We start from the raw sequence: 65,276 nt of genomic DNA on the forward strand, positions 1-65,276 counted from the left end.
AACCATAATCCTTAATGTAGTTTTACTTGCACCATAGAACTTGTTCTAATCATCCAAACACACAAACCCTAACTCAATAGCCATAGGCTACACTAAACTAACCTAATGGAGTCTAGGGTTTCTTAACCCAAACCAGATTTTTGCTAGAAACCAACCAATCAAGTGAGGCAATTTATCAAACACAACCATTACAAGGCAATTTCCCAATCAAAACAACTAAGGAAAGCATTAAAGCAAGAAACCCAAATTTTTCTCTCTCTTGACCGAAATTTCCAGCAACATAAATCACCAAAAATTAACTATAAAACTTCAATAAAACATCAAATTCACCATATAAATCCATAATCATAACATACCACATCATTTCCATAGCTTAGAAAGTAAAACCCCAACATTTTAACTTTCAAAGAAGATGATTTACCTTTGATTCAAGCTTTGTAGATGATCACCCACAACAATCAAGTACTCAAGTTGTTTCTCCAAGATCCAAACTCAAGATTGAAGAGCAAAAATGATGCACCAAAGCAAGCTTTCCTTTTCTTTTTTCTTTATCTTTCTCTCGGCTCTCACTCTCTCTCTTTTTCTTTGTTTTGTTTTGTTTTGTTTTGTCTTGAGTAGCCTACAAGTCTTAAGGTAATAATGGTCAAGACCATAGGAGATATTTATTAAGATTAGCCAATCACATAAAAGCTCCTCAATTGCACTTTTAACCTTGCACTCCAACTTTCTCTTTCTTATACATTTTCCCTCAAACATTTGATAATCTTTCAATTAACTCCATAGGTCATAACTTAATCTAATCTAAAACATGTAATCATGCTTAATTACTTCACTAATCACTTTCTTATTTTAATCACCTATACTTAAACATACTTTCTCCATATATAAAACAATTAAACAACAACTTATATAATATGGGCAAAATTACGGTTTTTCAACCCAACTTCAACATTCTAATAAATCATGACACTAAAGGTTTACTAATCTAAGGTTTGTAAACTAAAACGAAATCCTATTTTTACTCGAGCCAAAACACACACCATAATACCAAACAGGAACTATAACTTGAACCTACAAATAACACATAAACTAGGATTTAATCATAAACAAAGTTGGGGTTTTCAATCTTAGCCCTAAAACCTTAATTTAACCGTACAAAATAATGAATAACCCTATAATCAACTTACGAACGGACTGGGGCCTCACAATCTCCCCCACTTAGGACAATTTCGTCCTCGAAATTAATTTTTTTGATCAAAGCATACCTTCGAAACCCGCCGAAGGATCAGTCACTTCGTGTTGACCCATTGCATACACTCTTGCTGGCCCTTTGGGTCGATTTTCTCCTGCAGTCATCGGCTTAGTTGCAGTCCCTTCAGTCGGTGGCTTGAGTCCTTCCTTTTGCATCTTAGGGCACCGGGCAATCAGATGGTCGGTGCTACCACATTTGAAACATTTCCGTACCGAACTATTTTTCCAGCAATTTTCATCGGTGCGATTGCTCCCACAGAAACCACAGGTTGGCTTACCGGCCGTACCTGATCCTCCACGCTGAGCACTCCTCTGAGGCTCTTGCCCTACTCGTCCTTCTCTTCCAAATTTACCCTGGTTTAGGGTTCCTGCGGGTCGAAGACCATCTGTTCCTTGACTCTTCTTAGAAGGTGACTCACTTTGCGAGCTCTGTCCAGTCACCAAATGGCTCGAATTGGGTTGTCTTCGTTTCCTCTCATGAAAGGATTTTACCTGTCCCCTAACTGTCTCAATCCACTGTGCTTTTTCTAGTGTCTGGCCAAACGTGTCCAACTGAGCAGCTGCAAGTGCCTCCTGGATCTCCACATTTAAACCTTGAACGAAGCGGCGGATTCGTTTTCGCTCCGTTAGCACTAACTCCGGGACAAAACGGGAGAGTTTTGTGAACTGGGTCTCGTACTCCGCTACACTAAGTGTCCCTTGACGCAGGCGGATAAAATCATCTTCCCGTTTCTCTTGTACGATGGGAGGTAAATATTTTTCATTAAACTCTCATGTAAAGTTGATCCATGTCCAGGGGGTCTGTTCCCGCTCCCACTTAGCTCTGATCACATTCCACCAGGCTCGAGCGGCCCCCTCAAACTGGAAAACAGCAAAAGATATCTGCCGCTCCTCCGAATACCTAAGTGTGGCAAATATATCTAGCATACGGTCCATCCAGTTTTCTGCTAGATCAGGGTTAGATCCACCTACAAACTTGGTGGGTGCGAATTTTTGGAACCGTTCTAAAGCACGGTCCTCTCTCTCGTGATTGCCCGGATTATTTCCCGGGTTTCCAGCAGCATTCCCATGGCCCTGACCCTGTTGGTCAACCATACGTTCCATCAAGTCAGCCATTCGCTGGATGGCTGTAGCTACTTGGTCTGGCTCTTGTTCATGTTCCATTTCAGGGCTTCGTCCTCGCCCTCTACCTCTACCTCGAGTACCGGAGGCCATTTAAATGCCAAAAGTCTATGGATCCAAGCATAACGTGTACTTAGTATTCAAACTAGAAACAAAAAAAAACACAAAACAGATACACGAAAGGCACGCAAAGGATAGGTGCAAAAGATAATACTCGAATATATACATTTATTTACAAAGTCACACCAAAAGATATACAAATTACCCGACCTCCAGTCAGGTCAAAACCCAATATACACACGAGCACTCCGGCTCCAAAAATCTAGTCAGCCAACCAGATAACAAAAGAAATTAGCTAGGCCAGTTCTAACAAAAGTAATCTGCCAGCTAATCAAAATACGAAAGCGACCCTAAACGCCTCCCCTAGGGCCCCGGTTCCCTACGGAACCTAAAGTACCTATCTCACCTATCTGCTCTGGCCCGGTAGCTCGTGGGGGTGCCTCCGCGGCCATGTCTAGTAAGACCCCACAATCAAACGTGATACTCCGGGCCGTCTCCCTGAGCTGCCTCTTCATAGCGAAGAGGTGCTGGTGTGTGTTTCGGAGATCCCGCTCCAGGTCCTTAACGCGCAACGCCTGCCAGCGGCTAAACTCTCTAGCCTCCTCCAGCTGCGCCCTCAAAGTCTCGACCGTCTGGTCTAGGTGATAACGCTCGTCATCCATCGCTAAGACAACCTCGTCAGGATAGCTATAGGTATACCAGCACGCACAGGGTCGGCGCGACACCTGGCCGAAGGGAGAATACAAAGTGTAGGGCTCCCCAAGCCTCCTCCGATAGCGGATCGCCCGCTACACAGCACCCGGTCATCCGGGCCCCTCCCACTCGGAGGTCTCGGTCCCGGTCCCACGCCACTAAAACTGCCCAGATCCATACCTACAAACATTAATTCGTTAGTTAACCGACATTTCAGCTTAAAATATATCATTCAATTTAAAGAGAATCACGTAATCCTAATGAACCTATCACGTATGTCCCACAATTGCCCAAGTCCTCTAACCTAGGCGCTCTGATACCAACTGTGACGACCCCACCTCTCCCAAGGGCGAACCCAAGGGTATCGACGATAGCCTGCCTAGCTCGCGCCAGGACTCGAAACACAAAACTAATAAAACGATATTAAACCAAAAGAGAATTGCTTATAATATATGTAGACAATGGAATTTTAATGAAAATTCTAAAAATTGCCATTGGTCTATAAAATATTTTTGTCCAATTAGACATTGCCATATGGCATGTACACTTGGAAAAATTGGTTATTAAATAGCCAATTATATTTTGCCACGTGTCAAGGCGAGGTGTTCCAAATCAATTCAAATTGCAGGGATATCTCCACCAACCAGATCATATCATGTCACATGTCCATTGGGTAAATATCTAAATATTTATTTCATATTAAGGGGATAATATTTAGAGTTATTTAATCCAAGTATATCTCTTATATACTGCAATAGCTTGGCCAGTCAAACGGCGCCATGTCACGTGTCCCCACGAGTTTGGCCAATCGATAAATTTCTTATCTCTTTATTAATAAATATAAAATGAAGAGATAATATTTGACTGGTACAGTCCTAATATGACTGCACGTCTTGCAAGACAAGTGGAGTGGTACACAGGTTCTCAACCTCTACCTCTTGCTACAACTATAAATAGAGGTCTCTTAACCAAATCAAGGACACACACAGAGATACACAGAGATATCAAGAAGCATCTCATACACTCAAGTATTGAAGCTTCAAACTACGAAGGTCTGGGTCTCAAAGCTCCTCAAGTCTTCCGCATATCAAGGCTTGAGCCTTCAAATATTTTCAAATCCTTCAAATCTTCCATATCAAGATTTGAAGGAGTCGGTGGTTGATCCAAGAACAAGCTGCGAAACCCTTGGATTGGTGTTCGAGGAGAAGAATCGAAGGAAACTCTCCATAAGTTCGAGAAACTTCCAGAGATTGTACCTACATATTTTTCTAAGTTTATATAGTACATATTTGTCGTGTATTTCTTTTTCTTGTCGTTTTGCAGACTTGAAATTTTTATCGCGTACAAATTTTTGGCACGCCCGGTAGGACCATCTCTGCCTTCCATCTCTTCTCCTCGAAAATTCGACTACGTATATCACCAATGGCACCAAAGAGCGACAAAATCATGATTGCACGTTCCAAGGCTATTGATGCTAAGCCTGTTCAGGAAGCTGCACATGTCGCTACCAATACCCGCGTTATTGGCCCCGTGACAAGGAGTATGACGAGGGCCTCCACCCAAAGTAGCATGGAACCTCGGCGCCAACTCCCGTATTCGAGTCAACATCACAAATGAGCTATTCCTCCACGATGGGGGTCCAAGACGTTTTCACCTCGATTGAGAAGGCTCTGGCCATGCTCGAACTTGGATCCGAACCCAAGTTCTCTAAGGATGACGACGAGTCCTCAAGCACTGGATCAGCCTCTTCACATGAAACTCTTCATTCAAGATTTTGTATTGAAGATTCTGCTGCTTCTTCTGCTGCAATGCCTGCCATGATGACAAATACTTTGAGTCTCGAAGAACAAGTTTCGAACATGTCCAAGATGATGGAAACCATGATGAAACACATCAAGGACCAAGATGCTCTTATCGCTCAACTGCTCACCCAAAAGGACCACGCTCCTGAGGGAAGCCATATGAATTCTAAGGAGAACCAAGAGCGTGAAAATCTCTCATCTAAAGGTAAAGACAAGGTGAAGGAAGTACACGTGACCGCCGAGGGAACTATCCCCGTAGAACAGTTGAAGGAACTTGTTGAAGGCGTGATCAAGGACAAAAATGGGGGTAGTTCAAGATCGAGTTTTACCTACTCCAAACCTTACACTGCTAGAATTGACAATCTAGCAATGCCTGCTGGATATCAACCGCCTAAGTTTCAACAGTTCGATGGGAAAGGCAGTCCAAAACAACATGTGGCCCATTTTGTCGAAACCTGCAATAACGCTGGAACCTATGGTGACCTGCTAGTCAAACAGTTCGTCCGATCCTTGAAGGGCAACGCGTTTGATTGGTACACTGATCTCACTCCGGGGTCCATCGACAGTTGGGAACAGTTGGAACAAGAGTTCTTGAATCGCTTCTACAGCACTAGAAGAACCGTCAGTATGCTAGAGTTGACTAACACTCGTCAATGGAAGGATGAACCTGTGGTCAACTACATTGATAGGTGGAGAAGTCTGAGTCTCAACTGCAAGGACAGGTTGTCTGAACCCTCTGCCATAGAAATGTGCATTCGAGGAATGCATTGGAGCCTAAGTTACATTTTGCAGACGCCCAAACACATTTGAAGAATTAGCTACTCGTGCTCATGACATGGAGTTAAGCATCACGGCCAATGCAACTGATGGGCTTCCTATTCAAATTCCGCGAGTACAGCCATCTCGGCAAAACAATGAAAGACAAGAAAATAGAAAAGGGGGCAAGCCTCCTTCAAGATTCAATAATAAGGAGTCCATGGCAATAAACACAGCTCCCATGAAAATTGCTACCAAAGTAAGTCGAAAAATCACTGAGAAATTAGATTCCTCCCAGAATAGATCAGTAAGAAGACCCACTTTAAAAGAGATGCAAGAAAGGGAGTACCCTTTCCTTGAGTCCGACTTACAAGGAATGTTTGATGATCTTTTCAAGGAGAAGCTCCTTGAACTTCCCAACATAAAGCGTCCGGAGGAAGCTGGTCAAGTCAATGATCCGAATTATTGCTGTTATCACCGCTTGATTGGTCACCCTCTCACTAAATGCTTTGTCTTTAAGGACAAAATTATGGAATTAGCCCGCCAAGGAAAAATCCTTCTTGAGGAGGATAAAGCATCGGCAAACCAAACAACAATAATGTTTGGATCTGTGTGTTGCCCGATAGAAGTCCTACCCACATCAAGCAGTGCTCTGTCTGTACAAACGGAGTTTGAAAAATCGTCAATTGAAGATGTTGTCGAAGATGATAATGAAGGATGGACTTTAGTCACTCGAAAGAGAACTTGCAAGCCAAGAATAAAGAAGTACATCTTTTCAAAAAGCATCCATTCGACAAAGCCAAAAGTAACGATGAAATGACAAAATGCAACAAAGAAACAAAAGAGAGTGGCCATAAAACCAATTCCTTCAGATTTTCAGCGCCTTCAAGAGGTTCGGCAGCCCGTGACACTGAGAGAATTTATACCCAAGGGGTATTTAAGTGACGATACCGATGATTTCACTTCTTGTAATGTCGTCAAAGTTGAAAATCCTCAAGTCACACAAATTGGCACTGAATTTGAGAAAAAACTCAAAGTCGATGATAAACCACCGGTGGGTTGTGCAACGACCATCATTTTTGATGATGATGATTTAACTGTTGAGTTCAAGACCCACAATCGACCTTTGTTTGTTAGTGCATATGTTCGAGAACAAAAGATGAGTCGGGTACTCATTGATGGGGGATTTGCTGTCAATATCATGTCCGTACGTGCTATGAAAGAGTTAGGAATTTCAAGTGATGAACTCTCCCAAAGCCGCCTCATGATCTAAGGATTTAATCAAGGGGGGCAAAGAGCAATTGGCCTCATAAGGCTTGAATTGCTCATTGGCGAGTTGTTTTCAAGCGCGTTATTTCATATAATTGAAGCCAAAACCTCTTATAACATGCTTTTGGGAAGGCCCTGGATTCACGAGAATGAAATTATACCATCTACTCTGCATCAATGTTTCAAATATTGTCGAGACGGTATTGTTAAGAAAGTTACTGCCGATGACAAACCTTTCACGGAAGCCGAAACTCACTTTGCCGATGCCAAATTTTATCTTCACAAAGAAGCAAAAAGAAAGGAATCGGTAAGGGAAGAGAGTCAAGATTCCAAAGTATCCATTTTGCGGTATACTCCAAGATCAAAGAGAGAAGAAGGTCAGTCTTCTTTTATCAGAAATGACACATTAAATGTTCCGCTCACCAAGATAGAGCCTGTTAAAATTGAGAAGGTGAGCTTGCAAGGGTTTGTTCGTCCCAAAGAAGAACCGGCAGTGGAACATTATTCGCTACCAACTAATCGGACTCAAGAAGGTTTTGATCCAAACGCCTATAGACTTCTTGCTAAGGCGGGTTATAACCCAAATAAGAAGAATACATTGGGCAAACTCCCTCCTGAAGTGACTGGCGAGAGGACTCACGGATTGACACCTACGCAGAAAATGTTGAAAGAAAGGGGCTATAATGTTGAAAGTTCATCGATGGGTCTTGGTTATCAACCGCCCTCTCCTGTTCGTATAATGATCAAAAGAGCGAGTTGTAACTATGTGAACGAAGAAATGGAGGTCACAAGCCGAAAGAGATCTGTGTTCGACCGATTGGGAAATAAGTCAAAAGGTACTTCTGTGTTTGACAGACTTGGCCCGCAGCCGAAAAATCTGAAGTCGCCCGTCTATGAGAGATTAGGCAGTAAGAAACAAGAGTACCAAGTTGCCAGGGAAGCAAGTCTTACTCCAATAAAGAAGAACAGACCAAGAAAGCGAGTCTCCAATTTCTTCATGCACTATGGAGACTTATTCAATGTAAGAATTGAAACCATTTTTGAAGAACAGGGTCAAGAAAGTACGGCTTCCTGTCACCATATTACGATCAGTGATCTTGAAGAAGAAGAAGAAGATGCAGATGACGCTCCCGCTGAACTTGAACAAGGGGTAAAAAATACGGTCGATGAGCTAAAAGAGATTAACCTTGGCACAAGCGACGATCCTCGCCCAATTTACATAAGCTCTTGTATGACTCCTGAAGAAGAAAAAGAGTATGTTGATTTGCTGCTCGAGTTCAGGGACGTCTTTGCCTGGAATTACTCAGAAATGCCTGGTTTGGATCCAAGGGTCGCCGTTCATAATTTGTCCGTCAAGCGAGGAACAAAACCTGTCAAGCAAACGCAAAGGCGCTTTCGGCCTGAATTGATTCCTCTGATAGAAAATGAGATAAATCGATTGATTGAATCCGGATTCGTACGAGAAGTAAAATATCCAACATGGATTTCAAGCATCGTCCCTGTAAGGAAGAAGAATGGACAAATCCGAATTTGTGTTGATTTTCGAGACTTAAATGAGGCTTGTCCCAAAGATGATTTTCCGCTCCCCATCACGGAATTGACGGTAGATGCTACGACCGGACATGAAGCGCTATCTTTTCTCGATGGATCGTCTGGCTACAATCAAATACGTATGGCGCCCGAGGATGAGGAGCTCACTGCCTTCCGCACCCCCAAGGGAATTTACTGCTACAGAGTGATGCCGTTTGGCTTGAAAAATGCTGGAGCAACATATCAAAGGGCAATGCAAAGAATTTTTGACGATATGCTCCATAAAAATGTGGAGTGCTATGTCGATGATCTTGTGGTGAAATCAAAGAAGCGGGAAGATCATATTCAAGACCTTCGAAAAGTTTTTCAACGCCTTCGGAGATACCAACTGAAGATGAATCCTTTGAAGTGTGCGTTCGGAGTCACTTCTGGCAAGTTTCTCGGTTTCATCGTTCATCAGCGAGGAATAGAAGTCGATCGATCTAAAATTGATGCCATTGTGAACATGCCTGAACCGCGAAATATTCATGAATTGAAAAGTCTTCAAGGGAAGTTGGCTTATATCCGCAGGTTTATCTCTAATTTGGCCGGACGACGCCAACCCTTCAGTCGACTGATGAAGAAAGGGGTGCCCTTCGAGTGGGATGAATCGTGTAGGAATGCCTTTACAAACATCAAAATGTATCTCATGAATCCTCCAGTTTTGGCTGCACCCATCCCAGGAAAACCATTGATTCTTTATATTTCCGCTCAAGAACGGTCGGTTGGGGCCTTACTTGCTCAAGAAAATGATGAAGGTAAGGAGAATGCGCTGTATTACTTGAGTCGGATGATGACACCTAATGAGTTGAACTACGCACCCATCGAGAAGTTGTGTTTGGCACTTATATTTGTCATTCAGAAGTTGAAGCATTATTTTCATGCACATACTATTCGTCTCAAATCTAAGTCCAATCCCATTAAATATGTCATGGCAAAACCTGTACTATCTGATCGGCTCGCGAGATGGTACCTCCAGTTTCAACAGTTTGAAATTATTTACGTACCTGCGAAGGCTGTCAAAGGACAAATATTGGCAGACTTTTTAGCCGATCATCCCCTACCTGCTGAGTGGGAGTTGACTGATGAACTTCCCGATGAAGAAGTGTTTATGGTCGAATTGCCGTGGTCAATGTACTTCGATGGAGCTGCCCACCGTGATAGAGCTGGTGCGGGAGTTGTCTTTTATACTCCTGAAGCAGATATATTGCCATACTCTTTCACTTTAACACGCCGGTGTTCCAACCATGTGGCTGAATATCAGGCGTTGATTCTCGGTCTTGAAACGGCCGTAGACATGAAGCAGTTGCATCTTAGAGTCTACGGTGATTCAAAATTGGTGGTAAATCAACTCCTTGGTGTTTAGGATGTCAAGAAACCTGAATTGATCCCATATTACAAGTATGCAAGGCAACTTATGGGATATTTAGGTAATGCCACTATAGAACATATCCCTAGAAATTTCAACCAACAAACTGATTCTTTGGCAAGGGTGGCGTCCATGATCACTCTACCTTCTCATCGAAATCAGATTTCAATATGTCAAAATTGGGTCATACCCCCGATGTTTGATGAAGGTAATGATAGTGAAGAAGAAAATACTTATCATATTTTTGTCCATGAGATCGAAAAGGAGGATTGGCGTCACCTCATTATTGATTATCTTAATCATGGAAAGTTACCAGAAGATCCTAAGAAAATGGTTGATATACGTCGTCGAGCACCACGTTTCATTTACTACAAAGGGACGCTTTACCGAAGGTCATTCGATGGGGTGTTTCTACGATGTCTTGGAGAAAATGAGGCCATGCAAGCAATGGAGGAGGCTCACTCTGGGATATGCGATGCTCACCAGTCTGGCCCGAAATTACACTTTCGTATTAAAAGAATGGGATACTACTGGCCAACAATGGTAAAGGATTGCATTGACTTTGCTAGAAGATGTCAAGCATGTCAATTTCATGGCAATTTCATCCATCAGCCCCCTGAACCATTGCACCCAACTGTGGCCTCTTGGCCGTTTCATGCTTGGGGTTTGGATATAGTTGGACCACTTCCAAAGTCTTCTGGAGGACATGTTTTTATTTTGGCGACGACGGATTACTTTTCAAAGTGGGCTGAAGCGATTCCTCTAAGAGAGGTCAAAAAGGAGAATGTAGTGGATTTCATTCGCTTGCACATCATTTATCGGTATGGAGTCCCGCGTTATATCATTACCGATAATGGTAAGCCTTTTTGCAATGTAGCAATGAACAAACTTTGCGAAAAGTTTCATTTCAAACAATACAAGTCGTCCATGTACTATGCTGCTGCAAATGGACTCGCTGAAGCATTCAACAAGACCTTATGTAATCTGTTGAAGAAAGTCGTGAATAAATCGAGAAGGGATTGGCATCTTCGAATTGGAGAAATACTTTGGGCATACCGAACTACTTTTCGAACTCCCACGCAAGCGACCCCATACGCGCTTATTTACGGTGTTGAAGCTGTTCTTCCACTTGAGTGTCAAATACCTTCGCTAAGAATTGCGATTCAAAAAGGGCTCAGTGAAGAAGATAATGTCCGTCTTCGCTTCGAGGAGTTAGAAGCACTCGACGAGAAGAGATTGGAAGCCCAGCAACGGATTGAGTGTTATCAAGCCCGCCTTTCAAAAGCATTTAATAAACATGTCCGGCCACGCTCTTTCCAAATTGGGGAGTTAGTACTCGCTGTTCGGAGACCAATCATTCTCACTCATGGAGGACAAAGAAAGTTTACTTCTAAGTGGAATGGGCCCTATGTTGTTCGAGAAGTGTATACAAATGGCTCATACAAGTTGGTTGCTGAAAACGGGTTAAGGGTTGGCCCCATCAATGGCAAGTACCTAAAAAGATACTATGCGTAATCGGAACCGCGCAAGACTCCTGGCCCGCATGAGCTAAAATTGTGGATGGCGACCACCAATAGTGTAGTAAGTGGTTAAACTGCTGAAACACTCCACCAAGTCTAAGGTGGTAAACAAATAGATACTCCTGACCCGCATGAGGTTAAAATGTGAACGACAGGAATTACGTGTGACTTGATTCCCTTGTTGGGATACGTAGGCAGTTTGGAGGGCAACTTCTAAGTTCAGTTACACCACTCCAAATCAAATCCTTATCCCTTGTAAAAAAAAAAAAAAAAGGGAATTTCCTCTTTCTAAAAAAAAAAAAAAACATAATAAAATGCTCCATTTGAGTTCTTTTCTCTTTAAAAAAAAAAAAGAGATAAGAAATGAAAAGCGTTTTATTATTGAAAAAAAAAAAAAAACTCATTACATGGAAAAAAAATGATGAATGGCAAAAGAATTCAGGAAAAAGAAGAACATGGTGGAAAGTCTAAACATCAAATTTGTATTCCACTACAACTACTTTATATGATTCTGTGACGCCCCACATCTCCCTAAGGAGGACCAAAGGGTATCCGCGGACGCCTGCCCAACTCACGCCAGGACTCAAGCAATTCCATTCAATTTAAAATCGAACTAAACACTTCTATGAGAGCAACACGAATACAATAATGCGGAAGCGTTCAAGCTTAACAAGTCACTTAATGTATCACCAGTACATCGGGTAATCATGAAACGACTTAAATTCAAAGTACACATCAAGGCCCCAAACTTTTCAAGTTTACAATTTCCAAAAGTACAACCCAAACCAGGGCCTAGTCAAAATATATAACAGGAGTCTTAACAAAAGTACAACGGATGGTTCCTTCATATTTCTCCAAGATTCGGTCCTGTTAAGGAAAACAAAACTATAGGGTGAGCTAACGCTCGTGAGGCCAAGAACACACATGCAAGCACTTAGTCAAATAACAATCCCAGATTTAATAAATAAAGCCAAGTCTTTTCAATAATCAATCAATCAAACAGGAAAAGTAATCAGAAACAATTCAAGGATATAGTAGCTCTCAGGAGCTAAGTTCCACTCGATCTGCCGTTGTCATTCGTATACCTTCCCGCATTGACCCTCCTGTCAACCGGGTCGGTATTTCCATTTCCGTAGATCACCACTTACTTTCCTCCGTCCACCGTACACCCCAAGGGCCCACAATGACCATTATTGGGCGATACTCAACGAGTATGCCAAGCAAGACCTCTTATTAGGTCGAGCTTATGTGTATCTCACGGCTCGTCCAAATCCCCGACCAAGCCCATTGCTGGCTCGAGTCTAAGGACGGCCTATGAGTTTGGGCGTCCCCCATTCATTTGAAAGTCGAGGAGGTTCACTCCAACGACATAAGCATTCATGACATAACATTGCATTTCATTCATTCATTCAATACATTTCATTCATTCATTTGAAATTAGAACGAGTGCGATAAAGTACGCACCCGCCCTTATTTTTAAAACTTTCAACAAATCCCACAAATAAGCAAGTATCAAAATTCACACACTTGACACTCACCGAGCAATTCAATAAGAATTATTTTCCGGAAGTTCAAGTGTCCACGGTGAGATCCTCTTGAAGGTCTCCTTGCGCGCCTGGCAATTTAATAGTGGATAATCACACAATTAACCCACTTATCAAGAAAGATTGTACACTAGTACAATCTAAGAATTATTTTGCAAAAAGGAACCTCAATTACACGTAAATCGAGGTTCAACTTGCCTTTTATTAGGTACAATATTATTTGAGTTTTTATCATGAAAATCGAGGGCAAAACGTTTGAATAATACTAAGAGAATTAAGAGTTTTGGAAAAACTCCTTTGCCTTGAAAAGTGAGAATTTCAGTTTTTATCCTAAATTTTTGAAAAATCGTAACTCGCTCGGTATAAGTCGAGAATTGGAAAACTTTATACCGTTGGAACCCTCTGAGAGAGTACTATAAGTTCCTAGAAGACACTTTTCCATGAATTGAAGTGAAAAGTGGTCAAAAATGAGCTTGAAGACGCAGGGTCGGTTTTCATGGCAGAATTAAGTTGGATTTTGGCCAACTTTGAAAATTCGGCACGATTCACACGTTGCAAACCGGCCTCTGAAATTTGCAGCTCAATTAGGGTTGCAAGTGAGGTGTATGACAAAACAAGCGGATCAAGAATCGGAGTTTCGAGCACCGAGATACGGTAGCCCGAAGTTGAGCAAATTCAAGACTGGATGAGAATTTTCCAGATTTGAACCTCTAACTTTAGTAATTCAATTGGGTATCGAAACGAACTTGAATTGACACCAAAATTGGCAGTATTTCAATACTATATGGAAAGTATCTCTCTATCGAATTTCGGGGAAAAATACCTTCGGCAAGGTAGTTAATTAGCCCACCAAAGTTCAAGAAAAATCCTAAGGCAATCTGCCTTTGACTTGCGTTTCCCAATTTCCAATCGTCTAACCAAGAAAGTTATCCAACCATGGTTCATTTGTGAAATAAGGGTCTAAGATACACCCATAATATCTTTGGTAAGTGTTTAATATCAAAAACATCAACTAACAAGTTCACTCCAAGATTTTGTTCCAAACCAGTCCAAAGATTAGGGTTTTCCAAAACAGAGCAGTCCACTTGCTTCAGTCACAGCTCAGTCATTATAGCTCGAAATTGAGCATGGTTTACGCCGTTGGAAAATAAGTTCATAGGGGTAAAATATCACAGAAGAAATCATTTCCAAATTCGGTATCAATCTGGTTCAAAATCGGGCATCAAGTTGCTGCCTGTACACTTCATTCCAGATGAACAGAGCAACAGGACAGCGAACTTAAAACATTTGGTTCGGCTTGTTCACAAAGAATCAGAACGTGCATTATATACCAAATTAAATCCAGGAATGTCTAGTTTCCAACGCCACCAACGGCACATGATTTCGACATCCGAGGACAGAGTTATAGCCAAAATACTACCACTGGTCAGAATCATACGCGAACAGTTTTCCAGATTGCTAGTTTCTCAAGAAAAATTCATTTGCTCAATCAAACCTCAATATTTTCCAATGAAATTTTTCACACATCTAATACATCCTATAAACATCCAATTCAAGCCATTAAACCATTAAAAATTGGCCTGGAAATGGCCGAACATGGCAGGGGCAAAATTGGAAGTTTTTGCTTCTTACACCCAATGAAGTTCCTACTAATTACCCACCACTAATGCATCATTATAACCCCTAAACCAACAATATAATCACCATCAATCATCACATCAGCAACAACAACCCAAGTGTGGGAATTCCAAGAGCCCACAATCACATTTTTACACCATACAAAAGCTAACCAAATGCATGCATGAACTTAACAAGGCAAGATAGCTTCCAATCTTCAAGTTTTCAAGGGTAGATCATCACTTACTTTGGGGTTGATGTTCAAGCAGAATTTCGGTCCTTTTGCCCCAGAAAAACCGTGAGTTTTAGCTCTCTTTTGCAGCTCAAAATGCTCCTCAAGTGTCAAGCTAGGTGTGGTGCAAGTTTGGTTAAATTTGGAGGTGATTTGGGGTGGTTTTGGGTGAGATTAGTGTGCAGAAATTTTAGAACAAGGAGTTAGAGAGAGAGAGTGTTTTGGCCGGCCATGAGGAGAGAGAAGAGAGAGTGTGTTTGATCTAAGTTGGCTTCCAAGAGAAGGTGCAATGTGTGGTGCAAAATCACCCAAAAGTCAACTCTCATTAGGGGCCGTTTGGTGTGATTACGGCTCGATTTTCTCGCGCGTTTGGTTCACTAGTGCACTAAACCTCTAATGCATATATATTCATGTAAATATTCTTCACTCTTAATTGTCCCGAAATAAGGGTCTAAAGTCCCTCAAATGAAGTCGCGCGTGTGAAAACGCGTACTGTCAATTTTACCGCTATAACGCGAAACTTTCGAAAAATTCTTATAACGATTGCACTACTAACTATCACTTGAATATTTATTCATAAGATCACCTATTTTAGGACCATAGTACAAGTCTCCAATATTCCAAGCTTATTGTGCTACTACGCGGATAAAATCTCCGAGCACTATTCACTATTTTTACGAAACGCGCTCTAGGAAATTAATTTTTGAAACGAATCATTTTAAAAATATAACGAAGTTACATTACCATGTATTTAGGTCTAATAAGACTAGAAAATATTCCTTGGAAATAAAACCCAATTAAATAATTTATTAAGCCATAAATTAGGCATAAAATAATAGTTTTTACGAGTCTTCACATCCTCTCCCCCTTAAGAAAATTTCGTCCTCGAAATTTACCTTGGTTGCTGAACAAGTCTGGATACTTCTCTCTGATTGTCTCTTCAACTTCCCATGTTGCCTCCTCTACTCCATAGTTCTTCCATAAAACTTTCACTAGTGGTATCTGCTTGTTCCTCAATTCCTTCACTTTTCGATCCAGAAGTTTCACCGGTCTCTCCTCATAGGTCAGGGTTTCATCAATCTCAATATTCTCCGGTTGTAAAACATGAGAGGAGTCTGGATGGTATTTCTTAAGCATGGACACATGAAACACGTTATGAATACGAGATAAGCTCGGTGGTAATTCCAGCTTATAGGCTACATTCCCAACTCGTTGAATAATCTTATAAGGCCCTACAAACCTTGGTTGTAGTTTCTTCCCTTTTCCGGACATCAAACTTGCTTTTAAAGGCGTAATCTTGAGAAATACCATATCTCCAACAGTGAACTCCAAATCCTTCCTCCGATTGTCGGCATAACTCTTTTGTCTACTCTGAGCGGTTTGAATTCTTTGCCGTACCAATTTCACCTTTTCATTAGCCTCCTCAATCCATGATACAGTAGTCGTGTCTAAGATTTTCCGTTCACCTAATTCATCCCAACAAATTGGGGATCTACACTTCCGACCATAAAGTGCCTCATACGGAGCCATTTGAATAGAAGAGTGGAAACTATTGTTATAGGCAAATTCCACTAAAGTCAAGAACTTACTCCAATTCTCTCCAAAGTCCAGTACACAAGTCCTCAACATGTCCTCAAGAGTTTGAATTGTTCTTTCAGATTGTCCATCAGTCTGGGGATGATAGGTGGTACTAAAGTTCAACTTAGTCCCCAACACTTCTTGCATCTTTTGCCAAAATCTCGAAACAAATCTTGGATCCCTATCCGACACAATACTCACAGGTATACCATGTAGTCTAATGATCTCATCCAAGTATAATCTGGCCAACTTCTCCAATGGATATTTCATATTAATCAGCAGAAAATGAGCCGACTTAGTCAATCTATCTACTATCACCCAAATGGCATCATGGCCTCTCTGTGTCCTTGGTAAGCCTGATACAAAATCCATGGTAATATTTTTCCATTTCCACTCAGGTATTTCTAGAGGTTGCAAAAGCCCAGATGGTTTCTGATGTTCGGCTTTAACCTGTTGACAAACCAAACATGTCTGAACAAATTGGGCAATTTCCTTCTTCATATTTTTCCACCAATATAGACTCTTCAAGTCTTGGTACATTTTATTCCCTCCTGGATGTACTGTAAACTTTGATCGGTGTGCCTCTTCCAAAATTTCTTTTCTAAGCCCTTCATCCTTTGGCATAACCACCCGATTTCGAAATCTTAATATTCCATCTGATCCCAAAGTGAAATCGGTCTGGTCTCCCATCTTGACTTTCTCCACCAACTTTTGCATTTCAGGGTCCTTTTCCTGAGATTCCTTAATACGTCCCAATAAAGTGGAGGTTATCACAATATTCCCCAAAATCACTTTCCTTGGTTCTAATCGAGGATTCCAATAGCTAACTTCCTCCAACAATCGAAATTCCTTAACCATCAATCCAGCCATTTGTACCTGACGGCTCAAAGCATCGGCCACTACATTGGCCTTCCCAGGATGGTACTTAATAATGCAGTCATAATCTTCCAGAAATTCCATCCATCTACGTTGCCTCAAATTCAGCTCCTTCTGAGAAAATAAGTACTTAACGCTTTTGTGATCTGTAAAAACCTCAAATGTTACTCCATACAAATAATGTCTCCATTTCTTCAAAGCAAAGACCACAGCCGCTAACTCCAAATCATGGGTCGGATAATTTCCTTCATGCGGTTTCAATTTTCTAGAGGCATAAGCTATCACTTTATCATTTTGCATCAAAACACATCCCAAACCTTCCTTAGATGCGTCTGTGTAAACCACAAAACTATCATGTCCATTTGGTAGAGCTAGAACAGGCGCTCTAGTCAACCGTCTTTTCAACTCCTGAAAACTTCCTTCACACTTAGGACTCCAAATAAATTTTCCATTTTTCTTGGTCAACTCAGTCATAGGTCCAGCAATTTTCGAAAAATCCTGGATGAATCTCCGGTAATACCCTGCCAATCCTATAAAACTCCGAACTTCCGTTGGGTTTTCCGGTCGTTTCCATTTCGAAACAGCTTCCACTTTAGCTGGATCCACTTTAATCCCATCCTTAGAAATTATATGCCCTAGGAAAGTCACTTCCTTTAGCCAGAATTCACACTTGCTAAACTTAGCATATAGCTGATGTTCCCTCAAGATTTGTAAAACCATTCTCAAATGTTTCTCATGATCTTTCACATTCTTAGAATACACCAAAATGTCATCAATGAAGATCACCACAAATTGATCCAAGTAAGGCTTAAAAACCCTATGCATTAAATCCATGAAAGCGGCAGGTGCATTGGTTAACCCAAAAGGCATTACTGCAAACTCAAAGTGCCCATACCTCGAGTTAAAAGCAGTCTTAGGTATGTCTTTCTCCAAAATCCTCAATTGATAGTAACCTTGCCTTAGATCCAACTTTGAAAACACTACCGCCCCTTGCAGTTGGTCAAATAGTTCATCAATGTGGGGTAGTGGGTATTTATTTTTAACCGTAACATCATTTAAACCTCGATAATCTATACATAACCTCAAACTCCCATCTTTCTTCTTTACAAACAAAACTGGGGCTCCCTACGGAGAATCACTCTCTCGTATAAAACCCCGTTCCAAAAAATCCTGTAATTGTAACTTCAATTCCTTTAATTCAGCTGGAGCCATCCTGTATGGTGTCCTCGATATAGGTGCTGTTCCCGGAGCTAAATCAATTTTAAAAGCTATTTCCCGTTCCGGGGGTAGAGACTCCAATTCTTCAGGAAACACATCAGAAAATTCTTTTACTACCGGTGTGTCCTCCAGATTCACCTTATCGCTAGGGGTATTAATAAGAAAAGCCAAATACCCTTGAGCTCCTTTACTTAACAATTTTCTAGCCCGAATTCCCGAAATAAGTGCAGACGAGGCTAACTTACCCCTTACATCCAGCAAAGCATGGCTTATTTAATAATCACTTATCAGGTTCAAGTACTACATATCACACCAATCCAACCTATCAAATAGTCATGGTCCAATAGGGAATTAATCGCGTAATCAGATAAAACAGGCAAAAAGGCTTGAAGTCGGACGTAAAGTCCCAGACATTTGGAAGAAATTCAGGATATAGCGAAGCTTCAAATCAAAAGTTCATCCCTGGTGGTGCTGGACAACACAACAAGCAATGCCCCACCAGAGAGGTTCAGTTCAACCGCTACAGAAGAGTAGTAGCCGGTCTACAACCACACCAGTACGAATAAGTTCAAGAGTAGGGTCAAAGCAGAGCCAAATACTTCAGGTTCATGGTGTATGAGTACGAACAAAAGTATAAGTTCAAGTTCAAGTGCAAGTTCAAGTTCAAATTCAAGGGTCATGAGTACGAGTAAGAACACACTGGCCTAACCTCTGTCCAGCAATTCACATTCTTAAACAGTCACAAAATTCAAGTCCACATTCCATATATTCAGTCAAATTAGGTCCATTGAGGATACGCAAGAGCACACTAGCCTAAACAGGTTCAAGTCTCAAGTAAGCTCAGTCTAATCGGTTTCAGGCAGTTCGAGTTCTCTTACCAACCTACTGCAATACTTTCGGAGTTCAAACTTCCTAAGATTGAAATATTGGCACAGAACCAATCATAACATATGTTGCGCACAAGAAAATCTCACCAAGTTTCCGGTTAGGTTAATCCATTATACACTAGTAGATCGGATTTTCGGGTTTATGTTCGATTCATATTCAGTACTAGGGACCTATTAAATTATATGAAACTGTCTATCAATTTGTCTCACAAGTACAGGGTTGTCTAAGCCCTCGGTCACGGTCCCCTTTTCTCATTCCTGCTACCCTACTTAAGAAAAGTCTATAAGCACAGGAAAAGGCATAACTAAGCGTAAAGAGCGTAACGCGTATACAAGTTGCAAAAACATTTAAAATCAGGTCATGATTCATTACATGTATCAAAAGTTATAGCACGGTTAGAAGTTACAAAACAAGACCAAGATGTCCAATATTGCACATAGGCAATTAAGTGCCACAAAAATATAGAAGTACATACAAGTAGGATACAAAAGGCCTCACAGCGTGCACTACCCCTTTCTAAGTCCATAGTTAAACCAAAGGGGTCCAGACATCACTAATTTCAATCAGATCACACGCCTTTACGAAATTAGATCCAATAAAGCCATAACGCAAGCTAAAACCAAGATTATCCATTCGGAGTTCAAAATCTTTAATAACCAGCCACCAGTCGGAACACCATCATCTCCAAAAATAACCAGTCTTAGGGTTTTGTAATTAAAGTTTCAAGCTCCAAGTTCAAACCCAAGAATAAGTACAACTTGCTACCTTACGTGTCAAATGGAAACCAAATCAATTCACACTAACTTGTACTCTTGAATGCAGTTGCTCTATATCTCAAAGTTGCCTCAGTCCGTACATTTAAAATTGGCTCACTCTTCTTGAAAGTCAAGAATTTTAAAACATAAGAAGAGTATTTCAAGTAATCAGAAATCTTATCAAGTTCAGGATTCACATTATTAAACATAAGCTTGCCATTCTTTCGAAAACTCAGGATATATATATATTTTTCTTCGTGTAAAGCATGGACAAATTTAAGTGTGAGATTACACCAATATACAATCAAGGGGGAAAACTTAGTTTAGAAAATGTAAATCTTGTATTAACCCATCATATACAAAGTTCAACAACTCATTAGTTATTCACAAATTTTCAAATTTGAAATTCAAGTAAAACTCACCTTTTTACCAAGATCGGAAAATTACACATATTTAAAGCATATATATCTTATTTCCACTCATCGCTTACAAATAAAACTAGTACATCCAAGTTTTTCTTTAAATTTTCAAAGCAGAATTTCTTTAGAAGATATTTGGGCGGAAAATGCATTTTATTCCTTTGTACTTTTATCTTGGTTCAAAATCATCACACATGGAGTTTGACTATCAAATCTCGGTCTCTTATCCTCCATAGCCAGTACTAATAATTATCTCAATTCTTTCCACACTTACAAATATAATGATAATTCAAATTCATCCAATCTTTCACTTCAAATCTCTCATCCCATATCTTCCTTCAATATAACATCACCTAATTCCTCAGTTTCTTCTGCAAGTCCCAAATAAGAACTCCCGAATAATCAATTTCTTTAACCCCTAAGATACAATAGATCCTTGTTCACATAATATCCAAATTAATCCCACAGTCAAGCATCCTAAACTTTAAGCCTAGGATACGCTACAGAGATCTGAAGCCTAAGCTCTGATACCAACTGTGACGCCCCACATCTCCCTAAGGCGGACCAAAGGGTATCCGCGGACGCCTGCCCAGCTCACGCCAGGACTCAAGCAATTCCATTCAATTTAAAATCGAACTAAACACTTCTATGAGAGCAACACGAATACAATAATGCGGAAGCGTTCAAGCTTAACAAGTCACTTAATGTATCACCAGTACATCGGGTAATCATGAAACGACTTAAATTCAAAGTACACATCAAGGCCCCAAACTTTTCAAGTTTACAATTTCCAAAAGTACAACCCAAACCAGGGCCTAGTCAAAATATATAACAGGAGTCTTAACAAAAGTACAACGGATGGTTCCTTCATATTTCTCCAAGATTCGGTCCTGTTAAGGAAAACAAAACTATAGGGTGAGCTAACGCTCGTGAGGCCAAGAACACACATGCAAGCACTTAGTCAAATAACAATCCCAGATTTAATAAATAAAGCCATGTCTTTTCAATAATCAATCAATCAAACAGGAAAAGTAATCAGAAACAATTCAAGGATATAGTAGCTCTCAGGAGCTAAGTTCCACTCGATCTGCCGTTGTCATTCGTATACCTTCCCGCATTGACCCTCCTGTCAACCGGGTCGGTATTTCCATTTCCGTAGATCACCACTTACTTTCCTCCGTCCACCGTACACCCCAAGGGCCCACAATGACCATTATTGGGCGATACTCAACGAGTATGCCAAGCAAGACCTCTTATTAGGTCGAGCTTATGTGTATCTCACGGCTCGTCCAAATCCCCGACCAAGCCCATTGCTGGCTCGAGTCTAAGGACGGCCTATGAGTTTGGGCATCCCCCATTCATTTGAAAGTCGAGGAGGTTCACTCCAACGACATAAGCATTCATGACATAACATTGCATTTCATTCATTCATTCAATACATTTCATTCATTCATTTGAAATTAGAACGAGTGCGATAAAGTACGCACCCGCCCTTATTTTTAAAACTTTCAACAAATCCCACAAATAAGCAAGTATCAAAATTCACACACTTGACACTCACCGAGCAATTCAATAAGAATTATTTTCCGGAAGTTCAAGTGTCCACGGTGAGATCCTCTTGAAGGTCTCCTTGCGCGCCTGGCAATTTAATAGTGGATGTATTAACCCACTTATCAAGAAAGATTGTACACTAGTACAATCTAAGAATTATTTTGCAAAAAGGAACCTCAATTACACGTAAATCGAGGTTCAACTTGCCTTTTATTAGGTACAATATTATTTGAGTTTTTATCATGAAAATCGAGGGCAAAACGTTTGAATAATACTAAGAGAATTAAGAGTTTTGGAAAAACTCCTTTGCCTTGAAAAGTGAGAATTTCAGTTTTTATCCTAAATCTTTGAAAAATCGTAACTCGCTCGGTATAAGTCGAGAATTGGAAAACTTTATGCCGTTGGAACCCTCTGAGAGAGTACTATAAGTTCCTAGAAGACACTTTTCCATGAATTGAAGTGAAAAGTGGTCAAAAATGAGCTTGAAGACGCAGGGTCGGTATTCATGGCAGAATTAAGTTGGATTTCGGCCAACTTTGAAAATTCGGCACGATTCACACGTTGCAAACCGGCCTCTGAAATTTGCAGCTCAATTAGGGTTGCAAGTGAAGTGTATGACAAAACAAGCGGATCAAGAATCGGAGTTTCGAGCACCGAGATACGGTAGCCCGAAGTTGAGCAAATTCAAGACTGGATGAGAATTTTCCAGATTTGAACCTCTAACTTTAGTAATTCAATTGGGTATCAAAACGAACTTGAATTGGCACCAAAATTGGCAGTATTTCAATACTATATGGAAAGTATCTCTCTATCGAATTTTGGGGAAAAATACCTTCGGCAAGGTAGTTAATTAGCCCACCAAAGTTCAAGAAAAATCCTAAGGCAATCTGCCTTTGACTTGCGTTTCCCAATTTCCAATCGTCTAACCAAGAAAGTTATCCAACCATGGTTCATTTGTGAAATAAGGGTCTAAGATACACCCATAATATCTTTGGTAAGTGTTTAATATCAAAAACATCAACTAACAAGTTCACTCCAAGATTTTGTTCCAAACCAGTCCAAAGATTAGGGTTTTCCAAAACAGAGCAGTCCACTTGCTTCAGTCACAGCTCAGTCATTATAGCTCGAAATTGAGCATGGCTTACGCCGTTGGAAAATACGTTCATAGGGGTAAAATATCACAGAAGAAATCGTTTCCAAATTCGGTATCAATCTGGTTCAAAATCGGGCATCAAGTTGCTGCCTGTACACTTCATTCCAGATGAACAGAGCAACAGGACAGCGAACTTAAAACATTTGGTTCGGCTTGTTCACAAAGAATCAGAACGTGCATTATATACCAAATTAAATCCAGGAATGTCTAGTTTCCAACGCCACCAACGGCACATGATTTCGACATCCGAGGACAGAGTTATAGCCAAAATACTACCACTGGTCAGAATCATACGCGAACAGTTTTCCAGATTGCTAGTTTCTCAAGAAAAATTCATTTGCTCAATCAAACCTCAATATTTTCCAATGAAATTTTTCACACATCTAATACATCCTATAAACATCCAATTCAAGCCATTAAACCATTAAAAATTGGCCTGGAAATGGCCGAACATGGCAGGGGCAAAATCGGAAGTTTTTGCTTCTTACACCCAATGAAGTTCCTACTAATTACCCACCACTAATGCATCATTATAACCCCTAAACCAACAATATAATCACCATCAATCATCACATCAGCAACAACAACCCAAGTGTGGGAATTCCAAGAGCCCACAATCACATTTTTACACCATACAAAAGCTAACCAAATGCATGCATGAACTTAACAAGGCAAGATAGCTTCCAATCTTCAAGTTTTCAAGGGTAGATCATCACTTACTTTGGGGTTGATGTTCAAGCAGAATTTCGGTCCTTTTGCCCCAGAAAAAGCGTGAGTTTTAGCTCTCTTTTGCAGCTCAAAATGCTCCTCAAGTGTCAAGCTAGGTGTGGTGCAAGTTTGGTTAAATTTGGAGGTGATTTGGGGTGGTTTTGGGTGAGATTAGTGTGCAGAAATTTTAGAACAAGGAGTTAGAGAGAGAGAGTGTTTTGGCCGGCCATGAGGAGAGAGAAGAGAGAGTGTGTTTGATCTAAGTTGGCTTCCAAGAGAAGGTGCAATGTGTGGTGCAAAATCACCCAAAAGTCAACTCTCATTAGGGGCCGTTTGGTGTGATTACGGCTCGATTTTCTCGCGCGTTTGGTTCACTAGTGCACTAAACCTCTAATGCATATATATTCATGTAAATATTCTTCACTCTTAATTGTCCCGAAATAAGGGTCTAAAGTCCCTCAAATGAAGTCGCGCGTGTGAAAACGCGTACCGTCAATTTTACCGCTATAACGCGAAACTTTCGAAAAATTCTTATAACGATTGCACTACTAACTATCACTTGAATATTTATTCATAAGATCACCTATTTTAGGACCATAGTACAAGTCTTCAATATTCCAAGCTTATTGTGCTACTACGCGGATAAAATCTCCGAGCACTATTCACTATTTTTACGAAACGCGCTCTAGGAAATTAATTTTTGAAACGAATCATTTTAAAAATATAACGAAGTTACATTACCATGTATTTAGGTCTAATAAGACTAGAAAATATTCCTTGGAAATAAAACCCAATTAAATAATTTATTAAGCCATAAATTAGGCATAAAATAATAGTTTTTACGAGTCTTCACAGATTCAAGTGCAGATTTCATGTCCTCAAGTTCCTTCACAGCGTCATCAGTCAAGGTGCTGGTCTGTTCAATGGAAGATAGCTCATCATGCGCTTGGGTTATTTCGACCTGGATCTCTTTGAAGGTCTCATGCTTTTGATCGATAGTTGAGGTGATTTCCAGGCTTTGCTTCTCCAAACTGATGAGTTCCTGTTGCAGAACCTTCTTCCTGGCTTCAATGGATTGCAACTCTTCTTCAAGACTTTGCAAATGACGAGTCAGTTCTTCTCCCTTTGCCTTAACTTTCTCTAGTTGGACGGTCGCTTTGGAAAGGAGTTCTGCATGTGTTTCTTTGTTCATCCTTTCCCACGATAAAGTTGCTAGAACATCATGAGCCTCCGCCTTGGCAAACAATTCCATCAAGTGGTCTTTTAAAGGGAGACCATTGGCGGGATCCGTTCTTGTGATTTCTACAATGATTTCCTCTGCACACTCTTTTAAAGAAGAGATCTGCTCAATTGGAGTGTCAAGAATCTATCCGCGGAAATCCATCCACAAACTTTGCAAGTACTTTCTTCGATGTGCCTGGATCAACTTTTGACAGTGAAATTCTGAAACCAATGCCGCCTTAGGCCTTTTTCGAATTTCGTGTGAACTAGTCAGCTCCTTCTTATGCATTGACGAAGTACCTCCACTGGGGGCAAATTGTCTTGGAGTACTGATAGCTACTTCGTCACTTTTGTTGTTGGAGATTATATCAACTTCGAGTTCGGGTAGTGAATTGTTACCAACACCTTCTTGACGAAATTCAAGAAACGGAGGCTGAAAAGAAAAAAGTTACAACCAAAAGAAAATTATTACCAAAAAGGAAAAAAAATGGAGAAATGATTACCTTAAGTGGCCACACTTCAACCGATGGTGGTGTAAAGGAAATCTCCTCCAAATCAGAAGATGTCCTCTTTTTCGATCGGTTCCAATGACGATCTTGACTGCTACTACCGCTTGCCAATGAATGGACCCCTCTTTGGGTAGAGCCGATGTCCTGAGCTTGAGTTCCTTCCTTTTCTATAGCCTCGATAGAATCACGATCGTCCACCGTTTCAATTTTGACATCTTCTTCAGTGCGAGTTGCCGATAAGGATTTCGAAACTTTGGGCGGCGTCTTCTTCGCTGGAACCGCTGGTTGCGCCTCTTTGATGGCCTGCCGAGAGTCCTTGGAAGACTTATTTTTTGTGGCAATATTTTTCGAGGGACTACTAGTAATTTTGTTCTTTCGTAAGGTGGATGAGGCAAGACCCGTTACAATCTCTATAGCTCCATTATGATGCCCTGACTCGTTAGCGGAGGTAATCTTACCCTTCTTCGATGATTGCTGAGGGATCTTAACGGTGAATTTAAAGGAAGTTGAAGAGACACTATTTGACCGAGTCGACCACCAGGCGTCATAGTCTTTTATGATCAATGGATGCTTCCTGTGTGCGGGTATAGTCATCCGAGATCGCGTCTGCGTGTGAACTGAAGAATCCCATAGTTGAATAGCCTCGCCAAAAGTGTAAGTGTGAGTGATTTCTTTCAAGTTGTTGGGAATGTCTTGACAAAAGCCGAATTGTCTGCTAAACCTGCAAGGATTATATTTTTCAATAATGAAAGTATTGTCCTTACGTAGAGTTAAATGGCAAGAGCGTTGACTAATGAAATAGCTCGTGAGTCTTGATGATGAGGCTCCGTCATCGATCAACGCCTTTTCTTCATTCTCAGTCCAGCACAATTTAGGGAGCATCAAAGGATTCACTTCTTTGAAAATTTCCTCAGCTTCCAATTGGCCATAAAATATTGCCATTTTCTCACCGCTAAATCTCGTCATGCGCGCGTGGTGGCTACTCACTTGATTATTCTCGTGATATACGTCAAAGTATTGGCTAATCCAAGCATAGACGTAATGGATTGGAAAAGCTACCCCGCATTCTCCAAGGTTAGGGGCGTGGACGATCTCCCTCAACCCATGATATATGCTCGCAAGGACGGGAATTGCAAGACAAAATCTTTTCCCTGTAGCCATTAACCATGCAACCTTGAAGACACTTGGGCGAATACGATCGACCTTTTTGCTTGGCAAAAGAAACTTGCAAATCCAGCACGCTATGAATGCCGCAATGTAGGTTTCCCTTCTTAAATACCCTGGAATGTCCAGTGTGTCGAAAGGGACGTTGAAATCCTTCGTATCAGCAAGGTCGTAAGGCTCCACGCTTCCAGAAGGGTTGTAAGTCATTTTTGGTTTAGATGTGGTCTTCCTTCTATTCGCTCTACTCGGAGGAGCCCTATACCTAGTCTCTCCTTTGAACCAGAAGCGAATCCAGTCCTTCATCCATACCCTTTGGTCGTTCGTCCAAAGGTGGTAGTAGGCAGAAAAGAGGTGCCTACAACTCTCGGGGAGAAGTGGCTTCCTTTCTTTGTCACGAGTGAGGAGCTCCCGCGCCGAAGGAACAGTTTCATCGAAAAATGTGCCATCGATCGAAAGGCCACCAAGTCGATAGAGGTCCCAAAGTGTGATGGACAACTCCCCGACGGGCGTATGGAGTGTGTTCGTCGAGGGACACCAATATTTGAAGAAGGCTCGCAAAACATTTTCGTAGCGGTCGTATGAGTATCTCGACGCGTAGACGGCTTCAAATATACCAGCGCGTGTGAGTATGTCTTTATGCCTTCCAAGCATGTTCTCAACCCACTCCCAATGATGGGAGGTGAAGCATGCCTCACCAAAGGAGGACGAAGGGATTTTCCATGTAGCTTTGTCAACATTGAATCCCACAAACGGAAGCGTGAATTTGGCTATTTTTGGATCTCCGTTGTGGAGTGACGAGTTTAGTACGACCACTTCCTCTTCCCTCGACGTAGTAGAGAAAGTCGACGGTGCCACCACTTCCTTAGTCCACTTGCTAGTCCAATCCTCGAGATGAAAGCATCCTTCGAGGGGTATGAAGGATTCAGCGAGCGGGCCGATGGCTGGTTTGTAAACACGTAGTGACAAGTTTTTTGATTGAGTTCCTCCTCGTTCATCCGTCAGTGAAATATGTGGCAATGGCGCGGCGTAGTCCTTAATTTGCATGATTGCTGGAATTTTGAAAGAGAAAGTATTGGACAATGAAGGGAATTGCTTACAAAATTTTGGTAATTAAATTACCTAATTGGTGGCTCTCTTCAAATCCTCAAAATTGTTTCAAGCTCCTTTTCAGGTACAAGATGAGGTATCTACAAAAGAGCAAGTTAGTAAAGTTGAGACATTGACATGGACTGGGGCCAAAAAAAAAAAAAGGGGCTCAAATATCATATTTGGTATTACCCTCATAGACGAGGAAAAAAAAAAAAAAAAAAAAAAAAGGAGCTCAAATATCATATTTGGTATTATCCTAGTATATTAAAAAAAAGGGGGGGCTCAGATATCATTATCCTAATAGATGGATCAAACAGCCAGGCTATCTTGCGATGTGAGCCAATACAATTGTGCAAGTCTAAAATACGCGGCTCAGTGGACATGCAAGTTTTGGATAATAATTAAATTCATGGCACCCACGGAACCACCTGGACCGAAGTCTCTTCTAACAATAAGATATTATTGCAAGTAAAAGGAAAGCTTTGAGTACCTGGTAGTCTTTTATGAAGCTCCTCCGAGGTTAGCCTTCCCCTTGGAGATCTGTCGTTGGAAGCTGGGAACTAACACAACAAAAGGGGCTATTAGCGAGCCATTACACGAAGGAACAAGTTTACAATATTGAGACCAGACTTTGGAATGCGCAATGGGGAAACAAGCAAATCAGATATAATGCTAAATATTGGATTTGAAATAAATTGAAGTCATGCCGCAAGATGACTAGAAGGCTATGTTATCTTACGGGTTCACAATACAACATGCGTAAGATGCAAGTTCCGAGTATCAATCATGTGCAAGACGCCAAGGGTGAACCAAAACAAGCACACAAAGGATACTGCCGAAAGTTTCTTCTAATGATTAAGCGCTGAAAAAAAAAAAAAAAGCCTTGAGGCACTTAAATATCAATTAATCACATTAAGAGACGATAGGCTCAGCATGCAAATCTGAAGTATTAGTCACATTGGATGCAACAAAGTGCATACAAACTTCAAATATCAGTCATACTCAAAGTAGCAGAGTGAATTAAAATAAACATGCGAGCCGTTAGTGTAAGATGTGTGAATACCCGTGAACGATGGTTTGGGATAGTTGCTTTCAGATTGCAGTGGTGACAGCGGCTAAATCTTGCAATAGCTTACGTCCGACAGCGTAGCAAGTTGAAGATGGCACGATAGGAGTAGTTTGCAAAGAGTAGGTAGCAGCAGCCTGATGGTACCAGCGCGAAGAAAAAAGGAGAGAGATGGCCCTTGTTTCGATTGTGAGTAAATTGATGCATCAGTCCTGGTTATTTATAATCGATGTGCGCCGCCCGTTCAAGAGGAATCGAGATTGAAGAAGGGTCTAATCTGAGTCCGGATGGGTCTCTGCTCCTGCTGAAATTCAATAAACAAGCTTGGGATCGGTTCATCCAGATGTAGTTCCCTTCTTAAAGTTGATCTCTTATCTATTGAGTCACCACCGAGATATTTCCCAAGTTCGCAGAGATCGAAGTTGGTAGAATTCACAAAGGGCAAGAATTCTTATGCATAAGGTAGACTAATAGAAGGAAAGCTATTTGGAATCTGGCCTCGGGAGCTACGGGACCTGCAGGACTTGCCTAATCATCATTGATAACAAATACTACTAGGAATTCAAGTGCTTCATGGAGTTTGACTTACGGGACTTGGAAACATTCCTAATCAACTTGGAATTCATATACTACTTGAAAGCTTTCCTAATCATCTTGGAATTCGTATGTTACTTGGAATCCGGCTTCGGGATTTACAGGACTTGTACAGGCATTTGATGATTGGGGCGGTGGTGGAATTTAGATGTTTTGCACGGCTACATGGTATGAATTGATCAAGTTCCTGAGGCCGACAAGAAGAAATGGTCTCGAATTTCGGAGCGGTAGAGTTCCGTGTAGGATTAATCAACAAGAGGCATATGAGATCAATTGGATTCATATGATTTCATTTTTAAAGTGCCTTACACGTGAATGATTGAGCATGCAATATGTAATATTCTACAAATGCATGTATTGAGCTTCCTTGAGGACAAATGGTCGTAATTGAAGTTGATGACCATTAATTTTATTATTAGGGACCGATTTCCTTAAATGGCAAGGGAAGGGAAAATATCAACGTATTAATTATGAAATCGAAACTTGTTCGTTCAAGTTTTACTCTTCGCAAACAAGTTTCGAGGGGGCATTTGTAGACAATGGAATTTTAATTAAAATTCGAAAAATTGCCATTGGTCTATAAAATATTTTTGTCCAATTAGACATTGCCATATGGCATGTACACTTGGAAAAATTGGTTATTAAATGGCCAATTATATTTTGCCACGTGTCAAGGCGAGATGTTCCAAATCAATTCAAATTGCAGGGATATCTCCACCAACCAGATCATATCATGTCACATGTCCATTGGATAAATATCTAAATATTTATTTCATATTAAGGGGATAATATTTAGAGTTATTTAATCCAAGTATATCTCTTATATACTGCAATAGCTTGGCCAGTCAAACGGCGCCATGTCACGTGTCCCCACGAGTTTGGCCAATCGATAAATTTCTTATCTCTTTATTAATAAATATAAAATGAAGAGATAATATTTGACTGGTACAGTCCTAATATGACTGCACGTCTTGCAAGACAAGTGGAGTGGTACACAGGTTCTCAACCTCTACCTCTTGCTACAACTATAAATAGAGGTCTCTTAACCAAATCAAGGACACACACAGAGATACACAGAGATATCAAGAAGCATCTCATACACTCAAGTATTGAAGCTTCAAACTACGAAGGTCTGGGTCTCAAAGCTCCTCAAGTCTTCCGCATATCAAGGCTTGAGCCTTCAAATATTTTCAAATCCTTCAAATCTTCCATATCAAGATTTGAAGGAGTCGGTGGTTGATCCAAGAACAAGCTGCGAAGCCCTTGGATTGGTGTTCGAGGAGAAGAATCGAAGGAAACTCTCCATAAGTTCGAGAAACTTCCAGAGATTGTACCTACATATTTTTCTAAGTTTATATAGTACATATTTGTCGTGTATTTCTTTTTCTTGTCGTTTTGCAGACTTGAAATTTTTATCGCGTACAATATATACAACCACCAAAAGTTCTATTTACATCTTCAAAAGCATCAAGTCAAACCTCTCTAATATACTATAACAACAACCAGTAGAAGGTAGACCCTAAGGAGGGTCCTTATACAAACCACCAAAACAAAAACAAACATCCTAACTGTCCAACTATTACAAACGAGACCTAACTATACTAACGACAGAGTCCCAAAGTTCCCCGCGTCGTCCCCTGCTAAGGACAACAAAGGAAACGGGGTAAGCTAGAAGCTTAGTAAGTAAACAGGGGTAAAAACGTAAATTTCACGTAACCACATTTACACAGTGGAAGTAAAGCAAAAGCAGAAAAATAACATCACATGATAAGGATACATATGGCTCCAAAGCCAAGTCATTTGCCATGCGTGATCTCCTGTCGACACTCCGTCGACCATAAATAAGGTCCGTAGAACTTCACTTGTACACCCACCGGACACCTTATCACCCTCACTGGCCAGTCACCTCACAAACTTGCCCGGGCGAACGAAATCACAAACTTGAGCTTGAGTCACAAGCTCGGGTCACAAACTTGGTTCACAACTCGGTGAACCGGATTCACAAACTTGGTGACCTCAATCCAAGTTGGACTGACTTCGACCAAGCCCTAACCGGCTCGAATAGTCCCTCCAGGTATTGAGATCAGCCCCAAACTCACAAATTTCACAAAATTATTCAAAAGTTACCCTGAGCCACAAGCTCAAGGGTTTTAGTTCCAAAATTGCTCATATACACAAGCCATGTACAGATATGTGCGCAAATTAGGGTCTAGGTCGAGTGCGATAAAGTACACCCTCGCCTAGGTACCCTCTTCATACAAATCGAAACACATAAGCAACGAACACACAAGAGAGGCCTGAATACTTACCCAAAATACCAAAAGTAGTACTAAAGAAAAATCGCTTCGCGCGTGTTCGCTAGTAGTGGGCCCCACCAGCTCCGCCTAGCTCACCACTGTCTGAAATAGAAGATTGTGTCACAATATATCACAAACGGCCACTAACGTACTTAAAACAAGCAATACGGCAAAATTGGCACATGCGTGCGCGCGGAACGGCAAACGGAAACGGCCAAATCTGCCATCTCCAACCATTTTGACCAAAGATTAGGCTAGGAATGTCGGATCAAGGTACATGAGGTACCGTTGCGAAGCTAAGAGGAAGGGTTACAATTTTCATGAAGACACCTCCAACTGGATCCAAACGAAAATAGGTCAAAAGTAAAGAAAACCGTTCCAGGAATTCGCACTCTAGAGTAACGAACAGGGTATGTTTGCTGGACTTGTAGTACTTGTGCACGTGTATGGATGGCCTAAACTTTGTACAATGTTGGATTCGGAATTATTTTATGTATATTTGGGATTAGTTTCCGCTGCATTTGTGACATGTAATTATTGGAGACGGATGAGTATTTGTGGACCATTTGATGTATACTTGAGATTTATATTGTAATTGGGTTGAGAACTGTAGTGAGCGACTGAGTCCCGGCGAGAGCTGGGCAGGCGGCCCGCCGAACCCTCTGGTTCGCCTTAGGGGGAGGTGGGGCCGTTACAAGTTGGTATCAGAGCTTAGGCTTCAGATCTCTGTAGTGTATCCTAGGCTTGAAGTTTAGGATGCCGGACTGTGGGCTTGGTTTGAAATATTAGTGATTCTTGCGGGATGGCTTGACTTGATTAGTACAAGAGGGAATGAGGGAATGTCGAGGACGACATTCTTTTAAGGAGGGGAGATTGTGACGCCCCGAAAAGTACGAGTGTGAGAACCCGGAAATTTTCTAATTTTCTAGGGTTTATTTTATTTAATCGCCCGCATTTTCAGCATTTTCTTTGTTAGAAAAATTCCCCAGATAAAGTTTATGAGCAAATATAGTTTTTAAATGATTTTTCTAGTATCGGTTAGTTTTTGAGAAATTAAGAGCGTATATCGGACGTGGGACCCGCTAGTGCGGCAAATGTAATATATTTTTGATAACTTGTTGGAGTTTTGTGCTAAGTGATATTTTTCTACAAGGTGTTAAGAGATATTTATGGATTGGTATGAGAGAGACAAAAAAAAAGATAAGTTTTAACCAAAAGGTGACATGTGTCACCTTCTTATTCAAAGTTGGACCATGACTTTGACTTGGACTTGTCTTAACCTTTACTAAACCAAATTTTGACCCAATTTCTTTCCATTTTATTGTCTTGGCCGACTCTCTCTCTCTCCAAGAAAAGAAAAGAAAGCTCTCAACTTGTTTCTTCAATTTCTTGCTCAAATCTAGCAAATCAACCGTTTAAACTTCCAATTTCTCCATAAAAACCCTTAGTTTAGTGGTTGTGAGGTTGGTTGTGAAGTGGTTTGGAAGAAAATGGTGCTAAGTTGCTTCCTTTCTTGAGGTTTCAAGGTGAGTGGCTTATGAATTCCTTCTTTGGTCTTGCTAATGTCAAATTAATGGTTTGTATTGGTTAAAGATGTGATTTTATGGAAGATTAGCACTTGAATGCATGAAATTTCCAGGTTAGGGTTTCACACAAGCCTGTTCTGTCCGAATTTATTTCAGCATGTTAGAGGCCGAATTGGCCTTAGCACAAAACATGAAAGTTGTTGAGAATCATGTTTTCTAGTCTCCTGTAAATGTTCAGCTCCATCTGAGCTCGGTAGCCTCTGAAAAGACCGAAATACCCCTGCTACCCTGTTTCTGTCCGAAACTGATAATCAGCTTTGGTAATTGGTTAGTTTGACTGGGAATACTACTGATTTAGTTGTTGATGTCTTCTTAAGAATTCTAGCCCTGTATCTTAGCTTTCAAATGGCTTTGGAATTACCTGAATTGGAGTTGTGTGTGCTGAGATATGAGTGAATAAAGCAGGACTGCTAGTTGATTTCTGCAGTGAATTTCGAACTGGAAAATCTGGAGTTGTTTTGGAAACTTTGACCTAGTTAGGGTGCGAACTGGACTAAGTGGTCTTCATGAAAGTTATAGGGAATGATATTTTAGAGGTTCCTGCAAAATTTCAGGTCAATCGGAGTAGCGTAGCTTGAGAAACGATGGAATTACTATTGCTATTCTGGTTTTACCCGAATGTAAGAATTGCGCCTGTAATTGGTTGTTTTGGTCAGGATTGCTTCCGAATTAGTTGTTGAGGCCTTCTGATGAAATTTATCCCTGTTTCTTAGCTATCAGCTGGTTTTGGAATTTTTGGATTTGGACTTGGAGAGCCTAAGTTATGATGTTTCCGCTAGAATGCGTTCTGTGAATCTGTTTTTGTGATTCTGGTGTAGTTTCTTGCATTTTTGACCTGGTTACACTCGAAACTGGGTTGAGTGACCTTCTGTAATATTGTAGCCCTGTCTCTTAGCTTCGAAACGGTGGGTCTTACACCCCCATCCGACAATTGTAGCGCCTTTGGTACCATTACCGCAAAATGACGTCCAAAACTGTTTTTCTGGTTTTGAGCTTAACTTTCATTTCCGAACTTCTCCCTAGCTTGAATTGTACTCGTATTACTTGGAGCTTGCTGAATGGCTATTGGATGAACTTGTTGTTGTATGTGTACCTTTGGGACTGGCTGAAGATATAATGAAGCCATGATGGCTGGGAAAGTAAGCAAATTTAGGGGAAGTGCTGTCCGAAGTTTTAAAGGGTTTGATTGCTTTGAGTTTGTGATCTAAAACTTGGATTTGAGCAAGGCAATGTTATATGATGGATGATTTCTGAGCCGTGGAGGTGAGTGACCTCAAACTATTTCTAAAGTTATTTATGAACCGTTTCTTACATTATTTACTTTTGAACTGTTTCCAAAGTTACTTTTGAAATGTTTTCTTGCATATCATGCGTGCTGGCATGTGAGTGTGCCTTGTTTGCTATATTTCTTGATTTCATGACTTGTATTTTGGTTGATAACGTGTTAAGCGCTTATAATGATTTCCAAAACGAGTTTTCGAGGCGAGTGTGTACTTTATCGCACTCGACCTCGATAAATGTGAAATTTTCGATTGAAATGTTACTTGCGCATGACTGTAAGCCTTTTGGGCTGAACTGGCCATTGCCCCTTGTTACCGGTCGTCTTGAGCCAGAAGCGGACTCGGTCAGGCGATTAGGAACTTGGGTGAACGTTTGGTATACTCGAGTATTACCTATGTAGGTTGGTGGAGCCTGGCCAAAAGCCAGGGACGGGGTGAATGAAATGAAATGAATGACCAAATGAGCGAGGAAATGTCAGGAGAATGAATGTATCCTTTCATGAATGTTACTATCGCTTTCCATTGTAAATGTTTCTTGAATTATTGATAATCCATATTTACTGTTTTGCAAATGATGTAGTTGTTTCCGGATTTATCATTTAATTTATGACATCATTGCTATATGACATCATTGAAATGAACTATTGTGAAACCGATTTGATTAATGATTTTCTGGTTACTCGCTGAGCTTTTAGCTCACCCCAAAAACTATTTTATTCCCCTCCACAGGGCTCGTGGCAAAGGAAGGACTTGTAGTACTTGTGCACGTGTATGGATGGCCTAAACTTTGTACAATTTTGGATTCGGAATTATTTTATGTATATTTGGGATTAGTTTCCGCTGCATTTGTGACATGTAATTATTGGAGACGGATGAGTATTTGTGGACCATTTGATGTATACTTGAGATTTATATTGTAATTGGGTTGAGAACTGTAGTGAGCGACTGAGTCCCGGCGAGAGCTGGGCAGGCGGCCCGCCGAACCCTCTGGTTCGCCTTAGGGGGAGGTGGGGCCGTTACAGACTTAGTTTTGCAGAGTCGAGGTATTAATCTCGCCTCTCGTTGCTCGTGCTGCTTGGCTCAGGGGGAATCCGTGTTGCACCTTTTCCTCGAGGGACCGGTTGCCACTCAAGTGTGGATGTATTTCAAGGGAAGATTCGGGATAATGAGCCCTAGCGCCAAGTCAGTTTCGGCCATGTGCTTGACATGGTTTTTTTCGTCATCATGGGTATCGCGGGATCATATCAGGGTGACGATTCCTTGTTTGATTTTGTGGTTCTTATGGAATGGTCGTAATAAAGCTAGGTTCGACGAGGCAACTTTTGACGCTTGAGGTGTTATTTGCATGGTAGAGAGTTTTGTGGGTCATCTGGGACGGGCGAAGGTTCTTACGACAGCTCACTTCAGAGGGGACTCGGATGACCCATGGAGGGCTCTGGCTACCCGAAGGCGTTCAAAGATTCGGTTCTTGGCAATTGCGTGGAGGCGGCCGCCTTTGCACTGCGTGAAGCTGAACACGGACGCGAGCATCTGCGATGGCCAGGGAGCAGGGGGAGGTTTGCTCCGTGACCATGAAAGTAAGATCATCTTCGCTTTCTATAATGAATTCGGGGAGGTTGACGTTCTAACTGCAGAATGCCTGGCACTACTCCACGGCCTCCGTATGTGCTCAGTGGCTTTCAGGGAGAGACTGCTGGTAGAAGTGAACTCGAACTCTCTTGCTTTGCTGGTTAGTTCAAGGGGCTCGTCTCAATGGCCACTGTGCAATTTTGTACGTCAAATCAGACATTTGGTTTTGTCCTTCTCGGCCGCTGTTCGTCATACCTTTAGGGAGGGAAACAGTGCGGCTGATAGGTTAGCAGGGTCTAAACTAGGGAGGGACTGGGTTACGACATCCTTGGCTAACCTACCAGGGGAGGTAAGGGCAGCTGTTCTGTTAGATGGTAGAGGATTCGCAAATGTACGGGTCCAGCGGATACGGGAGTAGATCCCCTACGCTCTAGCCTTTGGACTTCTCCAGCGCCATGTACTCAATCTTGAAGTAATAATAAATCTAATGTTATTCTTAAAAAAAAAACTCAAGGTTGATTTGGTCTTTCAATTTTAGTTCATTTATGTTTTCTTCAAAAATTTCTTACATTGATTTAGTAGATTTTCACGCATTTGATTTTAAAGAAATTTAACTAGACGTGTAACTTATTCAATTATATAATATATTCAAATGACACAAATTACAATATGCATATCATATGTTTATTTGATTCATATAATTTTTTTTTCTACACCATTCTGAGATATTTCTAAATTCTCAATTTTATAGAAATTCTATTAGACATTTATTTTAACCAACTATTTGTTATATATAATATTTCTTAGAACAAAGTAAATAAAATGAAATAAATTCAGGTTTTACACATAATTTTCTCGAGTTCTCACATCCTTTCCCTCTTAATGAAATTTCGTCCTCGAAATTTGTACCTTCAATCACAAAAGTTTCAGGTATCAGAGTTAGTGGGGTCGTCACAGGTGGTATCAAAGCTCTTAATGAACTCACGCTAGGAGAGGGATCTCGGATTGTGGGGAATGGCCTGTTAAGTGTGAAATGAACTATCATTATTGAGGAAAAATTAGATATATACGTCGGGTAGGAAACTCAAATATGGATGATTTACTCTTGGGATTGGCCGGCTTGAGTTGTGAATTATCCTACTTTCAGATTCTTGTATCCAAGTACTAAATATTTTATTCATTGGTGTATTTGCAAATTGGCAGGATTTAGTATATTGCATTATGATGTGAATAGGAATCATGATTAAATTTGGGGAAGTATAATCGAAGAGACTAAGCCTAGCTTTTGAGAGCTAAAGGTGAAGAGGCAGTAGTAAGATCTTGAAGATTGGTGCAAATTCTCCATCTTAAGATGAATAACTTTAGTTGCCTTTCGATAGTAAATGAATTATATACCATCTATTGCCTAAAAATGTGGTTTTCAGACCTGAAATTTAAGTGAAATAATAGTTTAACTAAGGTTTCTAGAGCTGTAAACTAATGTGATAGAGGAGCAAGAGCGAACTAATGTAATGCGTGATCAGTTGTAGGAGGCTAAGGACCACCTTATTAGGGTACCAAGATAGGCAAGGGATAAAATTGAAGGGATTTTGGCAGAATGTAGATCGTGATTGAAGAGGTTGTGAGAATGAATTTGGATAGGAAAAACTAAAGAGTTGAAAATCTTGTTTGACTTATATTAAAGACTTGTTTGACTTCTTAAGTGTACTTGAGCTTAATATATGTCGTAATTGACTTTGTTATATGATGTAACTTAATTGATCATGAATCTATTTTGTAGTAATGATATAAATGGAATGAATGTGTTTCTGGGTTATGGTTAATTACATATAATTGATTATTACATATTCGTATATAGACTAGTTGTGAGAGTTATAGAGTTTAAAGAGCGATAATGTCAAGTTTATAATGTTATCATAGGTAAGATTGTTTAATTAGGTATAATGCCCAATTGAATTGTATAACTAAAGAAATTGAATTTTATATACTTGGGGAAGTAGCCGATGCAATGCTTAAATTGGAAAGGGAAAACGCTCTAACACAAATTTCTTTGGTTAAGGTTTTGTGGAAACATGAATGATTAGACAAAGTGATGTGGAAATGGAAGACAAAATACGGAAAGAAATCCCAGAACTTTTACGATTAAAAGTACGAAATTTCGAGAACGAAATTTTCTTAAGAGGGAAGGATGTGAAAACTCGAGAAAATTGTATGAGCTTTGCTTTTATTACCTCCATTTTGTTATTAGAAATATTATATATAACAAATAATTGGTCAAATTAAATGTCTAAATTGAATTATATATAATTAAGGATTTAGAAATATCCTAGGATGGTGGGAAAAAAATTCTTCTAGGATTATATAAATTGGAACAAATGAAGTTAGGAGTCCATGCATGAAATTATAAAATTTCAGCCCTTAGTGAGCAAATAAGCTACAACCAAAAGACCAAACCAACCTTAAATTTCAGACTAACTACCGTGCAGCCAAGGAACAAGCTATCAGAATTTCACAAAACAAGAACCGAGAGAGGAAATACTTGGAGAGATTAGAACCTACTGGAAGATAGATAACCATCTGCTAAGTTCAAGCGGTGGAAAGGAAAAGGAGTAGAAATTGTCTGACAGTTTGGGGCGGTGAGTAACTCTTATTTAGACAGCTGCCAGCAGGGAACTTACTACCAAATTGCTGAGTAAGCAGTGACCGGATGAGAGGAGCTAAGAAATTCATTTGTGCACTAGTTGGGCGGTGACAAGAAGAGGAAACCAGGCAGCTTCTAACTTTTCTTTCTTTCCTTCTTTATTTCATTCTTTCTATTTGAAACCAACCGAGAGAGTGGAACTAGAGGTGAGGAGAGGAAGCTGATTAACTCCATCAGCTACTAAACATAAACAAACAAATGAACTCAAGGAACGGGAGAGATAGATGGAGCAAGAGTTAAGGAACTGAGGCTAAGATTAGGAGCAGTCGGCAACCGTTAAAGGAAAAAGGTAAAATTCTTGGTAACCTTCCTTCATTTACTGAGTATAACTAAATATATGGGCTGCATGTTAGTTTTTAGCAAAGAAAAATAAGTTTTTAACCAAGGAAAAATCTGATGAAGGAATAAAATTGAAGCTGGACTGAATCTGTTGGAACCGAGAGATGGTTAACTGAATTGCAGCTTGTTATCAATGGAAAAATGGAAGAATATTATAGGAAATGCATGAAAATGTTTATTTCTGGCATCAAGTGAAGTTTAGCTATAGAAACTTGTGAAAGTTGAAACTTTGAGTTGAAAACAAAGAAAGAAATATGCTAGAATTCTTATAGCTTCATTCGAGAGAAAAGGAACTGGATATGTAGCTTATTATTCGAGATTATGGAACAATTTTCTTCTAAGAATTCAAGCTATATGTTTACACTATTGCTTTATCTGAGAATCTAAAGTAGAGTTGATAACTTGAGTGAGAGTTTTACAAGACTTAGTTGGAAGTTTTGCTAAGCTGGCCGAAGGAGGAAAGATGGAAAATTTTCCAGCTTTCTCTATAGAATTTGGTTGCAGAATCTTATCCCATGGTTCAAACACCTTCTAACACATTAATTCCAACATACATGATGAATGTTAGATGATGGTGAGTACTGCTAAAGGAAAATTTGTTTAGTAACTACTTACCTGCTGGAAAATGTTGTGTCGAGAAGATGAGAGCAGAAACGCAACTTGTTGTTTGGTATTTTGAAAACACTTACCAATGAATGCATGAGATATGTCTAATCTCTTGTCTTAACAGATATTTGCCTTTGAAACTAATAAAAACTTCGGAATCCTAGCTGTATTTGGCGAAGAAAGCTGATGAAATCTGCTAAGAGGGCCGAGAGGCACTACAAGAAAATTGGTCATTAGTGACAACTTTTCTCTGTAACGAAAAAAAGTTGTCACAAAAGTAGATCCTTTATTGACGACTTTCTAACTCGTCACAAACCTCTAATGGGAGCCAACTCATTTGTGACGACTTAGAAAAGTCGTCACTAGTAAATTCCCGCCAAGATTTAGCAAGAGCGCGGGAGTGTTTAGAACACACAATAGTGACGACATTAAGAACATCATCACTATTGCTTGGCCTATTTTCGGATGACTTTTTGTTGTCGTCACTGATCACCAAAAAAAAAAGTTATTAGTGACAACATTTTGTCGTGATGACAATAAGTCGTCACAAAAGGAGCTTCTTTAGTCGCGACACCTAAAGTTGTCACAATTGCATCAAAGCAACTAAATGTTTAGTGACGACCCGTTATTTTCGTCACAAACTACACTGCAAGAAATATGGTCATTAGTGACAACATTTTTTAGTGACGACAAAAGTCGTCACAAAACGTGGTTGTTTAGTGACGACTAGGAGAGTTGTCATAATTGCTCTAAGCAACTAAGGCTGCAGTGACGACCTTGAAAAGGTTGTCACTAAAATGATATATATAGTGACAACTTCTAATATCGTCACTGTCACTCTACCGATTCAGATTTAGTGACAAGAATTAATCGTCACTGTTTAAAGTACTTATTTCTAAGTCACTTTCATTAATTCTACTGTGCCACCCTAACTTTTGCGATTTAGCCCCAAATGTTGTAAAAAATTCCATTAATTCCATTATGATACTTTAACTTTTACAATTTAGCCCCATATGTAGTACACCGATTTCTTTAATTCTATTATTACTCCCTAACTTTTGTAATTTAACCCCATATGTAATTCACCAATTTCATTAATTCTACTATGGCACTCTAACTTTTGCAATTTAACCCCCATATGTAATACACCAATTTTATTATTTCTATTATGGCCCATAGCTTTTACAATTTAGCCCCTATTTTTTTATTAGGAAATTGCGAATGGTATCTTGATAAACTATGCATAAATATTTTATAATTTTCTCAAACTTAAGTAATAATTTGTTATAAACTCTAAAGATATATCTTTCATTACAATAGTTATAAGGCAAGCAGGTCTTTTTATCAATGGAATAAGAAATTTATGCCAGATTTATCCTTTGTACTACATGCCAAGTAGTATTAGCAAAGGAATAACAAAGTACTACAAAGTAATTAACAAAATACCCTTCAGGGAGTGTAGTTTATGGGCAAATGAGCATTATCTATTCAAAGTACCAACTTTTTATGGGCATTTTACTCTCAAACATATAATTTATGATAAATTTATAAATGTTTGTAAGTAAAATTCAAAAAGTGTTACACTGATTTCTTACAAAACGAAAACTGGCAGGTTATCTTTTCAACATAAATTAAATTTTTTTTAAAAAAGAAATGGCCATAAAGTACCAACTCTTTGTGGGTTTCCTCCATTACATGAACAAATATTCTGCTCTTTATGGGCATTTCACTCTGAATCATTTTATTTATGTTAAATACATAAATGTTTGTAAGTAAAATTCAAAAAGTGTTGCACTAATATTTTTATGAAAGGGAAACTGGTAGGTTTTGTATTTAACATAAATTAAATATGTGAAAGCAAAAAAAAAAAAAAAGAAATTACCCATAAATCTATGTCTTGCAAATCTATACTAGTAAAATAGTTTCAAACAAAATTAAACATTAAAATAAACTGTAATTTATACACATTAAAATATCTGTAATTTATACACATTTGGCAACTACTACTTTGTGTTTTCTCTGTAATGAATTTTTTAACTATTGAGAACTTAAGTTTTGTCTTGCAAATCTATACTCGTACAATAGTTTTAAACAAAATTAAACATTAAAATAAATGTTTGAAAAAGAACAAAAGTACATTTATCACTTGCAGTAATGTAACAAAATTTTCTCAACCATTATCAATATTTTCACAAAAGTATTAAAAACTAGCAATTGACAATATTAAAAACTAGCAATTTAATTAGTGACAACTTTTCTTGTCATTATAATCTTGAATAAATTAGTGATAACATTATGTCATCACTAAATTTTCTTTGATTTTGACTTAACAATAATGTCTTATTAATAGCATTTGATTATTTTTAATGAAAGTCTGTTATAACCATAGAATTTGACTTTCGTTATTTTCAATTAATGATGTACTTTAGTGCTGCAATTATAAAAAAATTGCAGGGCTAAAATATTTGCAAATTATAAAAGTATATTTTCACTTATATGTAATTAACAAATTTTGCCACCTATATTGATGAAAATTTGTCTTTTTGTACTAAAAAATAAAGAATAATACTATAGCAATAAAATCTATGCTTCAAACCAAATTAAAAATAAAAAAAAAAAGCATGGTGATTGGTCTCAAATGTTGGAAAAATGATTATTTTTATTGAAACTATGTTATAACCATATAATTTGAGTTTAATTATTTTCAATTACATGATGTTCTTTAGTGCTGCAATTATAAGAAATTAGTATAAAATATTAGCAAATTATAAAAGTACATTTTCAATTATATGAAATTAACAAATTTTGCCACCTATGTTGATGAAATTTTTTTATTTTTTGCTAAAAAATAAAGAATAATACTATAGCATTAAAATCTATTGTTCAAACCATATTACAAATCCAGAAAAAAAACATGATTTTTGGTATCAAATGGAGGGAAAATGAGTGAAGTCAAAATTTTGATCAAATCATAGTGAAAGTGCCGCGCAACAAAAACAATATCCAAAGCAAAGCAAAGACCAAAAGCAGCGGAACACATTCTGAAAACAAAAGCAACGGAACACTTGGTCTGAGTTAAAACAACGGAACACTTGAGCAACACAAACTTTCACCGAGCTGAAACAAACAGAGCTTCCCAAAACAGAGCTTCCGCACGGCATTTATCACTTTCACCCACACAACAAATCCGTTCTCTGGCTTCTCACTAGCATCACCATGGCTGTCCAGCATTAAAGGGCAAGGTTTTCATTGGAAAGGTTCATTTTTCTCTCTCCTATACATTTTCCCCAATTTTTCCAAATCCCTAATATTCTACAATATTTTTTGCAAATTTCTGCCCAAAATCTTTTAGCAGCTCTTGATTATTAGATGCTATCATAGCTATGTTGTTATTTACTTGATCATTTTCTCCAATTGCTTTATGGCCCTAATTTTGATAATAGCTTTTGGCATATCCTCTAATTTTGATGCGGCAGTGCTTAAATTTCAAAATCAGAAGCTCGTTGAGAAATTAGAAGCACAGAAAATCGAGATTATTGATTTCAAGGAGAAAATTGGTAAGCTGACGGTGAAACAACTGCCATATGAGAACGTTGTTGCGGTAGTCAGTAATTCGTGGGAAGAGGTATCCATCTATCTAATGTCCTTGATACTACTTTTCCAGTGTTATGTCTCATATGTCTGGACTCTAGATGGTAAGGTTTGACTCCTATTCTAATCTTTTCTTTTTCTTCTGTCTTGCAGACTGTTAAGGACTTGGAATCACATTCTATACACACAAATGACTGTGCGAAATGTGAGCGAGGTGTCAAAGATCTACTTGTCAGAGACGGTGCAAATCCTTTGCCTTATAATGGTATCTTTCCCTTTTTCCTTTTGCCTTCTTCATAGTTGTTTCAAATATTGTCCCCATTCAATATTGCTAATTGTTTAGCATCTCATAATCTATAATACTTGTTGGTTGTAAGAATATTCTGCTACGTAATAGTTTGATCAGGAACTTGGAATTTGAATGGACAGTTGGTAGGTGTCATCTAATAACCTTCTTTCGATCTGTAATAGAGATTGATTTCAGGTATATTGTTTCAGGTTGTTTCAAGTTTCAAACATGCCAATTTAGGATAAGGGTTGAGATGTATTTTTCTCAAACTTGCTTGTTTGTTAAGGTGCTTGTCATGCTCTTAGAATTTGTGATATTTTCCAAATGGTTAATGTTGCTGAGCTTTGAGGATTGGCCATAGTAAATTAAAAACCATGCCATCAGATACCGACCCTGGCAAATTTTTTGCTGTTGCATACCTCTCACTGCCTTCTTTACCCCCACTCTATGTTGTAAAAACAGACAGACATCTGCACCACGTATTATTGAATTACTAAATAGCATATCCTGTTTACCAGAAATTCATGCTTTGTCTCCAGTACTTTTTCATGTTTTCCGAGAGCTTATTATTATCTTTTTTTTTTTGGTTTTTGTTTTGGGGTTATGTATTAGTTTAATTTATTCTTCTATGATACAGTTCATGGAGAATGAAAATAAATTATTTCTTTTCATGAACTTTCTGCTTATGTTTCTGAGTATGAATTAAGATGAGTATGAAGTTGGGAACTAGCTGATAGAAAGTAGGAATACCTTTTCTATGACATACACGTATTGGTCCATTTATTTCACAGTTTGCAGGCATTGTGTTTTTATAGATTTGAACCCACACAAGAAGCAGATGTTGCTCCAGGTTTAAATTAATTCCATCTCTTGATTGGGAGTGTGTCATTGTTGGGATCATGCTACCATGCCGAGCAATTTGCATCATTCTTTAGAAATGTTTGAGAGAGTCGATGAATGCTTGGATTCCTAGGAGAAACTTTGTATATAACTTTTTTTGAAATCAGTTTTCATGGAGAATGGACTCATCTGTTTTACAATGTTGGGAATGTGGTGTGATGGAGAGCAGCCTTTTAGCGTGAGGCTCATGTATCACTTCTGTACTGATATGGTATAACCCCATAATATGTGCCCAAAAGATGTATGGTTTCTGGGCTTTCCCTGATGTTAGGAAATTTTGATTGCAGACTAATTTATTCATATATTTTTCCACTATATGCGTTTTTAGCTTTCTAATATCTATTATCAGATTCTTAATGATAGCAATATATGCAGTCAGAATTTCCTTCATCTCTTGTAGGACCTGCTCACTGTTCTTGCAATTGGTATTAAAGTGGGTTGTTTGGTCTGATGTTCGTTATTTTACTGCTAAAAGGTCATCTTAGGGACGCGATTGGGTTTGAGAAATTTGTACATGGTTAAGCCTCGTAAGTATATCATTCTTCAACTACTGCATATCGACCATTTGGTGGTTGAAGTTAGGATTGGTGATTAATTGTGGGTCCAAGTACTGTTTCCTAGTCCTATAATACAAGGATATGAAAAAGATCATTACAGCGAGTTAATCAAAAGCCAGGACAGTGATGCTATAATTTGGGCAATTTGGATAGAAGTTGTTAAAAAAAAAAAGTGATGATATATGTGGACCTTGTGGTGAAAGATTGGTGTCAAATACCTCAATGGATAAATACGCAAGAGCGACCTTTTTAGTACAAGAATCTCTTGCAGGAACTTCTAAAGATGTCATGAAAGCTCAGTTAAGTTGGATGTTGGCTCTTAACAGAGTTCGAAAAAGGGATTCTATAAGCAAATGGATACCTTTTCCACCAGCAAAAGATGCAGCCGGCCAAATCCGATAACAGAGCTGTTGCTTTTGATTTTTCTACTTTTAAATGCTGAGAGCTCAAGTCGATCAACATCTGCAGCATCCCACAAGTTCAGGAACTGATCATGACAAATAGTCAGTAAATTATCATTATCCCAATGGATAACTGACTGGAATTTTGTAGTTTGGGGTGTGGGGAAGGACTTGTCCGGCAGAAACACCCCATTAGCCGACCTTAACAGAGGAAGTTGAATAAAACTTTTGTGATTGTCTGCACACAGAAACAAGCATAACACAGGTCATCCCTCTGTCACGGTGACCCAAAGAGTATTATAGGTTAGAACTGACAAATCAAACTTAGAAAGATCCACTTAAAGCTCAAATAATTCCTTCATTCTCTGTCTGTAGCTATTTAACAAGTACACTACTATTACTCATGCAAAGATCCTTGTGTTCTTTAACTACTGCGCTGCATGGACATTCTGGTTATATTTTTCTTGGATAATTTTACCAGTTGCTAGCACTATCTTCTTAATGACTTCCAACTTTTTAAATTGTGTTCAACAGCTCAAGCCCTTGAAAGAAAACATAACTCTACTAAGTTGACTGTGTGAGTTATTTTACATCTGAACATGTGAATAAATTTCTGCTGCGAATCAGTTTCCTAGCTTTAAATGAACCGACACATGAGATAGATGAAAATATCTTCTAGAAATTATTATTGCTTCAATCAAACTCACATACTTTAATCTCTCGCTCTCTCTCTCTCTCTCTAGAATTAAATCTGAAGACTTAATTCCTACCACTAATTATACAAGACATTAGTGGCTTACCATATAATTGGGGATATTCTTGATAAACAGGGTTGGTGACAAAAGCATTGGACGTTTTCTCCCAGTTGCATTTCAGACCAGATATAAGGAGGTTCTTGTAAAGGCACATACTGCTGCATCTGGAGCGGTGCTAAGATTGCAAATAGCTCCTATTCTTGGTAGGAAAAGGAAACCAATTGAGTGGTCTGAGTTTCAGGTACTGTTCCTTCTTACCATTATTCAGGCTTGAAATTTATATTTGTGCTTTACTCTTCTATTATTTCTGCGTTGGGCATCTTCCCTTTACAAATATATGATGCCTGATCCTATGTTTTTTGAACATGTAGTGTGCTGTTAGCTAGCAAAATCAGCCTATGAAATTGATTATTCATGTTATGCCTGATCCTGTACTTGAGATGGTTGATTTTTGCTAAAAATGTGTTTTACACCTTGGATCCCATTGCTGGTATTTGAGGAGTTTAAATTTAGTTCATATTACATTGCATTTGTTTTCTATATAATGTGGCGGTCATATTCTTTATGGTAGGATAAAGGGCTGCAACAATATGGATAGGAGTTGGATGTCTATTAAGAACTACCTAGACCCCAAGTATTTAGATGGAGTTGATGAATTTATTAAGTTTGCTTTTCTAGGCAAGGATCCTAATTGTAAACTGCCATGTCCTTGCAAAGTATGCAATAATTTTGAGGATCAAACAAAGGAAGTCATGGCCAATCACTTGTGTCGAGGAATTGTTTATAGTTATACTAGGTGGATATATCATGGCGAAGGGTTTGAATCTGATGATGAGAATGATGACACAGAAATAAATGACAACGATAGTGACTTTGACAGTATGGAGGAGCTGTTAAATGATGTAGGAGTTGCTAACTTTGGTGAGAGTTGGAGACAATCACCGGAACTTGATACGGGTGCTGGTACCGAGAAAGAAGGAGAAGCAAGTAGGTTTCTCAGATTATTATTGGAGGCTGAAAAATCTCTATACTCGGGCTGTAAAAAGTATTCAAAACTCTCATTTATTGTGCATATCCTCCACTTGAAAACAATGAATCGGTGGACTTGTAAATCTACTGATATGTTGCTGAAGTTCTTGCATCAAGTATTTCCTACAGCTTTGATTCCTAGTTCATATTACGAGGCAAAAAATTTCATCCGTGAGTTGGGGTTGAAGTGTGAAAAGATCCATGCCTGTGAAAATGATTGCGCACTTTTTTGGAATGAAAATAAAGGCCTTGATCATTGTCCAAATGAAAAATGTAAAGCACCGCGGTATAAATCTCCAAATTCCAAAATACCTAGAAAGGTGTTGCGTTATTTTCCATTGAAACCAAGGCTGCAAAGACTGTTTGTGAACAAAGAGATTGCTCGCGATATGAGGTGGCATAAGGAGAGACGTGCAGATAATGAGCACATGATGCGACACCCTGCTGATTCATTAGCTTGGAAGGATTTTGATAGAAATCACAAGTCCTTCGCTGAAGATCCTAGAAATGTGAGGCTAGGACTTGCTAGTGATGGCTTTAATCCCTTTGGAACCATGAGCAATTCATACAGTATATGGCCTGTTATCCTTGTTCCTTACAATCTACCTCCTTGGAAATGCTTAAAAGATCCATTTTTTTCCTATCAATGATTATTCCTGGTCCCAAAGCACCTGGAAATGACATTGACATATTCTTTAGACCACTAGTTGATGAGTTAAAAGAGTTATTTGCCACTGGTGTGGAGACATATGATGCCTTCAGGGAGGAGAAGTTCATGTTACGTGCAGCACTTTTGTGGACAATAAATGATTTTCCAGCATATGGCTATTTGTCAGGATGGAGTACAAAAAGGGTACAAGGCATGTCCTGTGTGCTTAGATGAGATGACTAGTCTATATCTTAATAATGGTCACAAATGTTGTTACATGGGCCATCGCCGTTTTCTGCCTATTGATCATAAATGGCGTCGAGAAAAAAAACAATTTAATGGAGAAAGAGAACATAGACAGCCTCCTAGGACCCTATCAGGTGAGGAAGTCCTCCAACAACTTCTTCGTATTGAGCAAGTTGAGTTTGGCAAGGCACCTGATTTGCTGCAACAGAAGAAAAGAAAACGCGTGCAGAACAGTTCAAATTGGAAGAAGATGAGCATATTCTTTGAACTTCCATATTGGAGTACCAATAAAATTAGACATAATTTGGATATTATGCACATTGTCAAGAATGTATGTGAATCTTTGGTAGGTACATTAATGAATATCCCTTCGAGAACTAAGGACACATGGTAGGCTAGGGAGGATTTAAAAGAAATGGGATTGAGGGAAGAGTTGCATCTACAACCGGGAGGTGGCGCATCCAAAGTTATGCCACCTGCATGTTACACTTTATCACGCCTAGAGAAAAAGAATTTTTGCCAGTTTTTGAGCACTATCAAGTTCCCGGATGGCTTTGCTTCAAACATTCCTCGGTGTGTGAAGACCAAGGAGTGTCAACTTTTAGGAATGAAGAGTCATGACTACTATGTGTTCATACAACGACTTCTTCCACTAGCAACTAGAGGAATGCTGTCAAAAGATGTATCTCAGATTTTAGTAGAGATCAGCAATTTTTTTCGAAAAATTTGTTCTCGAACTCTCTATCTAGATGAGCTGGAAATGCAGGAAAAAAATATTATTTTAATACTATGCAAACTTGAGAAAATTTTTCCTCCAAATTTCTTTGATGTAATGGTCCATTTACCCACTGAATCCAAGATTACTGGACCAGCCCAATACCGGTGGATGTTTCCATTTGAGAGGTACATGCCTCTTATTTTTAATAATGCCTATTTGATTTACCTCCAATTTTCTTATTTTTTAACAACTCGGGCTGAATTTTTTTTGGATAGAAAAATGGGTCAATACAAAGGCTATGTGAATAATAGGGCACGACCTGAAGGCTGTATAGCTGAGCGCTACTTGGACGATGAATGTCTTACATTCATTTCCAGGTATTTGCATGATGTTCTGACCAGGTTTAATCAAACGGAACGAAATATGGAGAAACACGAAGCTGCTGGAAAATTATCTATATTTTCTAGCTTGGCTCGACCCTTTGGGGCAGCACTGATTGGTTATCTAAGTGAGGTTGAATTGCAAAGAATACACCTGTTCATCTTGAAAAATTGTGAAGAAGTAGATGATTACATGAGGTAATAATATACTTTAATGCTAAATCTATGCCGTGTTCTATAATATGTTCTTCATTGCTTGTAATTAAAGTCATTTGATAGAATATGTAACTACTTCTACTACTACAAATTTAGGAAGCATAGATAAATTCTTGAAAAGCAAAATTTATCGAGCGTACAGCAAAGGCTAGACTCGGAGTTTCCAAAGTGGTTTGAAGAACGTGTAAGTATTGGAAGAGATGTTAAAAACTTGTCAATTTCCTTTACTTTTTATTTTAGTAAACTATTAAAGAATCCGGTATGGCTGATGTAGGTCATGTATACACATGCACGTGGAGAATGTACTGATGAATTGTTGTCCTTGGCTAGAGGACCTGATTTTCGAGTCAATACATTTGCTGGCTGTAATGTGAATGGATTTAGATTCCACATTAAAGCTTGGGAAAGAGAAAGAAAGACACAAAATAGTGGAGTTATGGTAAAGGGGGAGCATGCTGATAAAGAAACATACTTCTATGGTATAATTACTGATATAGTTGAGGTTGAATACTCATTTACCCAAAATCTAGTAGTTGTATTTAAATGTGATTGGTGGGACTTGAGAAATAATTCGAGAATCAAAGTAGACAAGCAGAGCAATATCACTAGCATCAACATGTCAAAAACATGGTACTCAGACCAGCCTTTTATATTAGCATCCCAAGCTGAACAAGTTTTCTATCTTCAAGATATGAAGCTTGGAGGTAATTGGCATGTTGTAGAGTTAGTCCACGCTCATCTTATGATGTTCCTGAGAAGCATGAAGATGATTTAATTGATGACGAAGAGGCTTACCAAGAAGAGTATCATGAAGATTTGATTGGTGTACAAGAAAATCTTGAGTTGGTCAGTTTGAAGAGAGGAGATGTGCAAACTGAAGAAAGGATAGAGGCTAGTGCTATGTTTTTTATAGAATTGTTAGCTAGCCGTGCAAGGCAATTGGATGACAATTTTATTGATAATGATGAGGAAATTGAGCAACAATTCAATTCTGAGGATGAAAATGAACAATTTGTACAAATCGATGACTATGAATCAGATTAAACAATGTTGTTCATTGAATTTCTTAATCAAACTTTTTCTTGTATTTTTTCTGTAGTTTATGATATGTTGTCATGGCTGCTTGTGTTGTTTACGATTTTGGTGGTGCTTGTGTTATATGATTAAGTAGATAGATGGCTGGACCGGGGAAAAAGGGAAAATTTACTTTACGACAAAGTCGGGATGCTGGGCGACGAATTGTGGAGCAAACTGAAGAAAATGTAAGCTGTCAGGTAAAGAAACAAGAGTTATTTCCAGATATTTTCTTTTTTCCTAAACTAGCAATTATCATCCTAAACTAGTTACTATTGATAAGCGCATTCTTATGTTATTGTAGCAAGCTAGTGAACCAAAAAATAGTGCAATTCCCAAGACAAGCAATGTCACTGAACCTGTATTAACAAAAACGTCTTCTAGGATCCGTCTATTTGATGAATCTGAGGTTAGTTATTATTTTTTTCAATCTGCCATTTAGATAAACTGGTTTATGACAAAGCAATTGATTCAACTTTTACATGTCGTTGTATAATGGTGGCTTAAATTGTTGGATTATAGATTCCTAGTGCATCCTCTGCTAGAGAAAATGCTACAAGAAATTCAGGTATACAAGCTGAGAGTAGACAGATTGCTGAAAAATCTTTAGGCAATGGAATGACATCACAAGAAGCTGCTGGGATGCAAACTGATGGAACTCCTACTTCACAGCATGTTGGATCTAATCAAGCTATTGGTTGTGAAAGCAATGAAACTGAAAGTATGCAAGACCTTGAGTCAAACGGTTCAGGTATGTCAGTTTTACGTGTAATTCTACTCTAATTAACTAATTACTGCCATGGCTGCTACTGTTAGCACTTATGGTCTTGTTTATTTTGTATCTACTAGACCAAGTGACGTTAAAAAGAAAAAGAGGATATACGCGTAATATTGCACTATCAAATGAAAAGAAAGCTGGAAAAAAGGTGAACATTACTGTTTCTAAAATAAGTGGAAGACTAGTTGGAGAAGGTGCTCAGCGATACATTTCAGAGGCAAGCTGCGTTATTCGAAAGTATGGCAAGTGGAAAGCACCTAAATAGGGCAAGCTTCCTAAAGATGATAGAGATCAATTGCTAAGAATTACTAATGTAAGAATCTGCTATCATAGTATTTTTTGGTTTTCTAGACGCAATTTAAATTAGTCCATTAATTTTTTCTGATTTTGATATGTCCTTCTATTTTTAATTCAGAATAGTTTCACTTATGATGGAGGAGAGCATGTGAAACCAGCTTTAATTAAGCAATTAAATTCACAGTATAGAAGTCGACGTTATAATTTTCACATGCTATTCAAAAAATGTGGCTCTAAGGAGGAAGCTCTTGCACGTCGACCAGAATATGTGGAAGAATCAGATTGGATTTACCTTTGCGATTACTATTGTAGTCCAGAATTCAAGGTATGTGTAGCACATACTTTTTAATTTGCTATATACTTTGCCAATGTCTCTTTTTTATCTAGATCTGAGATAGAATTGACAATTGTAGGCCTTAAGTGAGCGAAATAAGCTGAACAGATCAAAGCAGCAAACTGCCTATACAGCTGGAACAAAATCATTTTTACGTCATAAGGATGACCGGGTCAGTAAACGTGTAAAGTAGTTCATTTATGATGTGTGGTTGGGTTATTTAACCTGTTTTGCTAATAGGAAGCTAAGGAGGGAAGGACAGTTGGACCAATTGAACTTTATGACATGACACATTTTAGTCAAAAGAAGAATGCTATGGTTGACGAGACATCAGCTGAAAAACTGGTAAGAAAAATATCACTTTCAACTGAATACCAATGCTTCATGTCTCTTTTGCATATATCAATAATAGCAAACCTGTGATTGTAGAGCAAAATGAAGGAGTTACAGCTAGAAGCTCAATCTAGTGGTGTAAATCGAACCGAAGAAGACATCTGTATTGAGGTGACTGGGCGTATAACTGGATATGTACGTGGTCGTGGCCCCTCCAAGGCTAGTTTAATTACACAAAAACTTGCAGAGATAGAAGAATTCAAGAAAATGGCAGAACAAACAGAGAAACGATCAGTTGAATTGGAAGTTCAAGTCCAATCTCAACAGCAGCTGATGCAAAGGCTTGAGAATCAACAAGCTGAAATGCAAAACCAGCAGCTTGAAATGCAGGAACTCCTTAAGGCTTTACGAGCAGAATTGCAGTCCAAGAACCAAGGCAATGGAAATGCATCTGGTAGTAATAGCTGGTAATGCATCCTTCTCATACGAATAATTGAATTACAATACTAATGTGAACTGTTGCTATTCTGATCCTTTAACTTATTGATTTTGGGGCTGATGTTATGCATCATTGTGGACTGTTTTTGATAATAGCATTTTTTGGGGCTGATGTGACCTGTTTTTGGGTAACTTGTGGTCACTGTGGACTGTTTTTTGGTAATAGCTGGTAATAGCATTTTTTGGGGATGATGTTATGCATCATTGTGGACTATTTTTTGTTATGGTTGTGTAGTTTATGGTTATGGTTATGGTTGATCTGTAGTTTTTGGTAACTTGTGGTCACTGTGGACTATTTTTTAGTAATAGCTGGTAATAGCATTTTTTGGGGCTGATGTTATGCATCATTGTGGACAGTTTTTTGTTATGGTTGTGTAGTTTATGGTTATGGTTATGGCTGATGTGTAATTTTTGGTAACTTGTGGTCATTGTGGACTGTTTTTTGGTAATAGTTGGTAATAACATTTTTTGGGGCTGATGTTATCCATCATTGTGGACTATTTTTTGTTATGGTTGTGTAGTTTATGGTTATGGTTATGGGGCTGATGGTTGTGTAATAACATTTTTTTGGGGCTGATGTTATGCATCATTGTTATCTGAACTTATTCTTTGGGAAATATCTAGGTATCATGTATATAGTGCTGTTAGTTTATCAATAGAGAGGTAAAAATCTGATTGTTCATCTGCAATAGTATATTATTTCCAAGTATAAGCGACAGACCATGCATGGATAGCAATCTTTTTTTTGCCTATGTAGTGACTTGAAAGAAACAAATATAATGCAAAGGGGGCGTTTGTGAACTTTGATTGGTTTCACCTGTTTAGATGGTCTTCGCTTTCACATTGTGAGGCAAATAGCTCATTCTCTTTGCACAGTTTAATCCTACAGAGGCATTGTTTCCTTCATGATTTATGAAGCATAAACTCCTAAAATCAAAGAGGGCTAGTACCTCCTGTATTCACACCTCGTACAATAAGTTGCTTTCTGTGTTTTAATATATAAACAACCAAAAGCATAAAGATTAAACAATAATTACTGTGGGAGTCCAATTTAATTGTTCAATAAGTTGAGCTATTTAAAGAAGAAGAAAGAAAATAAAAAAAAACTGTTTTAGAGAGCTTTTTAGTTGAGCTTATGCAGTGTTGTATTTGTATAGATTGGACTGTGATTTCTAACTTCTTGCTGGTGTTGTAATATGTGGGCCCAAATTATATGAGATTCTTAATGAATTGTAATTTTTGTCTTAATAATCTAAGTCTCATTACTTGTTCTTTATTATTGTACTCCTCCCCTTACCTACTTCTTTTACTCTTTTATGACAGATAAATTCTATTCATACTAGCTTTTGGAAGATATCTATGGTTATGGTTGAAGAATGTTGAAGACAAAATTGCCTTTTGCTCATGGAGTGGTTCATTTAGATGTTCTTCAATTTCTTAAACTGTGATTGCTTTTGTAAATGTATCTTATGTACAAGTGATATTTTGGACAAATGTTATTTTTGTAGGCATTAGTTGGGAAATGTACACATGAATTTGGCATTTGAGAATGCTATATTATTACCATGTAATCTAATGTAAATACTTTTGGTTATCAATCGTTCATGTTTATTTGTATGGTTTGTTTAAAATCAATGATTTAGCAATGATTACAGGCCAAATTATGACTATTAAGCTATTAAGAAATTATCTAATGACAAAAAAAAGTTGTCACAAAATAGAAAATAAAAACTCCTTGTCACAACAGAGACTGTCACTAAATCTAAGCTACATTTGTGACGACAATTGTTGTCAGTAAAATAGTTATATACAATGGCTTTCGGTGCTTTTTAGTGACGACTTTAAGTAGAGCATTTTTGACAAAAGATCAATTCGTCAATAAAATACTTCCGGATTGTTGTCACTAATGACAACTATTTAGTGATGACATTTCGAGTCGTCACTAAATAGTTGTCATTAGTGACGACAATCTGAAAGTGTTTTATTGACGACTTGATCTTTTGTCAAAAATGCTCTACTTAAAGTCGTCACTAATGAGAACTATTTAGTGACGACATTTTAAGTCGTCACTGTTTACTTTTACCGACGGGGATTTAGTGACGACTTTGTGATGATCAAAAAGTCGTCAATGAAAGGTATTTGTGACGATTTTTGTATATTCTGTGACGACTTTGTGTTGTCACTGATGAACAATTTTCTTGTAGTGGGGAGAAATAAACTCCTGATCAGTTTTTCTTTCTAACTCCAACTCTGTAAACTTTCATATCTGATATTTAAGGCTACTCTACAGTTTAATAGTTATAGTTGGCTCAATGAGTTGGAGTTAAACTGAAGAAATTAAGGAGGAAAAAGCTGTAAACCAAGCTGCTATATTGCTAAAAGAGTTAATGACTAATGCAATTGCTGATGACAGATTTGGTGTGTGACTTTTGATTGAATAAATTGCTGAAACTAGGTGTTATTTGCCCTGGTTTATGATGGACCAAATGTATATTAAGTACTTAGTGCTTTAAGCAAGTGAAAGATGGAGTTTTACTGAAAATTTTAAAGTAATATTGCTGGAATTTCGTTTGTTGGCCAAAATGGTGATGAGTTAAGCCTTCTATGATGTTTTTAGAGACTCTAAGGTAATTTGTTATCCCTATATACATAAAATGGATTCTAATCACTTAATCTTGTCTTCACAAGCATTTTAAAGACTATAAAACTTGAGACGCTGGTGTAGTGGAATAAAATTTAATTTACAAACAGCTTAGAATCTGGCTAGTTTAAAAGGGAACCAATGGAGTGTTCCTAAGCTTGAATCTTAGTATCTTGAGAGGAAAATAGAAAATAGTTTAATCCTAATTTAAATATTTGTAAATTATAATATTAGAACATATGTATATTTCTTGGTTAAAATGATAAAGTCAATAAGTTTCGAGATAAAATGTAGAATAAATAGTGAATATGTTATATTTTGTATTTTAAAGTCAAACTTGATTTTAATAGTTCAAATAATAGGGTAATAAATAATAAGTGAATATCTACAAATCACGTATTTACCTTGGAATTATTAACTTGTCCCAGGAAGTAGCTGTGAGCCAGGAAACAAACCAGAGGCTCGAGAGTAATTTACTTGGGTATTTGGTGAGTGTTTCCGAATTTATGTGTTTAACTGTTTATGTTTACTTAAGTGAAATTATGCAATAAATGTTCTTATTACGGAATATTGCTAGTGATTCATTGTAAAGTGTATTTCAATTGTCCCTCATTTTCTAAGTCGGGAGTGTAATTTATCGCACTCAACTTAGTTTGAGTTTAAAGGTTGATAATTGATCAAATGTTATTGTAAGTGTGCATGACTGTAAGCCCTGTGTGTACTTTACCACACCGGCTGAACTGAGCCCCAAAACCCTCTGCTCAACGGACTATTCGAGCTAGCAAAGGGATTGGTCGGGTAGGACGGTAGCTTTGAGTAAGTGTTTCGGTATACTCGAGTATTACCACGAAGTAGCAGATTACTGATATTGATATAGCCATCTAAGTGAGGGAAGTGTTTATTGTTTTGGAGGTTATAAGGAGAAGTTCGGTGGAGTGTGTAGTGCATTGAAGTGGCTCTAATGCGAGCACTGTATCCTTTTAAAAATGATTGTTCAGTGAAGTGTTCTCTAATTCATTCAGTGAAGTGTTTCCTTAATTGTTTTTGCTATTTGTTTAAGTGTTTAACTGATTGTTGCTTGTGTGGAACCTCTCTGAGCTTTAGCTCAACCCTTTAAGCTTTGTTTTCCTTACAAGAGTTAGAGATTGAAGAGTGATTGGATTGAATTAGAAAGTTATTTTGGGAAGATCCGTTACTGTGTGTATATATTGTAGTCATGGTTTCTTTTGTATTTTGAGACGGTTGAATCTTTTGTTTTGACTTGGTGTGATATTAAGAATGGATATTTAGAACATGTATTTTGTTTCTTTTATTGGACAAAATTAAGTTTTAAGCTTATTGGAGTTGTACTTAAGAGTGAATGTTCAGTTGTTCAATGGTAATGTTATTTCTGAAATTAATGTTAGTAAATGAATCCTCGCGAGAGCCAGGCAGGAGGTCCGCTAACTTCTAGGGTATGCCCTAGGAGAAAGTGGGGTCGTCACACACTTAGCCCCTCTTGTACAAATATCTTAATAACACTAACTCTGCCTAGACCATTCAAACCTAGACTCTGATACCACCTAAAATAGCCCCACCTCCCCATAGGGCGAACCAAAAGGTTCGGCGGGTTGGCTGCCCAACTCGCGCCAGAACTCACTTATATGATCAAATAAAATACTTCCAAAGTACTTAAAATAACAATTCCACAACCTATAACATAACTAAGTTCAACTTACAACCCAACTAATAAAATACGATCCAACATACTTAAGATAAAATCAAAGTTCGTCTTACAAGCTTCCAAAATATTGAATTCAAAGTTTAACAACCCAAAACAAGATACAAAAGAAACAGGGTCACACCCTAACGAATAGTGGCTTCACTCAGGTTCTCAATTCCTATTAAGGAAAACAAATTTGAAGGAATGAACTAACGCCCAGCAAGTTCCCAAAAAGGCATACAGTCACATAGAGCAGTTCACATTACACTTCAAGTTTACAATTCAAAGCAAGTAAATAAAACAATTAACAATATCAAAGGGATAGGATACGGGTGGCTCTCAGGAGCCAATTTTCACGAATCTTGATCTTATTTCATGTAGTCGATACTCCGTTGACTTTCAAGTTTTATCACTATGTAGAACTCCACTTACTTCATTCTCCTTCCACGACTCCCCTTACCCGGCCCGTAATCCAAAACACTTAAAATGGGTATTGCTCGAACATACCATAGTTTTCACTTCAAAAGGGACAAGTCTAAACGCTAAGTCCAGCGAATATAAAACACTCTCCTATGGCTCGTCAAATCTCCTCGATCAAGCCCTATGACTGGTTCGAATTGACAGACTTACCTATAGGATTTAGGAATTCTCAAGAATTAACATGCACACTCAATCACTTATTGTCGATGGGATAACAACCCAGTCAACATCACAATACTTCAACAATTCAAAATACTATTCATCTCAGTCACAACATCAAGTTCACATGTGACGGCCCCACCTCCCCCTAAGGCGTACCAAAGGGTTCGGCGGGTCGCCTGCCCAACTCTCGCCGGGACTCACTCACTCACTACAGTCCTCCAATGAAGTATAAAATAAATCTCAAGTATTACATCCAATTCTCCAAGAATTACATATCACGAGTACCAGAAGTAAAACCTAGAAAAACCGATAACTGCAACCACCACGCCAACTATATACATCTTACTCGTCAACTTTTAACAAATACAAACTCAAGTATTCTATAGCTCAAAATCTAACCACCTTCCCGAGCGATCCCCACGTCGGCCCCCTGCTAAGGAAAACAAATGGAACGGGGTAAGCTATATGCTTAGTAAGTAAACAGGGGCAAAAGCGTAAATTTCACGTAACAACAGTTACACAGTAAGAGTAAAGCAAAAGCAGAAAAGTAACATCACATAATAAGGATACAGGTGGCTCCAAAGCCAGATCGTTTGCCATACGTGACCTCCTGCCGACACTCCGTCGACCACAAATAATGGTCCGTAGAACTTCACTTGTACTCCCACCGTACACCTTATCACTCTCACTGGCCAGTCACCTCACAAACTTGCCCGGGCGAACGAAATCACAAACTTGAGCTTGAGTCACAAGCTCGGGTCACAAACTTGGTCCACATACTCGGTGGACCGGATTCACAAACTTGGTGACCTCCAACTAAGTTGGACTGACTTCGACCAAACCCTAACCGGCTCGAATAGTCCATCTAGGTCAAGAGCTCACCCCAAACTCACAAACTTCACAAAATTATTCAAAATCACCCCGAGCCACAAGCTCAAGGGTTTTAGTTCCAAAATGATTCACATACATATGTCATGTACAAATATATGCATAAATTCGGGTTTAGAGCGAGTGCGATAAAGTACACCCTCGCCTAGGTACCCTCTTCATACATATCGAAACACATAAGCAACCAACACACAAGAGCGGCCTGAATACTTATCCAAAATACAAAAGTAGTACAAAAGCGGAAATCACTTCGTGTGTTGGCTAGTAGTAGGCCCCACCGGTACCGCCTAACTTACCACGGTCTGAAATAAAGATTTTATCACATTATATCACAAACGGCTACTAACAGACCCAAAACAAGCAAAATGGCAAAAGCCGACACACGCAAGTACGGAAACGGCAAAATTGGCACATGCAAGTGCGCGGAACGGCAAAAGGAAACGGCCAAATCTGCCATCTCAAACCGTTTTGATCAAAGATTAGGCTAGGAATGTCGGATCAAAGTGAACGAGATACCATTTCGAAGCTATGAGAAAGGGCTACAAATCCCCTGAAGAAACTTTAATCTAGATCTGAATGGAAGCAGGTCGAAATTGTAGAAAACAATACCAGAAATTTACGTCTTAGGGTGACGAACAGGGTTGTTTGCTGGACCATAACTCCCAGCTCACAAATCCAAATCAGGAAATTTCAAAGGCATTAGAAAGCTGAGACATAAGGTTAAAACTTTGATGTTTTGGCTAAGACCTGAATCTATTCAGAACAGAACGAAAATGGAGTGCCAAAGTACCCGTCAGAACTGTCCAGATTCAACGGCAGTTCTGACGATAAATCTTGTTTCGGTCATAACGGGAGCTACGAAACTCGGATTTCAACGTACTTTATACCAATTCGAAGCTAAAACCAAGATCTACATTTATTATGAAGGAGTCAAGACCCAGATCGTACGGTATCAAAACCGAAAATGTCACGGGCAGAAGCTAAACTAAAAACGCACAGAATCTGATGTTCAGAACAGGCTTGAGTATTTCATCTATAACTCAGGCTACGCTAATCCGATTGACCTGAAATTTTGTAGGTATATTCAGGACTTAAGAGGCTACAATGTTGAAGAAGGCCACTCAGTCCAGTTTCGAGTGTAACCACGTCAAAATGTAACATACTACACCAGAATCGCAAAACAGGTTCACAAACCGTATTCTAGTACAAACATCATAAAACAGCCTAAAAAAGTCCAAATCCAGAAATTCCAAATCCATACGAAAGCTTAGAAACAGGGCTACATTTCATTAGAAGACTGGAACAACCAATTCCGAAGAACTCCCAACCAAAATAACCAATTACCAAAGCTGATTACCAAGTTCGGACAAAAACAGGGCAGCAGGGGTAATTCCATCTTTTCACAAGCTACGTTGCTCCGATTGAGTTGAAATTTTGTAGACAACTATAAAATGTTATTCTCTACAACTTTCATGTTTTGTGCTACGGCCAATTCGGCCTCTAACATGGAGCACTAAAACCGGACAGAATGTAGAACTTTGAAACCCTAACTTGCTAATTTATCTTCCAAACCAGAAATTTGCTGCAATTAACTACCATTCACACCAACTAGCTTCATTCTCAATCATTTCCAATCATCATACATAGCCATATAATATTAATCATATGCAAACAGCAAAAATCCCAAATAAATAGAAAACTTCATCAATCTTAACTAAAATCAAGAAATAGCCCACCAAATCACACTTGTAACAACCACAAGTCATTAATTAAGCATCTTTAGATAGAAGAGAGGGGTTCCATAATCACTCACCTTAGAACCAAAGAAGAGAGACCACTTAGCACCTTAAGCTTCCAAACAACTTCACCACACAACTCACTATCACTCACTTAATGATTTCTATGGAACAAAACAAGGTTAAGTGGTTGTATTCTTGGATTTGAGCAAGAGAGAATCAAGAAGTTGAAGAGGTTTTCTTTCTTCCTTTCTTGAGAGAGAGGTTCGGCCAGCACTATGCAGAAATGAAGAAGAAACAAAGCTCTAGAAAAGATAAGAAGGTTGGAGTTAATTTGGTCAAAGGGTTGACAAGTGTCACAATTTAATTGGAAGTCAAATTTTTCTTTTCTCTCTTGTTTTCTTGGTCAAATATTGTGGCTGGTGTATGAGATATTTTGAGGGTTAATTAGCTGAAATAAAATGAGAAGATTAAGGTAATAAAGTATGGGTCAAGTGGTGTGTTTACCCGATAACAAACGGTACCCGTCGATTCGAGCCGATTTTTCTTAAATCGCGTATACTAGGGTTTTTACTTTCTAATCACTAACTTATTATTATCACTTCAAATCATATAATATTTCCTCATCCAAAAGTCACTCTTAAGCACCAAATTTGATCCTCACTCCGTACCGGATAATCATCCGGCGAAAAATCGCGAAAACCCTAATTTGCTCCAATCTTGAAAACGAAGAGTGAAACCCTACTTTCTAGGTTCATTTGCACTTGTTGTGGAGTACTTGAGTAGTAGGATCATATTAAATGAATAATTTCCAAATAAAAGCAATTTTAAGAAAAGTGTGATGAATTTTACAATTTCATAGAATAAAATTAGGGTTTTGATTTAAATATGAGGGATTTAAACATAACATGCTAGTCACAAGTAAACTAGGGTTTTAAAGTACAAGTAGGGTTTCTAGTCTTTAAAAACAAAAAAAAAAGTTTTAAATCAAACCCAAAGAAATAACTTTAGTATCTTCCCTGAAACAAAATAATGTTTTAAAATAAAATGAACTAAAGAAATCATAAAACAATAGCATCTTAAAAGTTGGGGTGTCACATCACATCTATGTCACATTTGCAAATTCAAAATAATTAACATGCATGGAAACTCACCAATAAATCAAAACTCGGAATCCAAATTAGGATCGGTATCACAGTTCTTCAATCACTCCTATAAACACGTAAAAAGAGACAATAAGTTTCGCCCCAACAATTCGCGAAACTAAACCAAATTCACTTGAACTCGACACGTAAGCTCGAGTTATGAAAATAATATCTATTTAGAATATTTTTCCTTAAAATTCGATGCGTAAAAATACAAAATCAAGGACAAAACAGTCTCAAGTTCACCATTGTTGCCTGGATAGTTTTTAGCCCAAAATAGTGAAATAAAAATGACTTTTAACTGTTAAAGTTCCTAACTTTCAACTCCAATTCAACATATAATCATATATTAACATAATACTTGTCGCGCCCCATTTTTTAATAAGAAAAATAAAAGACGAGTTTAGAAAAAATGGCTTGTGATTCAATTTTTGATTGGAAAATGAATTTTGATTTACAAGGGAAAATGAAGAAAAATATGGATCTAAATGGGACATGAAAATGCGACGATTTGACCCAAAATATAGTTTAAAAAGGGTTTTTTGAAAAAATCGGAGTCGCCACTTGGTATAGAGTTAAGGTGTACCAAGTCACCTAAAATGAATTTTTTAAAGGAAAAGGTAGAAAGAAACCCCTTTTAAACGACTCCTAGTCTACGTAAACCAACGAAAAAGGTTCGGGAGTCACATTTGACGAAGAGGAAGGCAAGGATAAAAATCCAAGGCACCCCTTTGACCTAGCCAAGGCTAGTTGCGTGATTTAGTCAAAGATTTTCTTATTTTAACCAAAGAATTTGTCACATTTGGATGTACTATATGAATGCAACCCTAGACCTAGGAGGGTCGAAATGTATCTTCAAAGCTTATTTGGTATCAATCACATTAATTGTGACGCCCAATAAAGACTCTTCGAAGAAGCCACTAATAATGCAAGTCATGAGACTCAAAAGAAAGAAAAAGTAAAGAAGAAAATAATATACTAATGTGTATGACCTAAAGGAATGCATCATAATGGGTGCGGGGAACTTATACTCGTGACTTCAGTGTTCCCTTTAACAGAGGGAATACGAGCGTGCTAAGGCTAGAGAAGCCAAACTCGTCCATATCCCATATCCAAGGGGTTTTTCCTAGTCTAATCAGGCAAAAATGCACTATCTACCCCTTAATTTCCTAAATGAGATGCAAATCTAAATGTTATATATACATAGGGGTAAGGGATATTTTATTAGGGGGAAATACTATGTGAAAATGGTAAAGATCCTAAAAAATGGAAAAATATGCATGAAGTGTAGTGTAATCATACAAATATGATCTAGCGAGGGAGGTCCCTAAGGGTCTAGCATTGGACTAGCCCATATCTATGAATTCCTACTAGCATTGGACTAGTGGAAAATCGGAATGAAGGGCCACAACTAGCGTTGGACTAGTGTGGTGACGGGAAAGGGGGGGCCACGACTAGCGTTGGACTAGTGTGGTAACGTCACACATCCATTACAATCAAATAAAATCATGTAAAGCCTAATAAAGCAAATAAACACATAAATCACATATAGCACATAACACATAAGCATGGTATCTAGATGCAAGACCCTCAGAAAGCAAGTAACACGTAGCACATAGACATGCAAAACACACATAAGGCAAATAAAGCAAATAAAGCCCTAACTATTACATTCGGGGAAGCCTACTACAATCTAAAAGGGGAAACGGAATAAAATAAATAAAATAATAACCTATCTATTACAACTTTGGCATTCAAGTGCCTTTCAAATGATCGAAATTGAAAATAACTATATAAAACTAAAACAAATAAAGTGGATAAAAGAAATAAATCACATAGACATTCAAAAAGGCATGCAATTTAGCACATAAATCATATAGACACATAGGGTCAAATAAAGTGAAAATAAGGGATAGAATGTATCTCCCTTGCAATGGTAATCAAATGAAGGAAAAAATAGCTTCAAAACAATAAAATGGTCAAGGCACCAATTAAATAGTAAAGTATAAACAAAATTATGAAATCCCTCCCAATTGCAACTTAAATGAAATCAAATAACGCATAATTTTCAGGAAAGTAAAATTATTGATCAAATTTCTAAAATAGAAAAACTACCAAGGACACAATTGCAAATATTAACCAATCATTCAAGTCCAATTGAAGCATTTTGGGAACACCAAGGGTCCAAGAGCAAAGAAAGAGCCAAGTAATGGTTCAAATTGCAATTACTCTAGGACTTTATTGCAAGAAATTAGAACATTATTGGGCCTTTGTAGCATTAACAAAAAAACAAGGGGTTGAAATGCAATTTCTGAATCCTTTTGCATGCATGTTACATAGAAACTTTCTTATGCAACATTCATTCGAAGCTTTCTGCAAATGTTTTTCCTTGCTACAAAACTGGCAGCTTCAACCCATGCGGCATACACACCAAAACATTCATAGTTTCGGATTAAAGAGTGTAACTTCATCATTGATCATTTAGGCACAAAGCTTAATTAGTAAACTAGATGACTAAAACCAGTTTTTTGGGTGGGCTGCTGCGGCAAAAAGGAAAGCAGCAAATCATGAGGATGAAATGCAGCTTTTTGGACAAAAACACAAACAGGAGGAAATGAAATGAAAGCAACGAAAAATAGCAAAAGTGTGCAATTGACAGAACCTAAATCTAGTCCAATTTAACATGCATTGCTCTTAACCAAAGCAAACAAAACCAGAAAACACAAGATGCATAGCTCAAAACTTCCCTCCTTTATTCTTTTTTCTTCTCGGCTTTGCAAGCAAAAAGGAAACTGAGTGCCTGCATTTGCATTCTTCTAATGTCTAAACTTCTAAACACAGCAGGCTTATTCACTGATGGTCAGCTTCTAACACAACAAGTTTCCTTTTCATTATAGTATTCAACACACAAGAACTCAAAGGTGCACTGAACATTCAACAAAAAAACGGAAAAAAATAGCAACAACTGGCCAACCACAGCACCTAAAATATGCACTTGTCTCTACCTCGCTTCATTAGATTCACAAATGCGACACCCAAATAAAAAAATGCAGCAGAGGTACATGCCCTCAGCCCACTATCATAGCAACCGAACACCAACAAAGCAAAACTTGAACAAGCAAAAGAAAAGTCACGGCTGCACAGTTTTTAGCTACTTGTTGCAGTCCAATGGTATTCCGCACCTTGCTACATGGAATGGCGGCAAACACATACATGGGATACCATCAAATCACAAACAAAACCCAAGAGACAATTCAAGCTATTCTGGAAAAACCTCAGCAGCCCAAAAGATTGACTTTTTGTTCCAAAATTGCCGTAACAAAGTCAGAACTTCAAATCTGTTGTAGCAGACTTTCATGCACACATGTACCAAACTATGACTCAAGCAAACCTCATAGATTCGTCAAGAAAAAACTATAGAAAGACTCCCAATTACCTCATCAAGGTTCAATACTAAGCGTGCAAACAAGAGGAAAATCTAAGTGGGAGGAAAAGCTAGCAAAAAC

General features: G+C 38.6%; 3 protein-coding genes and 1 long non-coding RNA gene across 4 annotated transcripts; all 4 read left to right on the top strand.

Annotated features, from left to right (window-relative positions):
* Positions 1 to 7,071: 7,071 nt before the first annotated feature.
* Positions 7,072 to 9,888, top strand: LOC113705809 (uncharacterized). Its single transcript, XM_027227718.2, has one exon. It carries the CDS (start codon positions 7,072 to 7,074, stop codon positions 9,886 to 9,888), a length of 2,817 nt encoding a protein of 938 aa, XP_027083519.2.
* Positions 9,889 to 36,101: 26,213 nt separating this feature from the next.
* LOC140013394 (uncharacterized) lies at positions 36,102 to 36,743 on the top strand. The gene has a single exon (XM_072062662.1). The coding sequence runs from the start codon at positions 36,102 to 36,104 to the stop codon at positions 36,741 to 36,743; it is 642 nt and encodes a 213-aa protein (XP_071918763.1).
* A 6,700-nt stretch (positions 36,744 to 43,443) lies between these two features.
* On the top strand, positions 43,444 to 43,766 carry LOC140013888 (uncharacterized). The gene is made up of 2 exons (XR_011820730.1): positions 43,444 to 43,596; positions 43,716 to 43,766. It is a non-coding gene; the product is annotated as an uncharacterized lncRNA (long non-coding RNA).
* A 3,288-nt stretch (positions 43,767 to 47,054) lies between these two features.
* Positions 47,055 to 48,143, top strand: LOC113722466 (uncharacterized). The gene has a single exon (XM_072062663.1). The coding sequence runs from the start codon at positions 47,055 to 47,057 to the stop codon at positions 48,141 to 48,143; it is 1,089 nt and encodes a 362-aa protein (XP_071918764.1).
* The last annotated feature ends 17,133 nt before the right edge of the window (positions 48,144 to 65,276 follow it).

This window comes from Coffea arabica, chromosome 8c (genome assembly GCF_036785885.1).
Source record: "Coffea arabica cultivar ET-39 chromosome 8c, Coffea Arabica ET-39 HiFi, whole genome shotgun sequence".
Lineage (NCBI taxonomy): Eukaryota > Viridiplantae > Streptophyta > Magnoliopsida > Gentianales > Rubiaceae > Coffea > Coffea arabica.

What these genes read in the sequence shown, in the direction of transcription:
- LOC113705809 (XM_027227718.2), top strand. Translation starts at nt 7,072, where the DNA reads ATGCTTTTGGGAAGGCCCTGGATTCACGAGAATGAAATTATACCATCT.
- LOC140013394 (XM_072062662.1), top strand. Translation starts at nt 36,102, where the DNA reads ATGGTAGAGAGTTTTGTGGGTCATCTGGGACGGGCGAAGGTTCTTACG.
- LOC113722466 (XM_072062663.1), top strand. Translation starts at nt 47,055, where the DNA reads ATGGATAGGAGTTGGATGTCTATTAAGAACTACCTAGACCCCAAGTAT.